Genomic DNA, 72,089 nt, shown 5'->3' with positions numbered 1-72,089 from the left:
ATATAAATGAATGATTTAATTAAAGCTGTAAGAAACAGTAAGGGGAATGAAGATGCTTCCATAGAGTTCTTTACATTTTCTGGGAAACCTTACAGGAGTCATCTGAAAACCCCGCGTTTATTATTTCAAGAAGGGACCTCTATCAGACACAAATAACATTGCAAAAATCCTTTTATGCCACATGTGACAAAGATGATTTTGCACTTTTCTGATGGAAAAATAGAGACCGAAGTGGACATTGAAGGACTGTAAATATCTCTACGTCTGGAACAATCTTGCTGCACTGGTTGATTGTTTATCTGTGGAGCTCCCGCAGCGTCCAGTGCAGGGACAGTTCCCCAGAAGGAAGCGAGGGGGCGTCATTCCCACAGATTCCCAGCACAGGGCTCTTTCCGCAGCAACGCTGCCAGCCTCCCTGGGCTCCTTTAAACTCTCCCAAGGAAGCTGTATTTTATTTGTACAGACTTCTGGAGATGAGGAAAGGACACTGATACCTACTGGTATTGTCACATACTTGGCAAAGTACCAGGTCCTTTACATTATTTCATTTAATTGCTCAACAACCTTATTATTGTTAGTATAACTACTGTTCTATTACTATTATTATTATTTTTACATATGTAAAAACCAAAAGAGAGACCTAAAGTCACATTGCTTAATGTGAGCGCCTGGTGTCACCTGCCCCAAAGCTCATGTCCCTGCTCCACCCCACAGCACCCTGGGGTCGGGCGCCTCCTGTCTCATCTTCAGTCACCCATTGCGATGTTTACCAACTTTGCCACCACCGCCATCCCCAGGAAGCAGGGTTCTCAGCAGGGGGTGCTGTTGCCACCAGGGACATTTGGACACACCTGGAGGTATTTTTGGTTGTCCCAGTAGGGCACCTGCTGCTGTGGGGAACACTGCTGTGCACCCCACCGCGTGCAGGCAGCCCCCAAGGGAGGGGCCGTTCCCATCACCTGGAGCTGAAGGTCGAGCAGCCCCGCCCTAAATCTGCCATGCTTCCTAATTCCCCGCACTCTTCCCCATGTTCTCTGGTTCTGGAAACTTTTGTCTAGCTTCTGACAAACTATTTTATTTCTAGACAATTAGAAAACCTCGAAGATGAATTGAATGTTCCCATTATCCAACTTTCATTAATACTTTTTTGTAGAGGTGACTAGCTAGACACTGCACAGTGAGCTAGATCTTGCTTCTTTCTGTTGGAAGCTTACAACCGCAGGCAGCCTTTGTTCCTAAGCCAGAAGAGAAGCCGGCAGGAACATAGTACCGCTAAACTTACATGTATAAACAGGGAAGGTTTTACATTTTCAGAAGTTAATGGGGCAGGGAAATGTGTTTCAGGTGAAGACCTGAGGAAGGCAGTGTCTATCTCTCTGGGGAAGCCGGAGAAGGTCATCACCTCCTCCCTGCTCAAGGCAGCAGAGCCACGTGGAGGATGCTGGCCTTCAGAACCGCACCCACAGTAGGAGAGGTTTGTCCAGGGCGCTGTCCAGGGCGCTGCGCAGGACGCACACTGAACATGTATCATGTCAAAACACAGACAGTACCTACATAGCTATCCTTTTACAGTTTGTTTTTGGTTTAACTGATGAATAGTCCTGCAAACGATTTCAACTCCCTCTTGCTCTGTGCTTTGCCCATGGAAACACAGCTAAAAGCAGCACCATTCGTCATCCTCTGCACTTGCAGCCTCCTTAAATGTTATAACTTCTTTTAAAAGCTCATGATTTATTTGCTTTTCCTTTCATAACAGCTTTAGTTGGGACGTACCATCACAGTCCTCTTAGGAAGGAAAGCTCTATGCATTTTCAAAAGGCACAATGCAAACTAATTTATGAAAAGACAAGCTACCTAAATCAAATTCTTAGACTGTGAATTCCCTAAACGTGGCTTCAATGTCAGAACCCAGACCAAGGCCTTATCTGGTTGCATTACCTATTAGTTGCCATAAGAGGGCGCATGAAGAACACGCTCTTCTTTGGAAGTAAGATAATAGAGACCCTTTCGTTTATTACAGAGCAGCAGGCAGGATTTGCCGGTTCCTGTATTCTGAGCAGATGAAACGGACCCTTCGAACAACCACTTACACAGCGTTTTAACATGCTGTCTACACAGAAAGAGAAAGGAAAGGTTCTGTGACGTTTTCTGTCTTGCGTTTCCAAACCGTGTCCGGGAGAGGTTCAGCCGCGCCAGCTCCTGCAGGCGCTGTGCTCTGCTCGACTGGGCTGAACTTGCCCCGTGACTGGAAATGGCCCAGGCTGCCGGCTGCCTAGGGTTTGAGTAGAATAAATCACTTCCAGCTTGAAAGATTTTTTTTTTCTGCAGAAATTCATTTCTGTCAAAAAAGGAACTTGTTGATGATTCAGTTTGCCTTTGGCCTGTCCAAAAGACGAATCATCGTTCTCTCTTTTTTTCCCCCAAAATAGATAAAAATAGGAAGTCATAGTCTCCCCAACTCCTCTCTGTTTATGTGTCTTTGACACAGGTGGGTGTCCCGCAGAATGAGCAGCGCTGGGATGCTTCCAAGGACCCCAGCAAATCACTGCCAGGCTGCTCTGGGGGAAGAGGACATGGATCCAATACCGGTCCCTTAGGGCGTGGGTTCTCACATTTGTCCAAACTCAGGCTTTGGGGCCCCAAAAGAGATTCTGATTCAGGGGGTCTAAGATAGTACATTCCTAACAAATCCTTGGGTGATGCTGCTGCTGCTGGCTGGACAGCGGGAGAACCCCCGCCCAGGGCATATGCTAGATTCCTAGACTTCTCCCTGAGCGCTCAGGCCAGGCTGGGCCTCTGCAGCCCGTTAGTCCCAGTGTTGATGTGGTTTCGGGTCCTGAGATTCCCAGCCTGTGAATCTAATATCCTACCCCTGCTCCTCACTCAGACCTCCCCTCCCCGCAGACGCTCAGGAACTGGGAAGGCCAGACTTCTGAGTTGAATAAACCCCTCAGGCTGCTTTTCCTCTTCCCCAGAAAACCTCAAACCACCGAGCTGGAACAAGTTTCAAAATCCTCTCGGTGGCCTCCATATCTGTCTGAATCCTAAACGTGCCTAAATCGGCATGGGGAAGTGTGGGCAGATGCGTGCTATTTGCGTGCACATGTCTGGCCGGAGTGCACAGACTGACTCCATCTCTCCGTGACCTGGCAAGTTACTCAACTCTGCCTTTCCCCTTCCTCATCGATCAGGTGAAAACAGTAGCTGTGCCCATGGGTCATGAGGCCTGAATGAGTTAATACCTGAAGGGTGCTTAGACCACTGCCTCACACCTTCTTCTCAATAAACATTGTCTGTCACTGCTCGCCTTCACCTTGGCTTCTCCTGCCCATTTCCTTCTTAGACTTAAACTAAGAAACCTCCCAGTGCTAGGAGTATGCCCTGTGCTGGGTTGTTGGGAGGCCAGGAGGGTTACGGCCTTACCTTCAACCCTCTCACCTGGCTGAATAACATGGTTGACTGTGGTGACGAGGCCAGAGTTCAGGTATAGAGCTCAACGATAATTTCTTAGTGGGAAAGGCATCCGAACCATATTGCTGGTTCAAGGTTTATTAATTTTGAGCAATCTGTTGTGCTATTGCCTTTGTGACAGATTAGAACATCCTGCGGAAACCCTGTTCTTTGTGCTTTTCAATAAGAATAAGCAGGAAACAGCAGAGGGGGAGAGAGGGAATACGTGCAACATATTCTGGTCGAACACATGCAAGTGTTCGGCTGCTGCTGCCCGACTCGGGCCAGTGCAGCAGGTGCCTGTCTCTGCCCCCCACGTGGTAACTTGGGTGAAACAATGTAAAGCTGCCTCAGCATCACCAATTTTGTTTTCTACATATTTCCATATATATTTAAGTATTGGTACTTGTAAACCTCAAACAAATATTTCTGATGTGGATATTTAATTTTTAGGTTTTTTAATGGTCAGAATTACTCACTGAATAGGTAACATATTGTCATGATGCAAAATTCAAGGGCTGAAAAGGTAACAAGGAAAAATGCACCTCCCTCTCATACCTGCCACCTGTCTTCACTGTGTCTGTTCACCGAGGTTTTAAAAAATTAGTAGACTTTATTTTCTGAGCAGTTTTAAGTTCACAGCAAAATGGAGTGGGAAAGTGCAGAATGCCCGGATACCCCTCCCCCAGGCACAGCCTCCCCCGCTGTCAACACCCCCTCGTCCCCCCACCGAGTGGTGCATTTGTTACAGGTGGTGGTGAACCAGCTTGGATGCGTCACTACCATCCAAAGCCCACAGTTTACATTAGGGTTCACACTTGGTGTTGTAAGTTTTATAGGTTTTGACAAATATATAAAGACATGTATCCATAATTATAGTATCATATGGGATAATTTTACTGCCTTAAAAATCATCGGTGCTCCACTTTATTTTCCTTCCCTCTCTCCCAAGTCCTGGCAACCACTGATCTCTGTGCTGTCTCTGTAGTTTTTCCCTTTTCCTGAATGTCATCTTGTTGAAATTACACAGTATATCATCTTCTTAAATTGGTGCCTTCCTCTTAGTAATATGCATTTAAGGTTCTTCCATGTCTTCATCTACTCGTATTAACATTCCTTTATTTGTATTCATGCATTAAAGGACATGTTGGTGGCTTCTAGGTGCCGGCAATTGTAAATAAAATTGTTATAAACCTATGCAAGGTTTTGCATAAACACCAATTTTCAGGCTGAGACTTCTAAAATAACCTACCTAAGATGTAAAAAAAAATTTTTTTAACCACCTGGGACCTAGGGCTGCTTTGTATTTCTTCTCTGCATCTTGCATCAAAGTTGGTGTTGAGCAGCTAGGGTGAGCATGGCCACAGCGCTTTGAGCAGAAACATTTCCTGACCCATGCTGACATTACTTTTCCCCCTCAGGTTGGCTTTGGCTAGGATATTCTCCCCACCAGAAGGCTGGGTGGGATTCAAGTGTTTCTTTTTTGATCCTTCTTCTCTTTTGTCTTCTTCTGGGCTCCTGTCTTGCATCCAGATCCAGACAAGGCTCTCTACTGTTGATGTGACTATCACTGCAGTGTTCTGATCCGAATGATCCTCAGTCCAGCTTTCCCTGTCTCCAGCTCCTACCCTGGTGTACACACCCATGTCTGTGCCCATCTGTGCCCTGTCTATTTCCCACAGGATGTAATGAACCCCCCCTTCCATGCTTATCTCCAGGATGTTAGACAATGATTTGCCTGTAGGGGACATTTAGGAAACGTTTATTACTAGCAGTGAAGAACTATGACGGATCAAATGTGTGTGCCATAGCATGAAAGATGAAAACTCCTAAGAGGCACTTCTCTGGGAGTAACAGTAGCTAACATGTTATTATTTAGTAGGTACTAGGCACAGTGCTAAGCGTTTTCACATAAATTATCTCACTTATCCTCATAAAACTCCCCACTTGTTCTTGTTACTCCCATTCTAGATCTGAGGAAACTGAGCCTTAGAGAAATGGAACAACTTACTTGAGGACCGACATAAATGAATCACGTGCTACACAAGATTGCCCATCAGGGCCTGTGGATTACAAAAGAAAAGAAACAAAACAAATTTTAATTTAACTTATCTGTCACATGGCAGTGAATTGTGTAATGTGAGTTCTCATCAACATCAAATTGTATGTTCGTGCTTCTGATTATTGTCTGTGTTTCCCCAAAATCTCTAAGCTCTCTGAAGATAAGGACTGTTTGCTTCATATATTTCCAGTCCCTAGCAAGTTGCTTGGCTTAATTTTGGCTTCCTAATCTAGGAATGATCTCAATCTTCCTGTGGGTCAACAACTTCCTCTCCTGACATATCAATGCTGCTGCAAGAATAAGGCGTTTCGGAAGCTGACTGTGAGCAGTGATCACGAGGGCTACACTGCGACCTTCTCCTGGAACACTGGTGCCATCCCTATTTTCCTCCTTCAGATTAATTTCAGGCATAGTTCTTTGGAGAAAAAGATGCATCATTATACCCAGGAGGAGATAACTTTTCTAAATATGTTGAGTCTTTTCAAATATCTAGAAATTTACTCTTGAAAGTCTAACTACCTCTAGGGAGTGTTTGTGGCTGGGATTATGTGACTGTCTCTCCCTGTGAATTATCCGTGATAGCTTGAGCAGGGAGAGCTATGTCCTCACCTAACCCGAACCCCCAATCAGTGTTAGAGGTCTGAGTGCTTTCAGTGGAAACCAAAACAGACTGTATTATCCTACGCTTTTCAAAGTCAGTGGGCTTTTGCTCCTTTTTTCTTATTGCTTAAAGTTTCTAGTTTTAGCTCCTCAGTCTGGTATTCAAGAAATTCCATTCTGTGACCCTCACTTATATGTTCACCTTCACAGAATAGTCCTCAACAGGGACTCTGGTGCCCCAGAATAAACTCTATTGTCCCTCTTGTTTGGTCAGGGTCACCTTGATCTTGTCTTTGCTCAGACAGTGTGACTTTCTCACTTCTCTATCCACATTTTCTTTAAATCCTTGAAACTGGGGTTAAACGCAGCTTTCTGCTTTTTCCTCATGACCAGTGTGTTCTGTGACTGTGATCCTAGTTTAGATGTGTTCCAATTGAGGTTGAAACCCAATTGAGGTTGATGCCAGACTTCATCATTTGTCATCTTGATGATCTTGAGGGAGTTATGAACTTCTCCAAACCTGGTTTCTTCATCTGCAAAACTCGCATAGATAAAATTACCTTATAGAATTGTTATGAGAGTTAATGAACCTTTGCATGCAAGTATTTCATTTCCAATAATCACAACTCTAGATGATTAGAAAGACCTTTAAACTCAATTTAATTGGAGGACAATATAAGTTAAAGAAGGAAATAACAGCTTTGGCGTGTGGTAGTCACATCTGCATGGTGCTTCAATTCACTGCTGTAGAGAAGAGAAGGGGAGGGCTGCTGTATCAAGGGTGGTGATAGAGTAAAGATTTTGTGATCAATTTCAGAAACGTGAAAAGTTTAGGACATTTAAGAAGCAAGTAGGCAGTGGGAGGCACAGATCTTGCAGTTGGCGGGGGAGACCTGAGCTGGAGATACCAATTTCCAAATTACCTGTATCTGGGAGGAAATTGAAGCCATAGGTATGTATGATATCACCCAGGAGGAGAGTGTAGAGTGAAGAAAGAAAAGGATCCAAGAGCAATGATGATAGACTTGCTTACAGGCTGCATAGACAATGATTTGTTTGCAAGGAAGTGGAAAAAGAAGTAGGGAGATAAAAGACACAATGGTGCTAGGTGCCCAGTGGGGGAAGAATATTTCAAAAAGGTAGGGATGTTTGGTGCTGTCAGATGCTTCTTACAGGTTTGAATAAACTGAGGACTAAAATTAGCATTGTGTCATCTATAGGAGGTCACTGTGGACCTTATTGGGAATTATTGGAGAGTTATTTGAAATGGATCTAGAGAGAATGGGAAATTAAAAAAAATAGATTCCTACAACTTTCTTCTTTTTGTGCTATGCAGGACCTTTTGTGGTTCCCTATAAATTTTTGGACATATGTTCTAGTTCTGTGAAATATGTTATTGGAATCTTGATAGGAATTGCATTGAATCTATAGATTGCTTTGGGTAGTAAAGACATTTTAATGATGTTATTTATTCCTATCCATGAACACTGTATGTGTGTCCACCTATTTATATCTTCTTCAATTTCTTTTTTCAGTGTCCAATATATTTCTGACTACAGATCTCTTACATCCTCAGTTAGGCTTATCCCTAGGTATTTATTTTTTATAGCAATTGTGAATGAGGTTGTTTTCTTAATTTCCCTTTCTGTTAGTTTGTTATTGGCATATAAAAATGCAACTGATTTCTGGATATTAATTTTGTATTATGTTACTTTGCTGAATTCATTTATCATTTCTAGTATTTTCTTGGTGGAATCTTTGGGGTTCTCTCTGCACAGTACCATGTAATCTGTGAATAAAGACAGTTTCACTACTTCCTTTCCTATTTAGATGCCTTTTATTTCTTCTTGTCTGATTGCTATGGCTAGGACTTCCAGTACTATGTTGAATAAGAGAGGTGAAAGCAGACATCCCTGTCTTGTTCCTGATCTTGAGGGGAATGCTTGTAGTTTTTGCTCATTGAGTATGATGCTGGCAGTGGGTTTGTCATATATGGTCTTTATTATTTTTAGATATGTTCCCTCTATTCCTTCCCACTTTGCTGAGAGTTTTTATCATAAATGGATGCTGGATTTTATCAAATGCTTTCTTTGCATCTATTAATATGATCCTGTGGTCTTTATCCTTCATTTTGTTTATATGGTGAATCACATTTATTGATTTGTGAATGTTGTACTAATACATTCCCAGAATAAATTCCTTGATCATTCTATGTGTTCTTTTTGATGCATTTCTGTGTTTGGTTTGCTAATATTTTGTTAAGGATTTTAGCATCTATGTTCATCAGAGTTACTGGCCTATCATTTTCTTTCTTTGTAGTGTCTTTATCTGGTTTTGGAATTAGGATAATGCTGGCTTTGTAAAATGAGTTTGGGATCCTTCCCTCCTCTTGAATTTTATGAAATTGCTTGAGAAGCAGAGGTATTAGTTCTTCAAATGTTTGGTAGAATTCCCCTGTGAAGCCATCTGACATGGGGCTTCTGTTTGTTGGAAATTTTTTAATACTGCTTTAATTTCATTAGCTGTAATATGTCTTTTCAGATTCTCTGATTCTTCCTGATTTAGTTTTGGAAGATTTTTTCTAGGAATTCATCCATTTCATCCAGATTATCCAATTTGTTGGCATATAGTTGTTCATAATATTTTCTTACAATCTTTTGTATTTTTTGGTGTCAATTGTTATTTCCCATTGATCCTTTCTGATTTTATTTATTTGGGCCCTTTCTTTTTTTGGGGGGGGTCCTTTCTTTTTTTCTTGATAAGTCTGGTTAAAGTTTTCTCAATCTTGTTTATCTTTTCAAAGAATCAGTTCTTGGAGGTTTTTTTTTTTTGAGACAGGCCTCTGATGCTATGAATTTCCCTGTTAGGATTGCTTTCCCCATGTCCCACAGATTTTGAATTGTTGTGTCCTCATTTTCATTTGTTTCAAGGTATCTATTATGGCCCATAAACATAAGATGCTTAACATCACTAAGCATCAGAGAAATGCAGATTAAAACCACAATGAGATACCATTTCCTACCTGTCAGAATGGCTATCATCAATAAATCAACAAACAACAAGTGCTGGGGAGGATGTGGAGAAATGGGAACTCTTTTATATTTTTTGGTGGAATGTAGATTGGTGCAGCCACTGTGGAAAGCAGTATGGAGAGACTTCAAAAAATTAAAAATGGATCTTCCTTTTGACCCAGTGATTCCACTGGGAATATATCTGAAGGAACCCAAAACACTAATCTGAAAGAACATAAGCACACCTGTGTTCATTGCAGCATTATTTACAATCACCAAGATATGAAAGCAGCCCAAATATCCATCAATAGATGTGTGGATAAAACAACTATGGGACATTTACACCATGGAATACTATTTGGCTGTATAAAAGAAGAAAATTTTGTCCTTGTGATAGTATGGATGGACCTGAAGAATGTATGCTAAATGAAATAAGCCAGAAAAAGACAAATACCATATGATCTCACTCATACGTGGAATCTAATGAACAAACTAACAAGGAAAATGGCCTCAGATGCACAGATGGAGAGCAGGGTGATGGCTAGTGGCAGAGGGAGGTGAGGGAGGAAGGGATGGAGCAAAAAGGGAGATGGACTCAGGAACCTGGACAGCAGTGTGGTGATAGCTGCGGGAGAGGGTATTAGGGACTAAAAGGCAGTGTAAAATAATTCAATAAAGATTAAATAAAAAATAAAGGCATAAATGAAAGAAAACAATTTTTTAAAATGACTATTAAGGGTATAGTGACAAAGGCAGAATTTAGAATGCAGTTCCAGCTCTGTTTATTTTTTGAAATGTACTATTTGATTAGTATTTTTATAATTAATTTGATTTTAGTTGACATAGAATTCTGTTGATTTAAAAAAATTTTTATGTATGTATGTATGTATGTATGCATGCATGCATTTTCTAGGAAGGGGAAGGGAAGGAGAAAGAGAGGGAGAAAAGCATCAGTGTACGGTTGCCTCTCATGCACTCCCAACTGGGGGCCTGGCCCACAACCCAGGCATGTGCCCTGACTGGGAACTGAACTAGCGACCCTTTGATTTGTAGGCCAGCACCCAACTACTGAGCCACACAAGCCAGGGTGAATTCTGTTAAATTTTTTTAAGGTTAGAGATTTAAGCATATTTCAAAGCAAAAGGGAAGGATGTAGATCTGTCATGGATTGAATTAATCTCTGCAAAATTCATATATTATACCTCAGAATGTGACCTTATTTGGAAATGGGTTCATTGCAAATGTAATTAGTTAAGATGAAGTCACACTGGAGCAGAGTGGGTCTTAATCCCATATGACTGGTGTCCTTGTAGAAAGTGGAAGTTCAGACACACAGATATGCACAGACATGGGGAGAACATTATGTGAAGATGAAGACAGAAATTGGGGTGATACTTCCACAAGCTAAGGAGAGCCTATGATTGCCAGTGCACCAACAGAAACTGTGTTTGTGTGTATTATTTTAAGGAAGGTGGTTAAGGAAGTTCTTCTGGATAAAGCTATATTTGAACAGAGACCCAAATCAGGTGAGAAAGTAAGCTATGTGCTTTCTGGAAGAAACTTTCAGAAGAGGAGAGTGGGCCACGTAAAAAGGCCCTGAATCCATAGAATTACAAGATTTCCCACTAGCTCTCTTGATTTAGATGGGTCTCCTTCAATGTGTTCCCAGTGATTCTGTGGGTTTCCTCACAGGGGTCCTCGCAGGTGTTCCTTGACAGGTGTGCACCTGCTTCTGGACGGGCCTGCACCTCCTGCTGCCACAGTGCTCTCTCTGCTGCTGAGCAGGCAAGTGCTCTGGGCTCTGCTGGGCACAGCTGGCTTCCCCGTGGTGGGTTCGGATGGTCCCCTGGCCTCAGGGAGGGGACGCTTCCCATCTCAGGTCCAGAGGGTCAGCGGCCTTGCTCTGGTCCCGCCTGTCCCCCCACCCCATGCAGCTAAGGACCTGATAGCTACTGTCCGGGTGGCAGCCTCCCCATCAACACCCACCTCTCTGCATTGTCGATATTGTCACCTCTATCTCTGGGCGACAGCAGAGACTCCTGTCTACCCCCAGATGGAGGTTAGAGGCAGGTGGTGCCCATCGTGGGAAACAAAAGGTCTGTCCAGTGGGAGCTGAAGCCGCCAGCAGTTTCCTTTCATTTCCAGCAACCACCACTGGTGGACTGATGGCCGTCACTCCGTCCAGGAAAACAGTGTGGTTTTGTCATGATTCCAAAGAAGGCAGTCAAGGTAGTCTGACCTCTGATCATTTCTCAACGTCTAGGTCGCTCGGTCACAGTTACTTTTTTTACTGGTGGGAGAAAATTCACATGTGTTCAGCTGTTTTTAAAGGATTACAATCAGTTACATAAGTATTTGAGGTTTTATTGGGTCTCCCAGATCATAAAAGGCTGGTGCTGTGCTGAAGGGGGTGCGGCTGAGAGAGAGCATGTTAGGCAAACTGATGTTTATGGATGAGTAATTTAAAAAAACTCATTGTGCAAACCCAGCCTCTCTAAGAGTTCCCATAATACATAATTTTTAAAAGTGACTAGATATTAGATATCTCTTAATTTATTTGCTAGGTGAATCTGGTTCTTTTTTTTTTTTTTGTATACAAAGTGTGGCAAAAGTAAGTTTACTGTTATGGGTATGCAAAACAGAGTTTATTCTTGTGTTATTATTTACTAACTATTGTAGTATTTTCCTTATGAACAACTGTAAACCTGCTTCCACCACACCCTGCGTTTACACACACACAAACGCTCTTGTCCGTCCACGGAACTACATTTAGCAGGAAACTTGCACAAAGAATAAATTGTAGTTACTATCAATATTATGAAACAGGGAAATGAGGTGAATTTTTTTTAATATCAAGAGGAAAAATAGGGGCTAGTTGAATTCACTTTCTAGAAGATAAAAACTTGATTTTGTTTTTGAGAGGTTAAATGTTTTTAAAGTGTTCTAACTACCATAATCTTTATACTGAAGCTGGTCTTTTTGGTAAGTAACTAGGAAAATAGATGAGCTCTCCAGTGACCAAAATTTAAAATGTACACAATTATACAACGGCAGCTGAAATTTCCTCACAGAGGCAGCTAGTGAAGGACAGATCCTGGGGACACGCTGCCAGGTAAATGGGAAGTTGTGGTCTTCTCCCACTGAGTGGACTGATGTTTTTGGTCTAGAAGTTTCTGTTTTCAGAGCTCAGTGCTCCGCTGTGCCAGAAATATGTTTTTTTCTTTACCTTCTGTTCATCTTTGATCTGTACTCTTCTTTCCCCACTCTTGTGACTTAATTCATTTCAGAATTTGGGGATCACAAGCCCGTAAGTTTTTCCTCTTTGTAACCTGCCATCCAAAGACATTTCTGATGCTCAAATAATTCCCTACTGTTTACAACATCAGAAGTGTCCTCCAAATAATTTTTCCCTTTTAACTTCAATAATACCACTTTTATTTTTCATCTGACTTGATAGCTAAATAAATCAAGAGGCAGGAGAAAGAGAAAGAGAACCTGCTTTATTGTAGATCCTTTCATTTTTCTATTTTCCAGGGGTTATTTACTAAAGTGTGGTCTTCAATATATTCTTTTATATTTCCCTTTTTTCTTACAACTGAAATTTGTGAATTTTCTGCACTTCTTTCTCTTTTGAAAACTCTTTTAAATTCCAGGGGAAACATTATTGAAACAACTTTAATTCTTTGAGAGACTTCTATCATGAAACTTACTCTCCTTACTTTGGTTTATAAACCCTTGAGAGAATATACAGGTTCCTCAAAAAAAAAATAGGTATGTAGAGAATTAAAAAATACAGTGAAGCCCTTGAGAGAGTTGTTTTTCATGGATTTGAGTGGACAAGCATTTGGACCTTCTATATGTTAGTAAGGACACATTTAGTGTCAGTGAGGGAACTCAACCTGGCTTAACAATGAGGAAGCTTGTTCTCTTCTGTAACAGGAAGTTCAGGGACAGCGCAGGATCCAGGGAAGAAGCATCTATTGGTTCTGCCTCTCTGTGTGTACTGGCTGTGCTCTTATGCTGTGAGCAAGAAGGTGACGGCAGTTCCAGACATGGCAATGTCCAGGGGACAAAGAAAGGACTGTTTCTCCTCATATGTCCATTTGGAACCAAGAAACACTTTTCCCCAAAGCCCTCAAACAGTTTTCTTTCACTGGAATTGACTAGGATTAGGTCTCATGTCCACCCTTGAACCAGTCACTGGCAAGGGGAATTTGAATGCCATAGCTGAGTTAGGCTAATTATTTGAGGGGCTTTGACCCTGTCTCCAGGGTCCTCATTTCACTTGTCCCCAGTCAGGCTAATCATTTGGGGCGGCCACATTAACTACTACTATGATACACAAAAATTGCAGAGTAACGTGGTATTCAAAGATGACTATTCATTTTATGCTCTAATGTCAGATACATTAAGGATTCAACTGCATTCATTGAGAAGTGCACACTGGCACCAAGCAAAGTTCATGGGAGGAGGGGAGGTGAAGCTTCTTTGGGACATGATCGACTCCGAGGGTTACTCTATCAGACACATTTAATAATGCATGCCCATTGTCTAGAGAAGAAAGTGCTCCAGCGCTGACTGCAACTGTCCCTTGCATTTAATTCAGTGTGAGTCAGAGCATCTCATAAAGCAGCCTTTTGGATTACTGATATGAAAGTCTATTAGCACTTCACTACTGTAAGGTAATTATTTGTAAGAGACTTTCTCTACATAAGACCAAAAAACATGGAACAGACTTTATTTCTCATGGAAGCAGTGCCTCCCCAATCTTTCTCATCCCTATTTACTTAATTGTCTGGGACAGAAACATGGGCATTATCCTTGATTTGTCCCTGTTTTCCATTGGGCAGTCCTAATTCATCAGTGAGATCATACACTCCACTCCAAATGAACCAGGATTCCTCTGCTCCCTTCCAAGTGCATTCCCCTTTCCTCGAGCTCACTCTCCAGTGGCTTGTTGAAGGGGCAGCCTAACGACCTTGCCTCTTTCTCCATGTTCCATCTATATTACTGCTCAACCCACCAACCCATTCTTAAAATAGCATCCACACAACCTTAAAAAATGTAAATTTCACATCACTTCTTAAAATCTTTTAATGGCCTCCTATTGCATTGAAGGTAACGTACATAACCCTTGGCCATGACTTACCATGTCCTGCAACTTGTCACCCCACTTGCCTCTGAATCTCATCAAGCATCATCCTGCCTTTGCTGAAGCCACATGGGTGACTCCCGCTGCTAGAACGCAGTTAAGTTGTTCCCAGCGTGAGGCTTTCATTTATACTGTTTCCTCTGCTTTGACCACCCTCTCCTCTGGTCTTTCTTTGCATGGTGGGCTGCTGGGTTGGGTTCCCCCTTGTCTTTACTTTTTCATGGTGGCTTTCTCTGCCCACCCTATTTACACTGACCTCCTCCTCCCTTGCAAGCGCAGGGAATTTGTCATTTTAACCTGTTCTTTGCCCTCATAAGGCTTTTTCTCAGTTTGTAATTATGTGCCTATTTGTTTGTTTTCCTACTTCTTATCTGTGACCCTCGTTAGACCTGATACACCATGAGGACGGTCTACGTATATTCCATCTGGTCCTGTACACCCTTCCCAAGTACAGGCCTCGCTCCCAGGAGGTACCCTGTGGACAGGAATGCACTGGACAGATCCCCTGTTTAATGGCGATTCCTCTGAGTGTGGGCCACGTGTCTGTATTCCTAGCACCTAGCTGAGTATCCAACACAGAATATGTCCTAGTACATGTTTATTGCTGAATGTAAGGGCTTTTAAAAAAATTAAAGCTATAAAAATTAGCATTTGGCTATAGGATCAGGAAGTGAGAGAATGGATTTCTCATTGTTTGGAGAAATTCTACTGCATCATTAGCAGGGCTTGTGATATTTTCAAGTAAGTTTACTAACATTCTTGTAAAATAGTACATCATTATTTATTTAATGAGAAAAGATAGCACTGGAAGAGTCAGAAAGTCAGAAGAAAATAATTGCAAGCAAGAAGAGTGGGAGAATCATCTCATCCAAATTTAACTTGATCATATAACACATCCTAATAGACTCCTGGAAGGTTGAAAACAGCTATAGGTAAACCTCTTTGGTGACATATAACCACAGATTGGCCTTGTTTCTCTTAGGGCCCCACTTGCGACTATCCCGTGGCTAGTGGAACCTTGTTATCCCTACTAATAAATGCTAGCACTTATATAGTATTTACTAAATGGTAAGCACTGTTCTAGTGCATTAACTCATTTAAGACTTCTGCAACCCTACCAGATGCATTCTATTATTATGCTTATTTTACTGAAGCATACAGAGGTTAAGTGACTTACCAGAGATTGTATACCCAGCAAGTGGCAGAGCTCAATTTTATAAATAGGCCTACAATTTCCATAGAGCAAAAGACTCCTTTAGAGTCACCACAACTGAGAAAGTGAAGACGAATGTGAATTAGAGTTATAAATGTAAATGATTGCTGCCTTTTGTCATGGTCACAGTTCATTGAGTGTCTCAGAAAATATTTTAGGCAAGCACAGCATAATGTATAACTATATGAATGTACAAAATGTAAAATGAAATGACTATTTGTGTTGTAAAAATTACTGCATCGGTCTTTAGAATAGAATCCTTATAGTACTATTTGACAGCTGGTCACTGGTTGATTGGTAAAGTGGGGAGAGGTGAAGGAAAATGTTCCTTTATGGGAGCTGGCCCAGGCTGAAGACACCTGGGTCTATGGTGCCTCTCTTAGCTCTGTGGCTTTTACTTCTCTGGGTCTCAGATTCTTTAGTAAATTAAGGGCACTAGATTAGATGACATCTAAGATTAGCCTTGAATGATTTTTATATGAAACTATCAACATGTAATAGAAAAATGAAAGTTGCATTAATTATCCTTTCATTTCAGATCTAGGTTATCAGGAAGCCATCTTAATGCATTCAGTTCTAACACCATAACATTTCTGGCTGAAACAATTGCCTTTAGTCATAACTTCCACCAAATTCATTCTTTATGCTGCTACCAGGGAGATTTATGGGAAATTAAACTTGCGCCTTTATCCGTCATCCCTGCTTAAGAATCTTCAGTAGCTGCTCTCTCACCAATGCAAGATGTCCATGATCAGACTTGTTCCTATGTTCCACCTTGAACTCTATGCTTTTCTACATCAGATGTCATACTTTTCTTTGAATACTGCAAATTATTTCAAATTTCTATGCATTTTTTCTGGTTTTGCCCTCTGCCTGGAAAGCTACCTATCTCTGTCCTTTGTTGGATGGTGAACACTTTCAAGACTTAGGAAAATGTCGGCTTCTCTATCTGAGCCTTTCCTTTCTGCACATTCGTGTAGCAGGTTTGCCCTCTACCTGCTCCAGATAGAATGGACTGTTCCTTCTTTCGTGGTTCTACTGGCCCCAACCCAAATTCTCCACCTGACACCCTTTAACACTTACTGTCTATTTCCTCCTCCTGACAGTAAAGAATATGTTTTGGCCATCGTTATATTTCTGGTGTTTAGCACTATGCCTGATATATGGTAGCAGATCATAAATGTGAACGGAAGAATAAAAAGAGGAATAGAATGAATGAGAAAGCATCAATTGCCTAGAAAGCACATTTTGCTTTTAAATTCTCAAGTTTTTGGCTGACTGCATTCAGAGATGGGGATAGGTGGAAAAAAATGTGTGTGTAAGGAATAGGTCTTTAATTCCATTGCCATATTGTTTTCAGCTGCTGCTGATTCTATTCTCTCTTCTGGCTCTTGTAAATAAAACTTTTAGAATTTTCTGGTATCTGATATGGTATCAGTGCTCCAATATGTCTTTGAAACTATGCCTGTTTCATTTGGATGAAAAAGCAGAATGCTGGATAACAGTGCATACATATGCTGCATGGGAAATTAATTGGAGAGAATAATGGCTCAGAATTCAATAATTATTCTAGGCTGCCTTTTCAAATTCAAGGGACCAGACCCTCATAAGATTTTGTAATATCACAGCAAATGGACCAAAGCACAGATTCCTATGTGTGAAAGATAGATTTTGTACACATGCTTACATTTTTGATTAATTTATTCATGATCTAGCCGACATTCATTGAGCACCTTCTTCTGCCGAGTGCCACGCTGGATGCTTTAGAATAAAATAGGTGGATTGGACGACAGCATTGTGATTATCCTGGACAAAGTCCCTGATGCTTGGAGACTTTTTCTGTTTAATGCGGGCATGTGAGCTGTCCGGGAGCCCCGTCTTCTGCTGGAAGTCTTGCTGTGTTCATTGTATTGACACTAGGCCTCTGCCAGTTTCCCAAATACACCACATATGCTCCCACCTTTGGGCCTTCAAATAGGTCTTTTCTCTGCTTGAGTCCCTTATATTGGAGAACTTCCTCCACCTTTCAGGACTTAGTTTGTGTCAGTTCTTTGGGGAAAAGTTCCCTGATCCTGTGACCAGGTCAGCTCTGCAGGTTGTTAGCTGTGCTTCACCTGCCTTACTGCAGTCAGGGGTTAATAATGCATGCAGTTGTTTAACATCTGGTCTTCCTGCTGACATTTGGAGTCTTTGAGGGGACCATCTGTATGTCTCTATTCTCCCCTGTACCTCTAGAGTCCACTGCACTGGTTGCATGCAGTGGCCTTTAATAAACAGGTGCTGAATGAATGAATGAAATAATAATAGCAGTGGATTTGCTAGAATGGACTGCTTCCTCCTTGCCCTCTGAATGCCCATGCCCTGCCCTTCCTTTCTTATATGAAAATTCCTGGTGATGTAAGATACTCAGTGAGACTCAGAAAGCAATTCCTTTTCTTGAAGAGCTTTGTTGCTATTTGAACTCAGTGCAAGAGGCCCTGTGGCTGCTGGAGGCACTCTGGGCCTTCTGTCTGTGGCGGATTCCTCTCAGATAAAAAAGAATGGAGGGAGGAGCATAACTTTCTGCCCTTCCCCATCCAACATAATCTTAGAGAAATAGCAAAAGATAGGCTTTGGGTATAAAGATAGTAATCTCTTTTTCTGCATAGGAGATAGAATCAAGTTGCTCATTTATGGTTAAAATAGGACTTTAAAAATAGCCAATCTAGCAAAGGCAGAGAGAATCAGGAGCAAAGATGAGAACATGTAACAATTCACTTTAGAAAAATGTCCTATAAACTGATCACATAGTTGGAACGTAAAAGCCCCCAGATATAATCACGTTCTGTAGAGGCTTTGAGATTGACTCTGGCACTGACGAGATCCTCAGTAATATCACCCAGGGAGAAAGGGAACGGGGAATCCATCACAATGTCATGCTCTGTCCCCTTCTCAAATTACAAAGTCAGACGTGGTCCAGAGTTGAGGAATAGTATCCTTATTCTGCTTCTGTCTACCCTATATGAGTTATAAGGGTCTCCTGGGCAAACCTTCCTCAGTCTCGTTTTTAGAGAGCCCTATATATATATTTTTAAATCTCAGCCTCCCTTCCTCCTGGCCAGAGAGAGAAATTGGCTGTGAAATCTCTTTTTGGAGGCTTTTCATTGTTCTGTATTAAGGTGGATCTCAATATTAGGCTGACCGAAAATCCCTGAAGTAGTCCTACCGAGTACACTTGCAGAACACAGTGTCTCCTTCCTCTACAGAGATGTACAAATTCAGTAGGACATATTTTATCTGAAGCCTTGTCTGCTTACATGACTTTGGGAAATATTATTATAATAAATATCCAGATACACTGTATTTTATGATTCTAATCAAAATCAGAATTGCACCCATTCTTGTAAGCCCTTCTTCTGCATCGCCTAAAGACTCCAAGGGTCCATGTTCCTTAGGCTGGGTTTTCCCACCCCTTTATGAACTAAGGCCTTTTATTTATACCAGTAGCATCAGCATCACCTAGGAACACTGAAAATTCTTGGGCACCATGCCAGACCTATTGAATCAAACTCTGGTAGAGGGCCCAGCAGTATGTGTTTTAACAGATTATATAGCTAAGCTTGTCTAAAGTTAACCTTTGTGTTGATTGAAAAAAAAATGAGCTTCCTAATCAAATTAATAGTTAAAAGAAGATAATGAGGCAATAGTTTAACTTTCCCAGGACAGACCTCAGTAACACTATTTAAAGTAGCATTATTTACATATTAATAATAAATGGCTAAGCATAAGTGGTTTTATTAAATGGGATAATCTGTATAAAATACTCAGAATAGTGCCTGACATATAAAAATGTTGTATAATTGTTTGCAGGTATTAAAAGTATTATTATTTGGTCCCACAAATTATTCATTAAGTATGATATCCCCTCTTTTCCTAGAGAATATTTAAAGGGTCTTACCACAGATACAAACTAAACAAACGGTAGGTAATAAATTTGAGAGAGAGTAAAATATAATCAGATTAAAAATGAAGTTTTAAGGCATTCCATAGAATACTCATAACTGACTCTTCTAATTAGAATTTCTCATCTAATTTGTATTCCTGTGGATACCCAAGGTAAATGAGACTGGCTGGCTACTCTCCCCTTTGATTCCTTTTGGTAGTGGAGCATTTCTCTGCCTGGCCTAGAAAACCCAGTCCTGCAGTCCGCTGCTCCTTCTCTCCAAGGCCTCAGGTGGGAGGGACACTGCTACCTAAGGTGACTCTGCAGTATGTCAGAGCCCCGACAGTTTGGACCCCTAAATGCATGAACATGACCTTCCTCCCACTCTATGCTCTGCCAATGGGATATGACCAGGATAAGACAAAGACTTCTATTAGAGTAAGCCGAAGAGAAGTTGAGTTGCTTTGAGTAAAATAGGATGTAATTTAATTCTGTACATACAGGGTGGGGTGAAAGTAGCTTTACAGTTGTGAGTACACAAAATACAGAGTTTGTTCTTTTTAAAAAATGCTTTATTTGTTTATTTTTTAGAGAGGGAAAGGGAGGGAGAAAAGGAGAGAGAGAAACATCAATGTGTGGTTGCTTCTCCTGCACCCCTTACTGGGCACTGCGACCCAGGCATGTGCCCTAGACGAGGAATCAAACTGGTGACCCTTCGGCTTGAAGGCCAGCACTCAACCACTGAGCCAAACCAGCCAGGGCTATTCTTGTATTATTTTTATTAGTTATTATATTATTTTCGATATGAACAACTATAAACTTACATTTGCCTCCCTCTGTATTTAATTACATGAATTAAATAAGCATGAGTTGAACAGGAAGTTGAGCATGCCACTGTTCTATTTTCAAGTTTCACCCATATATACCTTTCAGTGGCAAGGGTCAAAGATGAGTACATAAAGGTATCAGTATATGACAAATTCCATGCTCCTCTGGAAGCATGAATATCCAGACTGTATCTTGCATAAGGAAGGAAAGCAGCTACCTGCTCTCTGTCAAAATAAAGGTCGGGTTGGCAACTGGTGTGGTAGTTAAATGAATGGGCTGTCTATGCAAATAAAGACGCATTCAAGTTGCATGACGTACTAGCTGTGTAACCTTGGGGAAGCCACTAAACATTTCTCAGGCTCAGTGACTTCATTAGTATATGGGAATAAAGTAGTGAAGATACATGAGCCAAATGTACTGGAAAGGCCCTATCCCAATGCCTAGCATCCATTCAATGCTAACTATTTTTATTTTATATGTAGTAGGAAACAAAGAGGGGAGGTACTTAGATTAATAGCCTGTTTCAGGGGCCTGCTCTGAGTTGGAGAGCCTGTGTCTCGTGTCAGAATCTCACTGCAAGACGGAGGTTATCCCAGGCAAGAAGGAATGCATTTGTAGGAGAACTAGGAGAAAGAGGAAGGGGAATTTTATCTTTTCATATACACTCCCTTGCATAACATTTCCTTCTTGAGTTCTTGAATCCCAGCGAGAGCTGAGTGTATTTTTGGGAAGAAGACTCATGAATTAATATTTTTCCCAGTAGAGAAGCTCACAGAAACTTTGAAGTGTTTATTAAAGAGTTGATAATGAGGAGAAAACTTTTTGAAAATCATATTAAAAAGTACCTCCCAAACTGCTTCAATAATTTAACCTTGGAGTCACAAGACTGCACTGGAATAGAACGAACGCATTTTTCTCTTCCCCCACTATCCCTGGAGTATCACATGCACGCTGAGAGCTGTGATGGCCCTTTCTAGGAGTCAGTGGTAGAGTGATACTCTTTTTGTGACCAATCGAATAATTACTGAAGTTGAAATTTATAATCCTGATTTCAACTACTTCATAATGACATCAATTTAAACTTAATACTGCTCTTATCTTTTGACAAAAATAAGGTTTAATATGCCTTTTCTCCTAGAGGGGGTGAAATAAGGAAAGACTTTATTATACAAGATAATTAAAATTCTTCCTCAGGTTAAAAGTGATTTAAAAAGAATCACAACATGAGATAATTAGGCCTTATTAGACACTTTATCTGCTTCACTGAAGTCACTTTTTCCAGGATGATAAAATGTGCCTTTGTCTTTTTTTAGAAAGCTAGATACCAAATTTGGGGGGAAAAATGATCTTTTCTCCTCCTCTTTGCCTCTCAGCGCATGACTGTGTGAATAGATTTGGGGAAATAATTTAATGACAGGGTTACGGTTTCCAAAAGCTAGACCTTTATAAAATGTGATGGTTTTCAAGTACTTATTCATTTTTCTAGTGGAATTACATTTTACCCTCTATTTTTAGTTAATAGAAAATGATACGAATTTGTGTTTCCTGATTTTTTGTCCCTTGACAGGCAGAATAATAACAGATTAGTTTTGGGGTGTTTAACAAAATCCTTTTGTTTCTTGACAGACTCGTTTATGCTTTCTTGCGCCATAACAGGTGAGGCAAAGAATGTCAGTGTTTGTGTTTTTAACGTCTAATGAACATATAATGTAGGTTATTACAATACCATGCCATAGTGGATGGTATTTTTTAGATGAAATGTGATTCAGGCATTTAAGACACACTATGTTTTCATGAGAAGAAGCAGGTCCCTGAGGAGCATGGGAGTCTTGCCAGAGTTCTGAACTGTATCCCTACATGAGGTCTGATGTTGCCTTTCTATTCTGCTTTTAGGCCCAGTGACGGGGATGCTGTGACTGCCACCCTCTGCTAATGGCTCTTTGGGCTTCCAACGGACTTTAACAATGCTCTATGCAACTAACAATAAGTGAATCAAATAGTGCTTGTTTGTGCCCATAAATTTACATCCAACTTATTTTTATCTATTGATCAGTGGATGAAGAGAAATTGTTCTATTTTGTCTTTAAGAAAACATTTCAGTTCTGTAGACAATGACTTGCCTTATAAGTTTTATTAAATCATTCTTTTCTTCTAAATGACCATTTTCTTTGGAGGAAAGGCAAAGGTATATATAGATCAGTCTATCAAGGACCAACCAAAGTATAGAGATCTTTTTGATTGAAGGCTAGGCACATAGAATTGGTAAATAAACGCTTATTTTAAGGTAAAATATCTCGAAGGGACATAGTAGGCTTTGATGAATAAACAGGAGCTGCTGTCAGAGTTTTGCAGGGTCTGTTGTACATTGTAATTGTTGCTTTAAAGAGAAACTTAAACAGTAAAATAAGAATAGAGTTAAGGCAAATTTCGAGGATCTAAAGTATCCATTAAATAAGGTTTTAAATATTTTCATGTAAATGGATACTGCTTTTCAGGGTACAAGTTTTACTTCCATTAAGCTGGTAGATCCTGTTAGAAGGAGTAGGACACCTTTAGGGTCCTAATAACAAGGAAGGAGAATAAAAAAGTCCACCAAACATGAACGTACCGCTCAACCAATTATTGCAAAGCAAATGAACGTGGAATAACTACCAGGTAAAGAAACAGAACACTGGCAGGAAGCTGGGTTTTGTGTATTGATTTTGAATCAGGTAAATTTATTACATCTTTATTAATCCAATAATCAGTGAATCATTTACATTTTAATAGACTTTTTGAAAAAGATTTTATTCATTTATTCTTAGAGAGGGGGGAGGGAGGGAGAAAGAAAAGGAGAGAAACATCAGTGTGTGGTTGCCTCTTGCACACTCCCTACTGGGGACCTGGCCCACAACCCAGGCATGTGCCCCGACTGGGAATCAAACAGGCGACCCTTTGGTTCTCAGGCCAGCACTCAATCCATTGGGCTACATCAGCCAGGGGTGTATCATTTACATTTTTATATACATTTATATCATCTGTGAATGATGAAAATTTGGCTGCTTTCTAAACCTTTCACTTTTATTTTCTTTTGCCTTACTGCACTGGCTAAAACCTCCAGCACAAAGTTGAACAGAAGTAGCAATCACATCTTTGTACTTCCGCTGTCTCAGAAAGAAATGTTGAATGTTTCACTATTAAATAGAGTGGTTAATTTTTGGTCATTTGCTAATATTTATCTTGATAGAATGTTGAGTTTTATTGGATGCCTTTTCTGCCTCTGTGCAAATCATCATACTACTCAGTGAATACACTGATTGATTTTCAAATGTTAAAACAACTTTGAATTCCTGAAGCAAATCGAAGAAGGTCATATCGTATTATTTCTATATAGTTGGATTCATTTTGCTATTCTTTTATTTAGAATATTTTAATCTCCATTGAGACCTCCAGATAGGGATAGACCCTGTCCCTTCAACTGTCACTTGCCACTTGGGGTCATGCAACAAGTGAAGTGAATTATTGGAATGATGACATCACTTCTTTCTAGAATCTTCTACTATTTTAGTGCCTCAGGGAGTGAACTTCCACAGTGATTGGGGCTCTTCTAAACAAAGCTGATATGTAGTGTACTTCTTTGGGCCCCATGTACCTGGACCGCTGAGTATCTGCCCCTCCCTTATTGGCACTGCTTGCCTTGATTCGGTCTGTTTGTTACTGTCCTGGGACATTCAGATTGAAGAAGTGTTATGTCATCAGTTTTAGGTTGCCCTAAGTAGCTCTGTTGCCCCTCCCTGGCATTTTTGTACATATATATATATATATATATAATTTTTGTCATTTCTCTTATGCAACTTTCTGTTTCTTGTGGTTACATTTTTTACCTTATACTACACTGTAGATTTTGATGTTTTCCCTGGCATTTGTCCATTGGGATTTAGGTTTATCTTATTTCTATTCTTTACATTTTCCTATTTGCTGTTGCTTTCCTCTGCTTGTACTTTGGCCATATGTGAGAGTCATTGACTTGGACTTGGGGATAGATGACATGAACTGCTAAAGTGTTACACACCAGCCACCTGATTACTTGGGCTACGGACTTCCCTGTCACATAGTTGTACTTTCTTGGGAAAAAATTGGCCACCAAAGGGATTTCTCTCTAGAAACATAATTCCCTTTATCTGGATACCACCACTGTTCTTATTTTAGAATGTCTGCCCCTACTGCTGCACAACAGAATCAAAGAAAATACCCATAATGGCATCATGAATTCTACCAGGAAAAGGTTTTTTCCTTTACATGTTGTTTAACAAAGCACACACATAACTCAAACACAGCTCTACAAATCACCTTGTGTTATATAAGTGATCACTGAACCCGAATGTCTGAGGGTACCCTTCAGAATGAAACGAAACATCTATGACTGAGGATTATAATACTGGCTTATCATTGTAGATCATTAACATCTGTAAGGAGCTTGTATGATGATTTTGTTACTTATGAAGCATGTTTCAAAATGGTAAAAAAAAGGTGGGGGGAAGTTGAAAACAATAAAAGCATTTTTGTTTAAAATTTTCTGCTTTACCCCTATAATGTTATTTGTCCTCTCAAGATTTGTTACCTAGAGCCACTAGGAGATTTGAACATTTTTTCTCTCTTATTCAAGTTTGTATGCTAATTGTCAAACAAGTTCATCAATAATTCAGATGAAAATGATTTTTTCCTAGGATTTTATAAAACTGAGCCTACTCCAATTCACTGGGCAATTGCCTGAAAAGAATGTATTTAACAAGAGCCTCATCAAACTGTTAAAAAAGGCCTCTAAAAAGTGAAAATTGAGGGGAAAGAAGAAAAACGTCCTCAAAGAACACTATACGATTTTGACATCATCAGGAATTTCTGTCGTGGTAAAGCTTTTCCCCTTTAGAGGAGGGAGAACTTATTGGCTCTCAGGGGGGAGATAAGTAAGAAGTTAATGATGGACGCTTATGATTATAGGCATTTATAGAGTAATAAAATAACTAAAATTTTTTTTACCACAAGTTGATACACGTGTGATCAAAAGAACCACCAATACTGTAAATGGCAAAGAAGATGACATTAAACATTGGCAAGAGCAATACACATAATAGGAAATGGCTGGAGAGTATAATTGTTTCTCAAGAGGTTTCCTCCAAAAGAAATTTAATACACCTGATTTTGGAAACACAGTTGGGAACGTCTGGTTGAGGGTAAATGGAGAAAGAAACAGATGTAGTGTCACCAGCGAGGAGGGCTGGGCAGTTAGATGCGAGTGGTACAGTCCTCCCACAAATTATAAAACAGGTGCAGGCATGTGATCTGGTTGTGATGGGAACATCGAAGTATCCAGTTATCTGCCGAAAAACTTATTTTGCTGAAAGCAGGACTTTGGGAAACTCTTCAATTGCTTTGATGAGACTTTGTTCTCCAAGACGATAGACTTTGTAACATGTAGAACTTTGGAGCTAATTATTATCAGGAAGGAAGAATTTACTGGTAAGCAGAAGTGATAAAGAACATCTCAGATTTCATAAGGAAAATAAGGCCATTCCCAAAGTAATCAGACATATAGACTAGTGTTGAAGAAATCAAAAACAACATCTGAGGTAAATATAATCCATGGCCAGGTGTTTATTGAAAAAGAATGTGGCTCAAGATAGGCCGCAATGGGAATTCAGAAAGCAAAATAGCCACAGTCCCAACTAAATGGAGAAACATAGTTGAACCAGTGTGGCCACATAAAAGTTTCATTGCTGATCTCCAATTTTAATTTTTTAAAAAAATCGTCACCTGAGGATATGTTTATTGATTTTAGAGAGAGGGAGGGAGGGAGGGAGGAAGAGGGAAATAGATCAATTGGTTTCCTGTTTCTTGTAGGCATGTACCCTGACCGTGGACTGAACCTGCAAACTAGGTATGTTCCCTGCCGAGGGTCCAAACCCGTAGCCTTCTGCTGTATGGGAGAATGCTCCGACCGATGGAGCCACCCAGCGCACTGTTTCTGAGCTCCAATTTCATAAAGAATACACTAGTGTTGGAAAGAGACTTATAACAAAAGCCATAAAGGATGATAGAAAAACTAAAGTTGAACTTGCTATAGGCTCGAGATGAGTGCTAAAGAGATGGAAAGGTGGTATAGCTATACTGAGCCTGTGAGGGGGGGCAGGTGTTCTCAAGCTGGCCCTGTTTGACATCTGTCCCTGTGTACAGGGAGAGGGACGCCTCCTTCAAACACCACCATTCAGTAAATGTCTAGGTTCTACTCCCCCTGCCCCGAGTTTGTGTTCATAAATATGCTGTAAATTTGCAGTGAGGAATCTGGACAGGGCCAAAGACAATCAGGCCATGGATGTGGTAACATCTTTAAAATTTTAGTACAGTAATATCACAACTAAGATGTCGACACTGATACAGTCTGTCAACCTTAATCCCCATTTTTCCAATTTTATTCGTACTAATGTGTGTGGTTAGTCATGTGTAATCACACCACATGTGCAATTCATGGGCCACCACAATTCCATCACCGCAGGGACGCCCTCCTGTTGACCTTCATAACCACACCCATTTCTGTCCAGGACCCCCTGCCAAAGTCCTGGTAACATTTCTAAAATGTTACATTTTCTAGTCCCCCCAAATGTTATACAAACGAAACCCTTTCGTATGTAATCTTTTGGGATTGGCTTTTCTTTTTCCAGCAGTTTGGTATGTCTAAGGAATAGGAAACAAAGATATAATCTCTATATTATGTAACACAGAAAGAAAGAAATGCACATTCAATTGTCATGTTTTCTTCATTGAAAGTAATATTCAATGTGGAAAGCCTAGAGTGGGCCATATGCTGCCAAATGTGTATGACCGGTTCCAGCCTTTATTTTAAGCTACAAACTCAAATTTACACTTCCTTCTGGAAAGTTCCACATGCATCACTTGAAGAAAACCTAAATGTAACATGTTCAAAATCAAATGTATCACATGTCATTCTTCCTTCAGCCCTTCTCCAGAATCCTTTGTTCCACGTGTAATTCGTGCCTTAACTGCAGGCACTTTAATCTCTGAAATCACCAATCTTATCTTTATGTCAGTCAGCATGTCACTCCTGCTGTCCGTTCACTTCATCTCATCATTGTATTGTCACTAGCACCTTAATTTCTTCCCTAATGTAAATGCCTCTGGGTTGTGCTTCTCTTCATTTCCATTGCCGCTTTCTTTTATATATAAAAGATCTATATCTATATCATCTATCTATCTATCTATCTACACGCACACACTTTTTCTATCCACACCTGAGGACATTCTTTCATTGCTTTTAGAAAGAGAGGAAGGGGGAAAAGAGAAGCATCTATAGGAGAGAGAAACATTGATTTCTTTCCTCCTGTTCATGCCTGGGCTGGGAATGAACCTGCAACCTTTTGGCTTCAGTATCATGTCCCAACCAAGTGAGCCACATTGGCCACAGTCCATTATCTCTTTCTTAATAGGACCTTTAACATCTCTTTTCTAAACTATTGCAAAGAATCTTAGCTGCTCTCTTTCCGTCCTTCTTTCTTAAACATTTCATTAACCTGGTAATCTTTCTAAAGCAATATCTGATTGTATTATTCCTTTGATATTGATCACACTCATCCCATTCATTTGGAGCACATTAGTCTTCTCTGTGTGCCTCTCTCTCTCATTTAAATTTCAGCCTTTCTATACATACTTACTCCCTCATTTCTCTTATTCATACCCAGTCTTGAGTTTTCCCAGGAAGGATGGCCCCACATCTCTGGGGTACTAAGAGTACAAAAAGTACAACAAAAGAAGTTGATTTAATTTAGAATGGCTTGAACTTTCTAGTCTCCAAATCTTTTTTTTTTAGATTGTAATCACCTAAATAGTGGTTGCTTATTTGCAATAGTTGATTAAAGACTTTAAATTAAGTAGACTAAAGACATTTAGTTCCCCACAGTTTTTGTTTATTTTCAAAGTATGAGGTCTATTTTTTACCTATCTAGATGTGTTCATTGAGTAATCTATTCAATTAAAAAAAGTAATCTACTTTACTCTCTGTTATAGATCTAATATCTATTCTTTAGCAAGTAATTCTCTATTTCACCCAATGTCAAGTCCCTTAATTAATTGGTTCAGTTTTTAAAAGGTAATCTTTTACTTTGCCCTATGTTATAGGTCTATTGACTAAGTAGGCAGGCCTTCTAATTTCTATATTTGTTTCTTTCTTAACTAATTTCAAGCCTGTTTTTCTTGGGTCAGTTTTCTCCATGATGATCATCTGGGCTTTAGGTTTACTCATCCTATACCGGTCCTTTTTACTCACAATTTTACACTGTAATTTTGTACTTTTAAGATTTTACACTTTTACAATTTTACACTTTTAAGATTTTGAAATATTTTGTTGGCCTTTGACCCAGGGGCAGTTCCCAACTATTAACTCAACCCAAGGTAGGCACACGTTTACTTAAAGGAGCATAGTATAATATTTTAGTCTTCCTTCTGTACACTTTTTGTCACAAGCACTCAGATCTGTCACTGGAACACAAAAGCAGTGTCTGATTGAAATGACACTATCCAGTGGGTGTGAGTAGGTCCCAACAAAACCTTTGTTGAGGCCTCTGGACTGTGGACTATTGTTTCTGACTCCTGAACTAAGCCATGTAAAATCAATCTAAACTCCTTGTTACTGAGATTCACAAAAGAACTATGCTCTGAGACCTCCTCAGAAGTGAGTCAGCTGATACCATCCTCCTACTTGATAATACATTCATTGAGAATATGCTAGTGTGTACTGGGCATATGTTTTCCTATTTGATCTCATGGTATTTTATGAATTAAAACTGCTCTGAGTGAAATAGATGCATGTTATTTAGAATAAAAAGACAAACATTCTTGTTTGCATCACTGCTATGGGTTTTCTGTCTCATGTTAGGTTTCAGATCATTGATTTTGCTCTCACATTGTCTTTAGGGATGAATATGCATTATTTAAATACCTCAAACCCCAAATGATCACTTTTGGCAGATGTCCTCCAACATTTAATTGGCTTATAGCCAATGAACTTTTGTCAACTTATTTATTTTCACAAAGATGTGGGTTCAACCAACTTGTTTTTAAGAGATCTCTAAGAAATTACATTTTTGAAAGTTAGATATTGTGTAAAATGTAATATATTTTATGTAATATATTATGAGAGGTCCTATGGTATTCAAAAAGTTTTTTTAAAATGCTGGTTTAAGATATTCCCTATGATATAAAATTCTTGGATCTTTATTGCCCACTTGTCCTTGTATTAGGACAGACTTGGAACTGTTTGCTGAGGAAATCATGACTTCACCCTCAAGTATTATTTTGGCTCATTTCCTTCAGAGGTAGGTGGTCTTATATTGAAGAACATGTTCTGATTGAATTCCTTTATTTTCTTAGAATCACAGGAGAATAGGAAGGTGAAATTGTATCCTCCACCTAATTGATCACTGACACATATGTAGTTTGCCCTTTCTCAATGTCAGATAATTCAAAATGGAGTTTTCTGCTTTGAAATTCTGAAAGTTAAAATATACAAAGTACAATTCACGACACATTTCTGTATTGATATGAATGCATTTTTTCTCTATTTCAGTTTTGAAACTGCTTTTTCAGAGACAAAAGGTAAGCAGAATATGCCACCTTAAAAGATGCCTCTTTTGCATAAGGATGATTTTGGGTCGGTTATATTTGAAAAATGGCAGATAAGGAAGAAGCTCTGAAAATAGAGTAGAAGTTACCAATTCGTAAGGGACATTTACTTTTATAAAGAAAACCACCTGTAATTGTGTCTTCCTCTCTGTCCCGGGACAAGAAGAATGTCTAAATCATCAGAGACTCTTGTCAATGGAGAAGGTACCTACTTAAACCTGCATAACAAACATTACCTTTGTTCACTGTGCTTTTCTTGGTAACCTCTCATAACTGGCTGCCCATCTTCCTTCATTATCTTTTTTAAACACTATATCTAGTGTTTAAAGTAATGACTTGGGTGATGTTTGGGGAGCCATTTCCCTTGAATACCACTCTTTTATATACGAGGTGCACATGTTAACAAACTACTGTTTAGTTTTCTCTTGTAATTAGTCTGCTATTGTGGAGGGTCTCAGCCAAGAACTCCGAAGGGTAGAGGGAAAATTATTTTTCCTTTTCTACAGAGGCCTAGTGTTCCATAGGGACTGCCATGTGGGAGAGAGAAAAGAGGATGCAAAGCACCTGTTGTTAAGTGGGCTCTCTGGGCCCTCCAGACAGGAGGCACCCGGAGATTCCACACACACTTTCACTTGACTGAAGTTTCTACTGCCCAAACGTTGAGAACCATTGCTCTAGAGACATTTTACTGCTTGGAATTCAGCTGTCAGAGAGCTGTGTAACAGTCCACTACATACTGGCTTTCATAACAGTGCCATTGCAGAACTGTGTTTGGTGTCATTGCTTTGGCTTTTTGTTGAGCTTCATTAAAAGAAATAGTCAATAAAGCTTATTAATACAAGCTTGGTAAGGCTATCCCTTAGGACATTGCCTTCCATTCCACATACACCGTCCTTCTACAAATACATAGTGAAGAATTTCCCTCTTGAATCAGAAAATTGGGACCTTCCTATGAAATTGACTTTCCTTCATTTTATAGATATTGTGAATTTCACAACTATTAATTATTAGCCATTAGAAAGGTCCTGAATTTGGGCCTTTTCCCTGAAAGTTAATCACATGCAGTTTTTCATACTTCCATGTGACTTTGTCTAATTTTTTAAAAAATTATTGTGTGTTTCCATGTTTCTACTTACTTTTATCTGGAGGATTGTATGTATTTCTTTGAATTAATTTAAATCTAATTTGGGTGAAATGAACTTGTCAGCAAAATTCTCTGTTATAAGGCATAAAAATCTCCTTTAAACAAAAGAGAAGTTTATTATGTTATACAACAACAACAACAAAAACAACAAAAATCCAGGGATAGAACTGGTTTCAAGTTTTGCTTGACCAAAGATGCAAGTAAATGCCACCAGAATATGGTTTCTTTCTCTTCACTGCTTAGTGCTGTCTTTTTCTGTGTTGGTTTTATATTCAGAAAAATTATCACTTCATTGGCAACAACAATATGTCTATAAAATGTCTAGCTTGGATGGTTGCTGTATCAGTCAGAATTATCCAGAGTAACAGGTCCAGTAGGAGATATATATGATCTGTCTAGAAGGTATCCAGCCATGTAATATGAAAAATAGAGACATTCATTGAAGAAGATACAAGAAATATACATAGGACAATGATGCCTCAGTCCCCTTCAAAGTGGGCACCTTGGGACCTCAAGCAGTTTTCCTAATTGCCATCAGCTGCCCTATCATATTTTCTTAAATCTCATCATTGGTCTGGAATCTCTTCCCTTTCAAAGGTGATTTTTAGTTTTGGGAAAAGCCAGAAGTCATAGGTTGCCAAATCTGGACTGGGCTGTAAGGGTGCTGAGTCACCTGAGTGATCTGGTGTTTCACCAAAAAACTCTGAATGAGACATGATGCATGAGCAGTGTTTTTGTAATGAAGCTGCCAATCACCAGTTGCCCATAGCTGCAGCCTTCTGAATTATCTGAATAGCTTCTGTGGAGGAATATTCAAGCTTAACACAAAATCTGATGCAGATTCATTGCTCTACTTGCTCAGTCATTTTGAATACAATGCATACACACATATATTGTGCACACACACACACACACACACACATATATATATATATATATATATATGAATGAGGTCTGTTCAGAAAAAGTCCAGCCATTGTTAATAAAAAGAGACAAGTTTGCATGCCATTGATGCAACCTGACAGCCAGGGAGAGTGAACTGGAATGCTCACTGTACTACTCAGTGGGGACAGTAATGCCATTAAGTGAGTGTATGGTGTAGCCATTGCATTCAAAATGACTGAGTGAATAGAGCAATGGATCTGCATCACATTTTGTATTAAGCTTGAACCTTCCACCACAGAAACTGTTCAGATGATTCAGAAGTCCACAGCTATAGACAATTTGTGGTTGGCAGCTTCATCATGACAACACACCCTCTCATGCCTCACATCTTGTACAGAGTCTTTTGGTGAAACATCAGCTCACCCAGGTGACTCACCCCACACTACAGCTCAGATTTGGTGTCCTATGACTTCTGGCTTTTCCCAAAATTAAAACTCACCTTTGAAAAAGAAGAGGTCAGACCATTGATGAGGCTTAGGAAAATACAATGGGGCAACTGATGGTGATTGGGAGAACTGTGTGAGGTCCCAAGGTGTTTACTTTGAAGGGGACTGAAGCGTCATTGTCCTATGTACAATGTCTCTTGTATCTTGTGTCTTCCTCTATAAATGTCTCTATTTTTTATATTACATGACTGGATAACTTCTGGACAGATATATGTCTATATAATATTATATCTATATCATATGTACATATACATATACATACATAGGTATATATCAAATAGCTGACATGATAAAAGACAGGCAAGTCCCATGATCTGCAGGCTATGTTGGCAAGCTGGAGAACCAAGACAGCTAATCATTTAGTTCCCATCCAAAGACTAGCAGGCTTTAGACTCAGGAAGAGTGGATTTTTCAGTTTGAGTCTGAAGGCAGGAAAAAGATGGTATCCCAATTCAAATGCTGTCAGAGAGAAAGAAATCTCTCTTTCTAGGGGAGTGTCAATACTTTTCTTCTATTCAAGTCTTCAAACGATTGGATGAGGTTCACCCACACAAGAAAGAGCAATCTGCTTTACTCAGTCTACAATTCAAATGTCAATCTCACCCAGAAATATACTCATAGGTACACCCAAATTGTTTGACCAAATATTGGGGACCTCATAGCCCAGTCAAGTTGACACAGCATTAACCATTACAGTTAGAAGTCCTGAAAACATCTATAATTCCATCTCATTTGGTCTGATTCACTCAACTTTGCTAATGTGTCCATTCCTGGCCAATATCTGAGGCTGAGGGATGGAATGTACTGTTTCCTAGGCAGAGATCATGTAACATGTCCTAGGTCACATAACATGGTGATAGTGTCAGCAATACCCAAGGAGGAATAAAGGCTGAGAGGGCAGAAGGATGGTTTTCTGAAATTCAAAGCAGAATACATCTAACATAGAAAAATGATTGGTTGTTGCTGCAAAACAAGAAAACAAATGTATGTTTATTGGGATGTAACTGAAAATGAAATGACAGTGCACCTTTTTCCAGCACTCTAAAACACAAAAGCATTCGATTATCCTTTATGGTCTCTAGAATGGTAATTTGTAAGATGTGACCATAAAATAATGGGACCCTTTTTTTGATAAACATAACAATATGTATAGTCAAATGAGAATAGCACTCTCAGGTTATTTCCTTGAACATCTATATGCATAACAATAATAACTACCACTAATTGAATGTCTGCTTTTCCAGGAATTTTAGAAATGTAGCTAAGAGAAAACAACATTATTTTAAAGGCCAACCACCAAATTCTTCTCAAAATCAATCTCTTAGGGCATAACAATAATGTCCTTGGGTGTAAGAATAAAGGTAACTACACTAATTTTCAAAAAAATAAAAAATGGAAACTTTGGTGGTTGGAAGTAAAAGATACTATAAAGTAGGAGAAGATACTGAAGGAGCATTTTGGGAGTGAGACAGAGAAACTTCAGTGGGAAAGTTGGTTGGTAACAGGAAACAACTCACAACAGTTCAAATATTCATTTTGAAGTGTTCATGTCTATTAGGCACAAATGCTTTGAGTGAGTGGTGGTACTTCAGAGAAATCAGAAAAAGGGTCTGTGCTCTTTTGTAGGTGGTGCAGTCAAGGAAAAGAGGGTGATGTAGGAGGCAAGATGTGAAAGTGGGCAAAGCTTTAGCAGAAACAAGAATTTAGAAGAAAAGATGACCAAGGAGTACAAGCCTCAAAGTGACCCAAAGCAACTGTGGACTGGAGGGTCCAGTGGTCATTGCATGAAAAGAAAAGGGTGATCTCAAATGATATATGGGAAAGAAATATATCATTGTCAACTTTTCCAATACTTCCTGTATTAATATCCACATTTGCTGATAAGAAAACTAGGATTCAGAGTGATCAAGTAACTTGCCCCAAATCACACAGCTTATAAACTGGCACAACTTGAATTTTATCCCAGATTTGATTCTAAAGCCCATGCTCTTAATGTATGTTATGCTACACACTACTTGGCTTTATTTCTTTGTTTACAACTGTTTTGTGTGCTTACAATTTAGATTTGACTCGAGATTTATTTGATGTTTATAACAAGATGTAGAACTGTCACTGAACTGAAACACATATTTTCATGATCAGTACATTGTCTTTCTCAAGGAGGATCAACACAAAGCCGATAAAAATCTAATGGTCAGGAGTGATGTCAGTGTTGTGGCAGCTTGTTTATGTCTCTCTCCTCAACATGTCCTTCGTTTTTGTCTCTCTCCTTAACAACAAAAGATTGTCATCCATCCACAGACAAAATTGCCCTTGAGGCACTTGTGGGATCCAGCACCACATGTCAAGGGATCTGGGAAGAGTCTTGCCCACTGTGCATTGGATAAGAGGTGACAGACCTCAGGCCCAGCTCTGGATACTGCAGAGGCCTGTGAACCAGCTGTAGTCCCTAGTGGCCCTGGTCTGGTTATACATGGAGAACACTGACAGTAATCACTCACAGATGAGAGACCCTTTGTAGGAATCTGGGTTTCCAGAGGAGAATTTCTAGCACTCAACTGGAATTTATATATATATTTATATTTATATATTCATAGAATTTATATATATCTCCACTTTGGACTCATTGAAATATGTGAAAAGAACAATTTGACTCTATCTGTGACACCGCCCCTTGCGTCCCCACCCCCCAAGGCAGCACAGCTTAGGGCCAAGAAAGATCTTCCTCAGCTCATGATGTCTAATAGGAGAAAGGGAGAGAGCGTGTAAGTACTCAGCTTCCCTAGCTGCGTGGGATGCTGCCAAATGGGCTCATTTCTCAGTTATCTCACCTAGAGTTCTGAATGTGAGTTACATAACTCCGGGGGTGGGACAAGAATAGGTGAGATGAGTGGCAGACAGAACTCTTGGAGGACATGAAAGGAACATAGAGCCCACTCACAGGCCACTGGGAACACTCCACCTGTGCATCCCCGAAATTGGCCTGTGGGTATCCCCAGCAAGGTGCACATTTCATCCAACTCTCCCTGCTCCTGTGGCCAGTCAGAAGAGTTCAAAGAGAAGAGAATTAGAAAGAGTAAAAAAAGTCTATGTGATCTATGAGGTACCACTAAAAGAACAAGACAGAATTTGCATGTTTATAAATTTTAAAATTTTTATTTATTTTTAATATATTTTATTCATCATGCTATTACAGTTGTCCTATTCCCCTCCCCCCTTTATCCCCATCTGCCCTGCATCCCCACTCCCACCTGCATTTCCCCCACTTAGTTCATGTCCATGGGTTGTCATATAAGTTCTTTGGCTTCTACATTTCCTATACTATTCTTAACCTCCCCTGGTCTCTTTTGTACCTACCTATTTATGCTTCTTATTCCCTGTGCCTTTCCCCCTTCCACCCTCCTCCCCCTCCCCACTGATAACCCTTCATGTGATCTCCATTTCTATGATTTCTGTTCCTGTTTTACTTGTTTGCTTAGTTTATTTTTGTTTTTGTTTTTTTAGGTATCGTTGTTAATAGTTGTGAGTTTGTTGTCATTTTACTGTTCATAGTCTTGATCTTCTTTTTCTTAGATACGTCCCTTTAACATTTCCTATAATAAGGGCTTGGTGATGATGAACTTTTTTTAACTCTTTTGCCTTATCTGGAAAGCACTTTATCTGCCCTTCCCTTCTGAATGATAGCTTTGCTGAATAGAATAATCTTGGATGTAGGTCCTTGCCTTTCATGACTTTAAATACTTCTTTCCAACAGCTTCTTGCTTGTAAGGTTTCTTTTGAGAAATCAGCTAGCAGTCTTATGGGAACTCCTTTGTAGGTAATTGTCTCCTTTCCCCTTGCTGCTTTTAAGATATTCTCCTTATCTTTGATCTTGGGTAATATAATTATGACATGTGTTGGTGTGTGCTTCTTTGGGTCCAACTTCTTTGGGACTCTTTGAGCTTCCTGGACTTCCTGGAAGTCTATTTCCTTTCCTTGATTAGGGAAGTTCTTCATTATGTTTTCAATTTCTTGCTCTTTCTCTTCTCCTTCTGGCACCCTAATGACTCGGATGTTAGAAAGTTTAAAGTTATCCCAAAGGTTCCTAAGCCTCTTCTCATTTTTTGAATCATTGTTTCTTTATTCTGTTCTGATTGAATGTTTATTTCTTCCTTCTGCTCTAAACTATTGATTTGGGTCTGAGTTCCCTTCCCTTCACTACTGGTTCCCTGTACATTTTTCTTTATTTCACTTTTCATAGCCTTTACATTTTCCTCTACTTTGCAACCATACTCAACCATTTCTGCAACCATCCCGATTACCAGTGTTTTGAACTCTGCCTCTGATAGGTTGGCTCTCTCTTCATCACTTAATTGTATTTTTTCTGGTGCTTTGATCTGTTCTTTCATTTGGGTCATATTTCTTTGTCTTGGCATGCCTGTTACACAGTAACGGGAGGAGCCTTAGGTAATTGCCAGCAGGGAGGTCGCTGAGTTGTAGTGCTATCCTTGGGGGAGGGGTCAGAGAGGGAACAATGCTGCTTGCTCGGTGGCTGTCTGCTTGCTTTTAGTCACTTCCTGTGTTAAGCAAGCAAATTGGGCCCTTCTGGTGCTGATTCCCTGGTGGGTGGGTTTGTGTACATTCTAGGAACCTGTGGGTCTCTCCAGTGAACTCTCCCCTGAGGCTGGGAGTTTCTCCTCCTACCACAACCCACACAGGTTTTTTCAGTCAAAGGTTGAAAGGTTTTATTTCCCCACGCTGGAACCCTGGGTTGTGTGATCTGTCTCGCTACTCTGTTGTTCCTCCTGGTTTATTCTCACACAAATGTGGGACTGCCTGCTCTGCCAGTCACTTCCACCTACCCAGGCCCTCCAGCCACCACCTTGCCCACCTTGCCGTGAGTACTTTCTATCCTGGCTAACCGTCTCCACCCCTCCTCCTGGTCTGAATGAATGTATCTTCTTAAACACCTTGGTTGTCGGACTTCCACACAATTTGATTTTCTGGAAGTTCTGATTTTTTTTTGTTTTTATATTTGTGGTTGTCCTTTTGGTTGTGTGAGAAGACACAGTGTATCTACCTATGCCTCTCTGCATGTTTATCAATTTAAAACATTTGTAAAACAGCTCAAAGAAAATGGATGACTAGAATCTGCTAACCATGTGGACATGCATAGTTTTCATTTAAACGCAATATTTTCTTCTATTTATACCTGAAATATGTAATTATTTGGCTGAAGCTTCCTCTCTCCTAGGGAGGGAGGGCAGGTTGGGTTCACTATTTGTATTACACTAATCTACGTTTTCATGGCTGACCATCCTTCCTTTTGTTACTGGACAGGGGATCTGGCCCTGAGAAGGTCTGTCTAGGGCCAACTATAGTGTGTAGGTTCTTGACTTGATGTAGGAAAAATTTCACATTAGTGCATAAAGATTAGGGTATGTGTATACCCTCCAATAGGGTTGGAAGCAGTAAATCAAGGAAAGGCTTAGCATAGAAGAAGCAATGGGAAAGCCTAGGCTGGGCTACCTGAGCTCACTGGGAAGTCAGAGAAAAGGGTGCCTTGGGGACAGGTTCAGGGGATTAGCCTGGGACAAGCTGCCACTGCCCACTGCTGTCCCAATTGTAAGTTTCATGGGGACCCTTCGAGTTTAGGAGATGCCTGCCTGTCAGAGAAGAAGAGAAGGAAGAAGAGAGGAAAGGAAATGATGAGGGCTGCTCCCCAGAGGGAGAGTGCAGGCTGGGTGTTTTGTCTTTACATTTTTATCTCTTTCTTGCAGGCAGGAATATTAGGGGAGGTCTCAGGGGAGGGTTTCAGCAGAATATTCATCAGTTTTTCAGGTGTGCTCTTTCAGGGTCATGGTCTCCACTGATTGGTCAGTGTCAGAGCAGGGGGTTGTTGGTCATTACAGCTAGTGCTGTGGTCGTCCACCTGATTTTGCCACTTTTCTGGGCCTGGATATCATATCAAGGGGGGTGACCTTCTGCATCTGGCTATAAATGGCTCTGCCAGTTTGTTCAGCTGTCTTTCTCAGTTTCCCTATTCTACTTGTCCTGGGTTATAATCCTGTCCCATTTTCACCTACACATTCTTCGAATATGTTAATAAACTAAAGCAGGTTTTTCCCCTTTTGCTAAATCAGAGTTTAATCAAGTCTTATAGGCCTTATGAGCCATTTTTTCTTTCTATGTGGTTTTACAATTTTGGTCTACTCTCCCTCAACATCCTAATATATTTGGTCCTTAGGTTTGAATGGCAAGAGCTAGTCTGAACCTATTTCATTCTCAAGTTCTGGATAGTGAGTGGTGAGAATTTAGAGAGGGAGGGATACCAACCCCAACTCAAAGTTTTTATCTGGATATAGTCAGATAGTACAGATTTTGAAAGGTAGGGCTAGCATGTTTACAGTTTAATGTCAAAGAACAATCTTAGTTTCCTTTTTTTCAAGATCTTGTATTCTTCAAGTAGTATCCATAGGAGTTTCAGTTGATGGTCCATTGTGAATGGTGTGATTAAGGCTAGGTATAATTTTGAAGGCCACTGGTAGAGAAAGTTATGAAGCTTTGAGATGAAGGAGGTGGAATGTCCCCAAGGACTTGTGCAATATGTGCTATACTTTCTGACAAGGTCCCTGTAGACAGGATGTTGTAAGGGTGTGAACTGAAGCTGTTTTGGCAACCCTGGAACAAGGAGAGAGGACTTTGAAAATAGTGAATTGAGGATACTGGACCCGAGTCTTTATACTGGTGCAGTAGAGGCACGAGTCCCACAGTTCATGAGGAAAAAATGCTGAAGTGATAGTGAGAGATTTGGGTATCCCAGGTAAGATTAGAATTAGATGACCCTTTGGGAAATGAAGGGAAGGGGACTGAATTGATCTCATGAATTTGGGGTGTTTGGGATCATAAGAACACATAGAAGGAATAATCTTTAGTTTACTCCTGGGCTAATCAGGTCCTTAAACCCTAGGAGGCTGTTTTGAAGGCATGAGACTTTTGATGTGTAAGAGCCAAAAGAGGGGATCTGTCTGGGTTTTTCTACCTGTGTAACATTGGTGAGACCCAGTCTGTAGGAGCCAAGTCGGGAGGGGTACTTGAATTACATTGGTTTTTGAGGGGTACTAGGCTTTTGGCAAGTTGAGTTAATTTCATTAAGTCTAAGGGCTTCATTTTGTTTCCAAAACAGAATTCCATTACCAGTGGTTAAGGATTCTTAAAGGTTGCTATTAAGGAGTCTATTTTGAATTTTATTACAACAAGGGCATGACATAAAAGGTGACTACTCTGAAATAGCTAAAAAATCATATGTATAGATTTGTAAAATTCAGCCACATTACTTAAATGCTTTATATTTTTGTATGCATTATTGTCTCTTTATGCATAGCATACTATGTTCTATTTATGATGGCCTGCCACAAAAATGGATTATCACATCATTGTATTTGTCACAAAATCCTCTTTTGTCAGAAGGTTCCTTTGTATAAATAGCATCCATCTTATTTTAATATAGTTTTAAAAGGTATTGTAACTAAAAGCAAACCCTTCCTCAAATCCCTCTTATCATTTTAAAACAAAGCTTGAAACAGAGGCCATTGACCTGCTCTTGTAAAAACTGCCTTGGGGAATCAGGGTATCTGATTCATAGAATTGACTATAATAGCTTCTCCAATGCCATTGTATCCTGTCAGACATATACTTCTTCAGGGACTTCTCGGAGAGCACATGACAGATTCCATTGTTTAAAAACAGGCTTAGTGAATTTCTCAGATGCCTTTGTTGGATTGGAGATTGTGTGTACCCTGACGTTAAATCCTGTGTAACATGCTATCAATGCCCTGCAAGAATTTATTGTGAAGTTACATAGTATTCTAGGTACTCTTGGTCTTCGGTGTCAGAAGAGTCCCAAATGGGGACATTGAAGACAATGTTTTACATAATCTCTTTGCACATTCATGTTAGACAGTAACATTATTTGTTTTAATATATTTCAACTAAAGTATACACATTAAAGTTATATTTTTGTACTTTAACAAACATCTTTTTTAGTGTATTGTATTGATTATGCTGTTAGAATTGTCCCAGTTTTTCCCCTTTCATCCCCCTTCATCTGATACCCCCCTTCCCTCCAGCCATCCCCATCTTAGTTCATGTCCATAGGTCATACATATAAGTTCTTTGGCTTCTGCATTTCCTATACTGTTCTTAACATCTCCCTGTCTATTCTCTACCTACCAATTATGCTTCTTAATCCCTTCACCTTTTATTCCATTCTCCTTCTTCTCACTCACAACTAATAACCTTCCAGCTGATCTTCATATCTATGATTATGTTCCTGTTATGGTTGTTTGCTTAACTTGTTTTTTAGATTCAGTTGTTGATAGTTGTGAATTTACTACCACTTTAATGTTCATAGTTTTGATTTTCTTCTTTTTCTTGAATAAGTTCATTTAACATTTCACATAATAATGGCTTGCTGATGATGAACTCCTTTAGCTTTACCTTCTCTGCGAAGCGCTTTATACAACCTTCAATTCTAAATGAAATCTTTGCTAGATAGAGTAATCCAGGTTGTAGGTCTTTGCTTTTCATTGCTTTGAATACTTCTTGCCAGTCCCTTCTAGCCTACAAAGTTTCTTTTGTGAAATCAGCTGACAGTCTTATAGGACCTCCTTTGTAGGTAACTATGCTTTTCTCTTGCTGCTTTAAGATTCTCTTTTTACCTTTAACCTTTGGCATTTTAATTATGATGTGTCTTGGTATGGTCCTCTTTGGATCCATCTTGTTTGGGACTCTCTGTGCTTCCTGGACTTATATGTCTATTTCTTACACCAAATTAGGAAAGTTTTATTTCATTTTTTTTCAAATAAGTTTTCCATTTTTTTGCTCTTTCTCCTTTCCTTCTGGCCTCCCTATGATTTGAATGTTGAAACATTTGAAGTTGTCCCAGAGGCGGCTCCTTATCTATCCTAATTCTTTTGGATACTTTAAAAAATTTATTCATTCATTTTTAGGTAGAGGGGTAGGGAGAGAGAAAGAGAAGGAGAGAAACATCAATATGTGGTTGCCTCTCAAGGTGTCCCCTATTGGGGACCTGTCTTGCAACCTAGGCATGTGCCCTGATGGGGAATTGAACCAGCAACCTCTTGGTTTGCTGTCCCACACTCAATCCACTGAGCCACACCAGCCAGGGCATGGATACTTTTTTCTTCTTGCTGTTCTAATTGAGCATTTTTTCCTTCCTTATATTCCAAATCATTGATTTGATTCTTGGCTTCATCCACTCCACTGTTGGTACCCTGTAAATTTTTCTTTATTTTACTTAGTGTAACCTTCATTTCTGCTGGATCTTTCTTATGCTGTTGAAGTACCCAATGAGTTCCTTGAGCATCCTAATAACTAGTGTTTTAAACTCTGCATCTGATAGATTGCTTATCTCATTTTATTTAGTTCTTTTTCTGGAGTTTTATTCTGTTCTTTCATTTGAGTAATATTTTTTAGTTTCCTCATTTTGGCAGCCTCTCTGTGTTTGTTTCTTTGTATTAGGTAGAGCTGCTTTGACTCCCTGTCTTAGTAGTGTAACTTATTGTAGAAAAGCACACTGGTAAGATGGGTGCAGTGGAGACTTAGGTAATCACCAGGGTGAGGCAACCCATGTGAACCAGGTAGATGGAGCCTCTGATACAGTATTGCCACTCAGTGGCTCTGTGAGGGGGAGAGCTCAGAAAGGGAACAATGCTGCTGCCTGGCCTCTAGAGTTTTGACAGGGGGAAGAGGTCTCTCGGCACTCACCCTGATACCAGACACTTCAATTTCTCTTGGTGCTGCTGGTGCCCTACCAGCTGTTGAATCCCAGAGGGAGTGAGTCTGCATAAGTCCTAAGTCCATTGAGGGCCCTTTAAAAAGAGACTCCTGAGAATCCCACAGTTTCTTTTGCTGCCCCAACTCCCACTGGTTTTATAGTCAGAAGTTATAAGGACTTATCTTTCCAGCAGTGGAATCCTGGCCCGGGTGGTCTGGTGTGGGCCTGGGATCCCTCACTTCCTAGGTATCTCTCCTAATTTTAACCCACCACATATTGGTGTGATACTGCCTATTCCATATCTCTGGGTCTCTGTACCTCTCCAAGCATCCCTATGTCTCTGCCTCTCTTATCCTTCTGGATAAATGTGACTTTATTAATTCCTTGGTTGCTGGATTTCCATACAGCTCAATTTTCTGACAAATCTGGGTGATATTTGTTTGTAGTTTAGTTGTAACTTTTGCTGTGGTTCTGCAAGGAGGTACGTCATATTTACCTATGCCTCCATCTTGACCAGAAGTCTGAAAGTCCCCCCCAAATCTTGAAGTGTTGATTTGGCAGCTTAGTGATTGCTGTCTAGGTTTTAAGGTTTTTAGTTCTTTTAGTCTACTATTCTTATCTTTTGGCATAGCTCCAGGAATTATAACCTTATACCCATATTATAATCAGTAAGGAAGAGACAAGGGTATAATATTTTGTGCCATTTCATTCAGGAATGGAAATTCCCTGGTGACTTTCCCTTAATGCTTATTGGTCAGAATTTGGTCAAGAGCCTACCTCTAGACCATTGGCTGGTTTAGACAAATCATAGAGCAGAGATGGCGCCGTTCTTTGTAAGAGTGTAGGATCTCTCTTGCTTTTAGAATATATGATCCAGGACTCTACTAGCAAGGATAGGCTGTGAACAATGCATGCCATGGAGCCCTTGTAGATGTGTGAGGAGGAAGTCAAGAGCAAAACAAGGCTGAAGGAAGATGTCCAGAAAGAGTACAGGCAATGCACATTATAGAGAGATGATTTAGGGTCAGTGAGTGGGATTAGAGGGCTGGGAGGGAAAGCTTAGATTGATAAGGCAAAATTAAAAGTGTCTATATTAGACTATGGTGGTTGGCATAAAAACTAATTCATTCAGTCTTTTGAAGGAAGAAATGAGTATCTCATGAGGAAATCGATAAAAAAGATTAGGAAAAGGTGACAGAAGAATGAAAGATGTCTCCAAAGTTCTTGTCCAGTTGACTAGAAGACAATTGCAGTCACTAATAGCTTATGGTAGTTGAGAAGGGGGAGCTGATTTGGAGGAAAGAAATAAATCCAGGCTTAAAACTCAGTTTGGCATGGCATTTATTGAGGACTTACCATGTGAAACTACTGTGTCAGACAGTCTCAGGATATGAGAAAAAGAGGGAATAGTTATGCTTTTCCCACTAGAGAAGAGATGAATCCATCATTGCATGGTGTTTAAAAAATGTTATCACCTGATTGTGTGATAACTGAGAAGGGAAGGCGTTAGGTGGGGGCAATAGTGACCATTGGCCTCTCAATACAGTGGGATTTTAGGAGACCTGCCAAAGGACTTCCGAGTAAAACAAAACAAAAAAGTCTATTATTAAGGATGTACTCTTTGATGATACATGCCATTTTATGCCTATTTTAAAATAAAAAAATATATATACTGTAGAAGGACCACAACTGAAATCTGAAGTAATTAACAGCTTGGTGTGACTGGGAGTCAGGGAAGGAGACAAAGGATTGGAGAGACCCTGCACGGGAGGTAATGGGAATTTCTAGCCAATGCTGTGGTCAGCCCCACATTCAGGCCTTGTGCTTCAACTGCCTGGATTCAGCAAATTCACCAAATAATTTGCAGCTTTACACTAAATCTGTAGATCCAGCTCAGGGGGAAGGTGCTTGAACAATTTGATAGAAAAAAATTCTTGATGAAAACAGGTATTTTTAAAGACAGAGGGGGAAAATCCCCTTCAAAACAAAACCCTGACATTGTAATTGGATTTAGCAAAATAAAACTAGAACCTCAGGAGAAAACTAGAGACGAGCTTGGGATAAAATCAGAAATAGCATGGTTTTTTTTTTATTGGTGTGATAAATTTGGTAAACAGCCTGTCTGCATTATTGTGAGGAAAATCTACACTAAAAGAAATCTGTTTAGACTTTTAGACATTTTTTAGAAGGTTATTTTAATTTAATTAATGAGAAATCATAGGTTAATTGCCTCCAGCTTTAATGTGAGAGTATTATGCATGCAGGCATATTTTATTTATATCTTGACTGTTTGATGTACACAATCAATTCAGAAAGGGATAATGAAGAGGTATTCTGTCCTGTGTGGAATAATAATTAGGAACTCCAGTACAGAATATTTTTTATTAATTGTGCAGCTTGGTAAACATGTTTGACATAATACTGAGAAAGGCATTTGTCAAATTTTACCAATATTTTTCTCTGATCATTCCTTTTGCTTTTTCTAGATTTTTTCCAGAATCCTTTTTATACTGACCTCATTTTTCTAAGCAAAGAGCCCTCCTTCTAAAGCCCTAAGAGTTTTATTTAGAGATTTAGACCACCTGCTAAGTTTGCTGTAATATGAAATTCAGGAAATCATATTTGACATCTGGCTGCTGTTTCAATAAGGTTCACCTATGTTGTTAAGGAAATGGGAGTCTGATATTCCTTTTTATAGGTAAATAGAGATGCTATCGGGTGATAATGCAGAATAAATAACATTAATGGAATCTCTATGATGTTTTGATTATTGTATAATGTGCTAGGCAATTTTATTCATCATCCCAACTAGCTCTCTAGACAATGTTATTTTCTTTACTAAGGTGTTGGCCTGATGTCTCAGGTCCCTTCCTCCCTATGAAACACAACCATGGATTCCTTTTTGTCCAAAGTAGAACCTGTTTCTCCACAATTGTTAGCTAAGTTTTACTTTATAACTGTTCTCCTGGGCTTGGGCATCAACCAGTTTAACAGAACATTCTCTTCAGCTTTGGGAGGTGATTTCAACTCTTGAGTTGTCTCTCTCAACCTCCTAGTGAATATTTATTGAAAAATTTGTATTTGCTGTTTTTTTGCAGGCAATGAGCATGTTTAAAGGTTTCTAGAATGTTTTTTTCTTGAAAATGTGTATTGCGAGGAGCAAATTTGAAGGACCTGGGATATGTAACCCAACATGTGTATGCCTCGGCTCCTTTTGCTGCTTTGGCACTTAACCTTGAATGACAACCACTTTTCACCTCTTTCCCCAACTCCTAACTCCATCACCTCACTCAAGTCTTTTCCTATAGCTAATTTTTCTACATTTCTCTTCTCTAAGCTTTTCATAAGGGCATCTCAGCAGGTGCAGAAGATCTTGGTTAAGCCAACTGCTTCTAATTGCCCTATGATGCAGAACTCTGCTGAACTGCCAATGCCCAGGAATGATTCTTTGGCCCCAAGTCAGTCACACATATGAGATTTATATAAAACCATATTTTCTAGAAATCATGTGAGAATTTTACAGCTTTTTCTCCTAATGTCCAGTTCAAATAGAGCTGAGGTGAAAGTGACTGTAGTAATAACATTCAAATGTTGTCACCATCTGGTGCCTGTTGGGTGGCCCTACATTATACAAGCAGGTGGTCCTTGTGTATCTTTGAGTGGCCAGCTGTCCACGTCACTAAAGCCACTGTCATATTTAGTGTTAATTGGCATCTCGGTTGTAATGATCTGTGGAGAAGTTGAAGCTTGAATAGACCTCAGCATATTATTCCTTTTTGTCCTAGGGGCTCTGGGTGAAGGCTGACAAACATTTCTCTTTCTGTCCTCTTTTCCTTGTTTCCCATATGAAAATCTACAAGAGTCCAGAATAAGCACTCTTTATCATTTAATTTATAGAAAGTCAAATGTACATATTGTTATACTGTTTATTCTTAGCTGAGGTAAGGAATCCACAAAGGAATCTTCAAAGAAACTTCCTGGAAATGAGCAAAGGTCAGCTGCCTGCTTTGAATACTCTGGAGATAATTTATCTACTCCCCCAATTTAAACATTAGTATTTTAGCAATAAAAGTAGCCTTTCCTGTATCTGTTTACTTTTGGGGGTGGGGTCCTGCAGGCAAGTCTGATCCGTAGGTGGGCGCTACCAGGAGAACTGAGGGGAAGGGGGTCTGAACTCCGATGAATCACATGAAATGCCTGATTTTACGACCTCCTCAACTGACAGTTCCATATGGTTTCATACTTCTGAGTTTCAGTTTTCAGGAAATACTTATTTCCTGATGTGAATATTCTTATATCATAAATTCTTGGCCACAGGGCTGGTGTTTAAAATAAGTTTACCCATTGCTTGCATGATGACTTCTCCATTGCATTAAGGCTGGTCTTAGGATACTATCAACGTGCCTCAAATTAAAATAATCACACCTCCGAGTTCAACTTACCTGCAAAGAATAAGAAGTTTTACTTGTATGAATTTTAGTTAGAATGATGGGCCCAATTTAAAGCCATGCACATAGGAAAATGTTGACATTTAGAGTCAATTTTCAGAAACAAGCAGTATTTTAATCTAATACTCACCACAGAGAGAGCAAAACAAAAACATACCCAAGAAGTTAAATAATGTTTCAGATACAATGAGAAAAATGGGGCTTCACAGACAATAGATTGCCATAAAGTGCTTGCACCAGAATAACCCGCAGGCAACCTCCCAGGAAGTTCCCGCCCCTTTTCTCCTTTCTTTCCTCCCACGTGTCCAAGTGCCCCCAGCTCTTTGTGCCGCACAGTGGAGCCCTTGAGTGTTAACCGTTTTGGATATTTTTGCTTCATATTTACCTTTTGTATGTCTCTATCTGTATTTTCAGTTTCTTGGAGTGAGGTATTGGAATTTCAGTTACTTTGATTCCTCCAAGAACCTAGCACTGTGCCTGGTAAATGGAAGAAAGCTGCAGATACTGAACATTTAGTAAACACTCACTGAGCCAAAGGAAAAGATAGAACAGAGGGCTCTGTAAACAAATTACATTTCTGAGGTCATATTTTTAAAATGGAAATGAGTACAATAAGCTGTTTGCTCACCAAATGTCATTAAGATACTGATCTCTGTATAAAAAGGTTAGGATTTAGCATCAACTGAATCATTATGAGAGAAGCGAGACTGTCCAACCTTTAGGCATCCCATTAATTCTAAGAATTTCTGAATCAGAACTAACTGTACTAACAAATTATGTACGCCGAATTAGTCACATTACTCAAGTCCTGCTCTTCTCTTTGTGAAGAATATTTGTCACACAGATATTTAAATGAAATCAGGGCTATATATAACTATGACACAATCCTTTGTCAAACAGAAAAAAGTTAATCAGGTTGGTGAGTGATCATATACCTCCTTCCCTACCCCATCATACAGTCTCACAAGAAGTGGACTCTAGAAAAATAGCTCATTATTGAGGAAACTGAACCAGAGCTTTATTTTACCTTAGTAAAATAGAGTGAAATATTAGTCATTAGTCCATGCATGATATTTTACCTCTTTTGACAATTAGGCAGTCTTTATTATTAAAAAAAAAGAGGTTCTATTTAGAGTCTGTCAAATAATCCTGGAAAGAAAAATAAAGTACAATATTTCAATATGAAACTGAATGAATCACAGCTGGCATGAGTGAAATAACTAAATTAAAATCAAGTTGGAGTTGCCTTATTTGAATCATCAGCTTTTGGAACTTCTCGAAAAGACAGATTGCTACTCTGGAGGCATGCAAATGAAGAGCATAGAATATGGTATTTTGACTTTCACTATCCTTTTCCTCAAGAACCCAGGCCTTTAGGCTGAAGTGTCTCGATGTAGCGGATGGAGAGACATGTTGGCCCAGTGCTTTCCCTATAGTCAAAGGACCCACTAAGGTGTCGGGTGTATAACCTGGCCAGCCATGCAGGAAAGTTTAGGAAGACAATTGTGAGAGCAAGCTCAGACTAATGCATCAATACAGAAGGTGGAAGGCTCTGGGAAGGAAGAGGCAGTAGAAAATATGACCTGAAATTACAGAGGAAAAGTACAAATATTAGGAAAAGTCTTAAACTCTGAAAATTATGAACAAGTTAAATAATGGAAGGAAAATTAAAAAAAATTCCTTAGGAAATCAAGTGAAAATTAGAAGCTGTACAGGAAATAAACTATAATCATACTATTTGGCTGCAGAGTAAATCATAATTTTAAAGTAATAAGTAAACAATACCATAAAATTTCAATGTTTAGGATAAACCTTTTAGGATAAAGTATGCATTACATATTTATGATTGAAAACAGAATACACATGTTAACACCACGGCAATGTAACTGGTAGGTAACAGGGTCAAGAGGACCAAATGTGAAGAAAGGGCCAAGGGAAGGGCAGAGGTAGGAATGTTCTCATAATGCCGAGTGAAAGTCAAGAGATGCTGTAACAACTGACGGAATGAGAAATAAAGAAAAATACATTATTTACAGTTAAAAACACAAATGGAAAACTTAGAAGAATAGTGGTACAACTATTTTAAGTGGATAGTGGGGAGAGGGGGCTACTGATATAAGTGAGCTAACCCCTGGTGCAGCTCAGCAGGAAGTGGATGGTTAATGCAGACAATTCCTGAACTTGGAACTAGGTGTGTAAACATGCTATTCATCCACAGAGACTTAATCATCGGGAGAAAATATTAAAAATAGCTTCCTCTGTGGATCCATCCTAGGCAGATAGATAGTAGATAGAGTACCTTTTCTTTTCATTATAAATTCTACATGAGATGATTTTAAAATCACATTTACGTGTAATTTGAATCAGTATTTTGCAAATAGCTATTGGAAAAACAGAAAACTTCCATTTACCAATGAGATATCACTGTACACTTACATTTGTGCATAGGTTTAAGCTGTTGCAACTGGGTCAGGGTCAGTTCAGTGCCGTGTTCTTCCTGGAAAAGCTTTCAGTATGTTGGGACCTGCATAAATTCTCCTTCCTTTCCATTCAGTTGTAAGAGGTCATCAGTTTCAGGAGGGGGACTTAAAATATTATTTAATATAAATAATGCACTTATATGACTCATTCAAAAGGCACAAAAGGAAATACAACAAAAATCTACATATTATTCAAATTCCTTATTAATTCAATGTTAATGTTTTGTTTTTCTTTTTAAGCCTTCAAGGTTTACTTAACATACATAGAAGCTAATATGCATGGGCATACCCATATAAATTTATGAAAACCAATTCAATTACAAATTTGGGGGTAGTTGGATTTTACTTATTTTTAAAGGAAAAATAATATAAGTAATATATTCCCTGCAGTCAGAAACTTCAATTTGTTTCTCCAATTGTTATATACTAACTCATGAAGTGTTATACTAATATATTAACTTTAATATATTAGCACTTAATGAACTCATTAATGAGTATGTTTATATGAGGTGTGCAGTGATAACAAAGTTTGCTACTCAAAATATGGTCTGTAGACCAGCAGCATTAACATCACCTGAGAACTTGTTGGAAATGCTGAAGAGCTGACCCCAACCCAAACCTAGCCAGCCAGAATCTTCATTTTGCTGAGATTACGCATCAATCTGTAGGCACACGAAAATTGAACAGGTCTGTTCCACACGGTCAATTATCAACCACATTTTCTTTTTAACACTTTGCGTCTCTCGACTTGCTTTATCACTTCAAATTTTCCTTCTCATGTATGGGCGTTTCTACATCTCAGGCTCCCCTATTTTCTCCTTTTTCATTTTCAGAGATATTTTTACTTAAGATATGGGGAAGGTGATGAGCATGATGCAGAACTTGATTAGAGAGCTGCTGCAGAGACTCAGTCCTACGTAGAGAACACCTGAGAAATGAGCAAAGCTCACTCCGATCTTGTCTAGAATCGTGAATAATGTTTTTGGGTTCATTATAGTCATTTTCAGTGTAGATAGGGAATATTGAATAAAAATTTTGGCGGTCATTATAATGACTCTTATGAGACTGACAGGTCAGATAGCAAGGAAAACGCCTCTACTTTTTAAAAACAAATAGTACAAATATACAGACCATGCTGCACTTTCATTTGTTCCCTATGACATCATCACATAGCAGTGCTTATGGTGGGTACCAGAGGGAAAGGGGTAGGGGATAGTAAAGGGTAAAGGGGGTCAAGAATATGGTGATGAAAGAAGATTTGCTTTTGGGCGATGAGCACACAATGCAATATACAGATCGTGTATCGTAGAATCGTACCCTTGAAATATGTATCATCTATTAGTCAATGTCACCCCAGTAAATTTAGTTAAAAAAACTCTCTTGATCTTCTTTATGTGGGATTTTCTAACCACTGTGCGATTAAGACACAATTTAATAAAACAACTCCCTTTTGATGGACATCTAGGTTACATTCAGTATTTCACTGTTGCAAACCATGTTGCATATATACTTTTACACATATGCCTTTCCATATGCCTGGAAGTGTGTCTGCTGAAGAGCAGAGAGTGGCTGCATCAAAGGACTTGACCACTTGTAATTTTGAAATTTCGATGGTTGTTGTTAACTCGTCTCAGTTGAATTTACGCTCCATATTAGAGGAGCCTGGTTCCCCACACGTTGTTCAGTTACCAGTGTGGTGTCAAACTTGGGCAATTGGAAACTTCTGAACTGTGAAAGATATTTCAGAGTAGGTTTAATTTATGTTTTTGGTATTATAAGAGAGTATCTTTTCATTTGTTTATGAGTCATTTGCTATTATCGTCCTGCGAATTATCCTAACCTTTGGCTTATTTTCCTGTTGGATCACTGACATTATATCGATTCATTGGAATTGTTTACATTAGGAAGGCCAACTTTTTAAAGTGACATATCAGTTAAAATTGTTACTTCCAGTTTGTTATCTTTTGACTTTCCTTATGGTTTATTGATCTATGTATCATCAATTATCAATCTACCTATCTCAACAGGTTTTTAAAATTATTTATTTATTTTTAGAGAGAAGGGAAGAGAGGAAGAAAGAGAGGGAGAGAAATATCAAGGTGCGGTTGCCTTTCACACACCCCCAACTGGGGACCTGGCCTGCAACCCAAGCCTGTGTCCTGACTGGGAATTAAACTGGTGACCTTGAGGTTGGCACTCGATCCACTGAGGCACACTAGCCAGGGCTCAATGGTTTTTATAAGAATGTTTGAAGTACTTTGTATACCTGAATTAATTAATCTTTTCTTTCATAGGTTCCAGCTGTTCTCACTCTGAATTTATAAAAGAATTCTCATAGTTTCTTTCATATTTATTTTTGATTTTACTTAGTTTTTAGGCTGTAATCCATTTCTCTGTTATACCAATTTTATTTACTAAATGATCCATCTTTATATGAAGAACTTTTCATAAGACAGATTCCCAGAAGCTGCGCCCTGATACTGTTATTTAGTAAACGTCAGTGGGACACGGAAAGTCGCAGACCGTTTGGCTGTGCAGTCATACTTGTAAATGATAGTAACATTTTGGCCCCCAATTCTGGCTTTTCCCTACACGTTCAGACAATTTACTGACACCAGCTGGGTGTGCTACCGTTCAGTTCGGTTCTGACACTTACACGGAGAGAGTGTCAGAGCCTACAGGTGGGGGGCTCAGATCCCCAAGGCCCCTCCCCTCTACCTCCTCCAGATACCAGTCACCAGTTCAGGTTGTCACTTCTGCTTCCGGAAGTCAGGCTGTAGCGGGTGTTCCAACGATCCTCTCTTTGGGTTCGACTAATTTGCTAGAGCAGCTCACATTTTACTTACCAGATTACCAGTTTATTATGAAAGGATATAACTCAGGAAGGGCCAGATGAAAGAGACGTGTAGGGCAAGGTGTGGGGCATGAGCTTCCGCGACCTCTCCCGGCACGCCCCTCTCCCAAGATCGCCCTGTGTCCGTCCACCTAAAGGAAGAACATTTTTTTTACTGCATCACTTTCCCACTGACCTGCTGTAGGAGAATTAAATGTTTTCCTTCCTCCCTTCTAAGTTCTTCGATGAGTCTAATAACTAACTCGAAGTAAGACAGATGAGTAGGAAAAAAAGTTAAGTTTTTTCTTACAGGACTCCCAGAGATACGAGGCTCAAAAAAGTAACTAAAGTGGGTAGATTTTATACCTTTTGGACAAAGAAACAATAAATTTGTGAAGGACTGACAAGACAAAGACATTGGGCTTGGGATAGTAAATTAGTGAAGAAGTAACCGGGTTTGTTTATGTAGCCTTTGGGGCCCAAACTCCCTGTCTTCTTTGATAAGGATGCCTTCTACCCTCTGGTAAAGAAAAGGTGCCTTTCACCTGGGAGATTTATTTTCTGCTTTCAGGGGAAAAGAAGGCCCAAATGTCCTTTCTGTATCAGCTGTTTTTTTTAGGAACTTTCATTCACCATAATATGCCAAAGTGGCATTTTAGGGGGGGGGTGGCATATAATGTTCCCTTTAACTACTATGAAGTGCTAACATTCATCCTTGGATGTTTATTCTTTGGACTGGGTAACACAAATTTACATTGATGGGAAGTGCTTATGTACTTGCTTTCTAGCAGGAGTCCTAGCTGAGCGTGACCTCCATCAGTTAACGTCTGCTTAAATCTCATCCCTCACTGCACATGCACACGCTTAGGAAGCTCCGAACAGTGTTGATGCTTGGATCCTATGCATGGGCTCTAATCACCCAAACCCTAGGACCTTTGACCTCAAGTCTAAGGCCTCTCCTCTCCCTCTGTACCATAAGCTCTTTTAGAATAGCTGAATGGGACAACAACAACAAAAAGTGCAGGCATGAGGAGAGGGGGAAAAGAACTGGTCGTAGGACACCTAGGTCATGTTAGAGAGTTAGGGAGTTCCAACACAATGCAGAGGGGTGCCACCTGGGGCCGGGAAGGATGCTGAGGACAAACTTCATGTTTAAATACTCTGTCTTCTCTATCTAGAAGGGCAAGTAGAACACTGCGCCATTGTATGTGAGGGAGGGAATTGCTCCTTCACTAGGAGACAAAGTGTAGAACACGCAACAGACTTTTCAGAAAAAAGCGTTGACGTTCTTTCTCTATGCTTTTTCCTTTTAGATCGTGCACTTCCTCAAGGCCTTGACCTTTCTCTACAACAACATCAAAAATGCTGAGAGGCCTTTTAATGCCACAGTTCCAAGAACTTGTTTAGGTTTTCTGTAGGACCTGATGCCTTTCATTTTCTTGAAAAAAAAATAATGAAATCTTGCTACTTCATAATTCACAGGCGAGGCTATTTGCTAAGATTTTGGATGCTATAAACAAGGGCTTATCTTGGCTTTCCAGCTTATACTTATAAGGAAGTCTCTAAAGCGTTTTGCAAACAGTACTTGGGACTGAGGAGCAGGTTTAAATCGTGTCATTCATGGCAGGTCATTGCCTTGTCCTGAGGGTAAACCTGATGTTGTGTGCTGAGTAAACATTTCTATTACACAATTGCAAGCATTTAAGAAGGCTGAAGTGCTTTCTGATTTTAAAAGATGGCTACTCATTAGACCTCTATCTCATTACGCACCCACTCTGAGAAACATAATCAGAGTTGAGGTTAAAATAGAGCTTCTGGACTAAATCCGTTGCTGTGCTTGGCGCAGAGCTGGGGAAGCTGAGCTGAGATTTCAGACCAGCTCCTTTCACGGTGCTCTGGGCGTGGAGTGAGTGACTGCAACCGCAGAGCGGTGGCCGCAGGGGTCTCCTTCGCAGTCATCTTAGCACTGTGAAGCTGTGGCCACCCCGTCACCCACAGCCAGAGTGTGTGGGGGTGGGGGGATGGAGGGAGGCTCTTTCTTCTCCCTGCTCCATTACCAGTTCTGAACCCTTAGAATACCATAAAAATGGAGGGAGGCCATGAGCCTTCGGAAGTGCTGGGAACCGGTGGATCACAGTATCAGGAACTGATGAAAACTGCATGTTTTACTTGGGCATTTTATTTTATTTTGCTCCAAGGCTAATGTCATTTAATGCCACAGAGTCCTGTGTTAAATGATAGAGGAATAAACCCGAGAGAAAATTCATTTAGAAACAAAAATATATTCGTATGTGAGATAATTTTTACAAGACTCCTCTTTCATATTATCCTCTCCAATTCACATGATCCTTTTCTACAATTATTATATAAATTTTTACCATTCAATTATGAAATACAAGGGCAAGGATTTCTTTTTTAAAAATTTTATATCTCTAGCCCCTAATATCTATTCTGACAAACAAAAAGTTCTCAATAATTACCTGTTCAAAAAATAAGTGAAAAACCGGCTGGCCTAACATTTTTATTTTTCGAGTTAGGAAGTCTGAACATTGGACACTGTCATTTACTGGAAGGTTCTTGATACTCCCTGTGGGATGGTTGAGAAAGTTAGCAAAGTGCAGGTGGGGAGGAGCTACTCATCCTCCCACTCACGTTCCCACGTTGCCAGGGTGCATTCCACCAGCAGGCACCAGACCCAGGCCCCTTACCCTTATGCACGGGATTTCATTTAGTTCTGTCAACAGCCTTAGGAAGTGGGTCTTCTTCCTATTTCACAGAAGGTAAAACTGAGACCTCAAGCATAAAAACCTAAAGGTTATGTAGTTGTCAAGGGACAGATCCAGAATTCAAACGTGGGAACCTAGAAGTTGAAAGAACTCATTTTTAGTTTGACTCGCACATTTGAGTTTTCAAGAGCAGTGGAAGGCTTTTATCCCTGAAGGCCAGGGAAGGGGGAGGGGCTCACAGTGACCTCCCCTGAATTGCAGTCCGCATGTTTAACAGTTGCGCCTCTCATAGTCTCTTCCTAGCTGGTAGTTTGTGGCTTTCAAGATATCACTTAAGGAGCACATTTGAGAAATTACTTGTGGGTGATAATCTATAGACTGTGATGTAATTACTGCTCACCACAGGGCTGCCCTGAGGAGTAACAAGGGCCCGTATTGAAGCGGCTTGTGAAGAGGACTTGAACGCTGCACCAGCTGCATATTCCTGGCATCCTCCCAAGAGCTCCTGATGGGATATTCTCCACAATTTCTAAGACCACCTGGAGTTATTAGTCCCTTGAGGACCCCCATAAGCCCACTATTATCCTTGCCTTTGCTCCCCAGGTGCTTTAACTCAGATCCTTATTCATTGTGAGATTGGAAACACATGCACCTGCAGGGCTTGTCTAAGGCAGCAATAAAATGCTATTACTCCAGACCCCTAAATGGAAATGACACGGGGAAAGCACTTTCTCAACATCAGTAAATCAATCTAGCATCTGTGTAATCAGGAACCAAAACTGGGAACTCTACCTTTGGCTCAGTCAGAATCTTTAACACTGTGGTAATCAGAACCTGGTGTGTATGCTTTGTTTTATTATGGTAAATGATGTTAAGAGTTTAAAACTATTAATTCGTTTTTCCTTTCAGATTTGAGTTTTGAGGCAACTTTAAAAGTTTGTTCCTGAGTGAGATCCTTTTATTACGTAGTAGACAGTAAAATCTCAACTTGTATACTACTTCGTTTTGCTTTCATATTCAGAGCCATGTTGCCATTTTGTTAATAAGCAGCAGAAGCCGTCAAGAATGGAGAGCTTGTAAATGTGCTAGGTGAAGCATCTTGAAATGTGTGCACCTTATTTTACTTAGACCTCACCAGCTTCATGAGGTTCTTAGGAGTAGAAATTAATTTCCCCATTTTACAAAAGAAAATGATATAGTCATGTTGATTAATATGCCTTAAACTATGAAGCTAGAGAGCAATGGGCATGTACATTTAGTCCCCAAACCTTGCCCTTTGGTTATACCACCACTTGTATGATCTTTATTCTTTTTTCCTTTTTTTCTTGTATTTTTTTCCATTACCATTTAGTCCCCTTATACCCCTCCCTCTGCAATCACTGCACTGCTGTCCATGAGTCCTTTCTCTTTTTTGCTTGATTCCTCCACCCCCTAACTGCCCCCCGACACACACAATAGCTGTCATCCTGCTCTCTAACTATGAGCCCGTCTCTGTTTTCCTTATTAGTTCAGTTTCCACTGAACTAATTCCATGTAGAAGTATCAGATTCCACATAGAAGTGAAATCATATGGTATTTGTTTTTCTGACTGGCTTAGTTCACTTGGCATAATTTTCTCCAGGTCCACCCATACCATCACAAAGGGTAAAAGTTTCTTCTTTTTTCATGGCCAAGTAGTATTCCATTGTATAAATGTCCCATAATTGTTTTATCTACTAATCTACTGATGGACACTTGGGTTGCTTCCAAATTTGGGGTATAGTAAATAACACTGCAAGGAACATAGGGGTGCTTATGTTCCTTAGAATTAGTGTTTCAGGTTTCTTGGGTTAAATTCCCAGAGGCAAAATTGCTAGATCATAAAGCAGATCCATTTGTAATTTTTTGAGGTAACTCTGTACTGCTTTTCACAGTGGCTGCACCAATCTGCTGTGCAGAAGGGTTTCCTTTTCTCCACATCCTTGCCAGCAATTCCTACCAAGATTCCAATGATGCATTTCACAGAACTAGGACAAATATTACAACAATTTATATGGAACCACAAAAGGCTCCATATAGCAACATCAATCCTGAGAAAGAAGAACAAAGTTGGAGGAGTTATGCTATATAATATCAAACTATCTATAAGGCCATAGTCATCAAAAGAGTACGGTACTGGCATAAAAATAGAGGCATAGATCAATGGAACAGAATAGTGATCCCAGAAATTACCCACAACTTTATAGTCAATTAATATTCAACAGAGGAAGTAAGCAAATACAATGGCCTGTAGACAGTTTATTCAATAAAGGGTATGGGGAAAATTGGACAGATACATGAAGAAAAATGAAACTAGACCACCTTCTTATACCACACACAAGAATAACTTTAAAATGGATTAAAGACTCAAATGTTAGGCCTGAAACCATAAAAATCATAGAAGAAAACATAGGCAGCAAAATCTCAGACATTGTTTGTAGCAATATTTTATTGTATATCTCCCCAAGCAGAGGAAACAAAAGAAAAAAAAATGGGACTACATCAAACTAAAAACTTTTTGCATGTCAAAGGAAAGTGCCAACAAAATAAAAAGACAACCCACATATTAGAGAACATATTTGCCAATACATGTCGTAAGGGGTTAATATCCAAAGTTTATAAAAAATTTACAAAACTTAACACCCCCCCAAAAAACAACCTAATTTAAAAATGGTCAAAGGACCTGAATAAATAGACATTTGTCCAAACAGGGCATACACATGGCCAATAGGCATATGAAAAGATGCCCAACGTCCCTAATCATCAGAGAAATGCAAATTAAAATCACAATAAGATATCATTGCATACCTGTCAGAATGGCTCTCATCAATAAATCAAATGAGTATATGACCTTTATTCTTATATAATCTCGTGCAATGTTTGTTCATATCACCACTGTGGCATTGGAAAATGGGCATCGAACCAAATGTGCAAAGCATGAGGTTTGAATATTTATTGTTTAAAAAGATCCTGGGGTCAGAACTGTAAGCCCTGGATTTTAGAAAGGGCCGTACCACCCATTACATGACATCAAGTCTCTCAGTTTTGGTTCTGCATTTGAAAAATGAACCTTCATTATAACAGTGTTTGTTATGAACTGAATTTAAGCTCCAACCCTCAGTCTGGCTATATTTGGTCATGGGTTGTCTATGGATGTAGTTAAGGTTAAATGAGGTCCGAAGGATGGGACTGTGTTTGAATAGCATTAGTGTCCTTATAAAAAGAGATGCCAGAGAGCTAACTAGCTATGTATCATCTATCTATCTATCTATCTATCTATCTATCTATCTATCTATCTATCTATCTATCTCTATCATCTATCTATATCTATCTATCTATCTATCTATCTATCTATCTATCTATCTATCTATCTATCTATCATCTGTCTGTGTCTCTCTCTTTAGCTCTTGCTCAGCTGTATGAGGACTCAGTGAGAAGGTGGCCATGGCAAGCTGGGAAGAAAGCTCTCACCAGACACCAACTATGTAGGCATTCTGATCTTGGACTTCCAACCCCCAGACCTGTAAGAAAATAAATTTCTATTATTTAAGCCCCCCCCCAATGTTTCTGAGGACATGGTTAAGTTTACAAGAAGAAATAAAGCCTTGGGTTACTGGTGTTCTTTTCCAGGTATCTTTCCCAACATTGGAATGTTAGAAATAATTTTGAAAGTGCTTTTGTCATAAGATCTATTCTAAAATAAATGCACTGATGGAAGAGGTATAAATTTATGTGGAAAAAATTCTATAACAAATGTGTGAAACTTTTCACTGAAGGCACATAAATAAAATAATTGGCAGAAAATATGGGTATTTTCAGGGATATTATACTAACAATTTATAACTTACTATTTCCATAGATATTTTAAATTTTCATTAACATGAATTTAGTATAGAACATATAACTGCACTTAAAAACATCAAAAGCTGACTGTTTTTATCTGCCTAGTTGTCTTTCTGTCTGTCTATTTATACCAGTTCTCCTTCTTGCATGGAAAATGAATAAAACCAGAGGTGATTATACTAATTTTCATTGAGTCTGTGAGTGCCATTTTCAAAATTTAATATTGATACTTCCTCTTATGGGGTAGAGGGCAAGAAGAGGAAGGCCAGTGGAAGAAACTCCCTTTGCATTTCCACCACGTGTCTGGGGCAGGTATTCTGTGTGTTCTGCACCATGCTTCTCAGAGCCCGCCTGCTGGGACAGGTCTCTCACTTCTGTGAGGAAAGGCTGAAATTCAGACCCACCTCTGCTTGGTACCCAGGCCTCTGTTTTCCTGCTGTCCCTCCATGTGTCCATGGATGCCTCTTTAAAACATTGGAAGTAGAAAGGAGAGTAATAAGAATTCTAAATAAAAGTCATTATCAAGTTGAAAATATATAAATAAACCCAAATTTTAAGATAGGGTTTCATAACAGTTCGTATATCTATGTTTTAACTGAAGGTTAAAGAAAACAGGTTGTACAAATATCATAATTACCATCTAACATGAAATGTTGGCAAGCATATGAAGATCAGGGTTTAGGTCTCGGGCAAGGAAGAAAAATTGGAGAATACCTGAATTAGGTATGACCTTGAATTTTAAGGTCAGTGTTCTTTGCTTTAAATGCAGGTGCATTTTGTAATCTTTTGGATCTGAGCTCAAATCTGATAAAAATCCATGGAAGTTTCTTCCAAAAAATGTTCATTGAGACAATCAGATTTGGATAAAAACTTCTAAGGGGGGCTTGTAGATTTCCTAAAGTTCATCAATGACCCTTTCTTCCACTTTTTCCTGGAGTGTTTGGGTCAATATGAAAAACTCCTTCAAGTGTTATCACAGATGTCATTCTTTAAAATACTGGCTGAACTCCATCCCTTGGAATTTTTCAAGGTCTGGGGATGGAAACAAGCCTTTCATTAATAGTCTGATGACAACAAGCTCCACATTTAAGGAAATGTACAACCAGGGGAATAGAAAGATATGGAAGTGCAGATTGGCTCGGGGTTAAGTAATAGCTAACATGTTGTGCTTCCAGATGGTTTTTGTGTATTTTCTTATAATCATTGCAAACCTCACCATGCAGGGAAGCTCTGAGAAGGTTATCAGGCTATTTGTGGCTTTACAGCCTGAGAAGGAAGAAGCTAAAATTTGAACCCAAGGAGTATGGCCCCAGAACCTATGTCCATTCTGTCATTAGTGGACCTCTCTGGGCTGGTTCAAAACACAAGTTTTAATTCACAAGTAATGCATTTTCTAATTCATCTGCTATGCTATGGATGGATGGTTGGAATTTGGTTCTTAGCTGCAGTTCCAAGAAAAATTTATAAGTAAATAAAATAGATAATTCAGTTACATGAAATTTCAAAATAACTAGATATTTGATTGTATATCTTACAAACTGACCAGATTTATTAGATTTCTATGAGGTGTTGGGCTTTGTGTGGCACAGTGACATTATGTAAAGGGTAGAGAATTCCCGGGTCAACTGATTTGTGGACCAGGTTGGCTTCTCTTTAACAGCCTCCGTGTGCTCCTCAATCCTTGTGTAAATAACACTAGAATGGCATTATTAAATTTTAAAATGACAGATAATTTTAATAGAGCACTAAAAGGTTTTTAAGTTCAGAATGATGTCCCTTAGTAAAAAAAATAAATACTTTATAAGTATTTCATAAATATTTCCAGACCCATGGCTAGAACCTGAAAGCAAAGTCCTCACTTTAGCATCAGGGGAGTATAAGAAGCAGTCTTCCTACCTCATAGCTCTACAAGCTCATCACTGAGAATTTGTCTGCAAGGTCTTTGGAAGGGTAGATAATTTGTAAACTCCTTTTGACCTAGTAGGCAATACATAAAAAGTCATTTTCCCATGGCTAAATGATACTTGAGAAAAGAAAAAAGAATGTGATGATGCTAGATGTATCTAGTTGAAGGAAAAATGACTTCCTCATTTCTGCATAAGCAAAATATACCACTTAGAAGAGCAAGAAAGGATTTATGAATAGAAATAGAATTGGGTCACAGTGCATTTCCTTATTCCCCACTGGAAGTTATTACTCAAGCGCTATGTTTTTACTGCTTTTATAATACCTGCCATTCTTCCTTGTACTTTAGTAGCAGTCCATCAGCCCCTGCTAGATTCTTAGCTTTTTTTTAGGGTGATTATCCTGCCTTTGTTTATCTTTGAGTGCATTTCCTGTGCTCTGTCCCTTTTCCTGCACCAATTTCTGCTCCATTTGATGTTTTGTACTCAGAGGTGTGCCATGTATATAAATGAGATTAAACTGAATGGTTCAATACCAATTCAGAAAATTTTTGACCCATTTGTACAAATTATTGAAAACCTTCCTTTTCCCACTACCCTGAGGTAGTGGAGCAACTAGATTACTGCTCATGGTTTTCCTTCTAAGAATATCAGTATCAATACCATGTTCTTTTAAACTAAAGCTATCACCTCCTCATAATTCAGTGTCTGTCGCCAATGACCATCGTCACTTTGATCTCTCTCAGCTTATTCCTGTTGACACCCCCATTTGGGTGGCTTTTTAACACCTCATCTGTTGATCTCCAAATTTTGCTTAAATAGGGAAGAACTAAAATAAGAAAGCGTTTACTCTACTGAGCACAGGGAGTGATGATGAGCTGAGTCATAAGAATAATCTCACAATTAGAGTATCTCCTTCCAACCAACTCATCTTCCACACCCTGGTGTTTCTGTGCAATTTTTGTCTGTCTCCTCCCTTTCTCCCTTCTTTTTCTTCCTTTATCTTTCCTTCCCTCTTTCTTTCCCTTTCTTCCTTTTTTTTTTTTTTTTTTTTTTTGGTTAGAAAACCATCCCAAAGCCTCAAGTTGTGGTTGATTTTAGAGTCTTTTATTGATTTACATTTTGGAGTGCTGATGGATATATCACATCCTTTTCTTAAAAGTTTTAAAGTGTTTACATTATTTTGTTACTTTTATATATTTTTTACATTAAAATAGTCCTAGATAGCTCCAAAATAGAATGCAAAATTTACATGAAACTTTAAGAAAATTTTCTTCTAAGGTATCTTTGGACTACATATCCAGAAATATCAAAGACACAGCGTTCCCCTCAAGCTTCTTTTTTTCCCCTTTCTTTTGTTAGGAATATTTCTGTGACATTTTTGAGCACTGTTGAAAATCTTTCCTTGAGACAAGTTTTTCTTTGTAATCTTGACATCTTTATCTTATGTTTTTCATAACCCACAATTTCCTACTCAAAGTCCAGCTGATGTGGAAGGTTATGTGGGAGTGAGGGCAGGCGGGTAGAATTTGGACTTTGCCAGAGCACCATTATATAAGGCTCTTCACAAATTTTAGCCTTTTCCCCCACCTAACTCCTTCATTGATATAATCAAGTTGGTGCCTTGAAATTGGCCATAGTGGTGGGTATTGACATTGCAGAAAATGCCAAGGGCTACAAATCAGTTGTTGTTGTTTTTTTAAACTGGTCAGTAAGTATGTACTAGCACAGCTTGTATGGTTGATGCCTGGTATAGGTAGGTGTCTGTCTTACGTTTTGTAGGTTACTGCTGCAGCTTTACCAGCTGTTGCATATTAGTCTGGAAATAAGGGAAACAGTCAAACTTGCCCCTGGTCTCACAAAGGACTTGGTTATTAATCCCGTGGTCATTGGGCCTAGCTCTTTGTTCAGTCCATGCCTATATTAGGTCTGTCCAAAAAACATTCATCCATATATGAAAAATAGAGACATTTACTGAAGACGATATAAGATATAATAAAATTGTACATAGGACAATAATGCCTCAGTCCCCTTCAAAGTAGGCGCCTTGGGACCTCACATAGTTCTCCCAATTGCTATCAGCTGCCCCGTCATATTTTCTTGAATCTTATCAATGTCTGAAATCTCTTCCCTTTCAAAGGTGATTTTTAGTTCTGGGAAAAGCCAGATGTCATAGGGCACCAAATCTGTGCTGTAGGGGGGCTGAGTCACCTGGGTGATCTGATGTTTTACAAAAAAACTCTGCATGAGACGTGATGTACGAGTGACTGTTGTCGTGGTGAAGCTGCCAATCACAGTTGCCCACAGCTTCGGCCTTCTGAATCACTGGAATAGTTTCCATGGAGGAAACTTCAAACTTAATGCAAAATTTGATGCAGATTCATTGCTCTACTTGCTCATTCATTTTGGATGGGATGGCCACATAGTACACATGCTCACTCAAAGGCACCTACTGCCTCCGCTGACTATTATAGTGAAGTCATCATTGTCCACGCATGTGCATTCCAGTCCATTCTCCTTTGCTGTCAGGTTACATCGATGTCACAGAAACTGTTCTTCTTATATTAACAATGGCTGGACTTTTTCTGGACAGATGTCATAAGTATAAAAGTGTTAACCCTGGAAAGAACCAAAGATAAGAGAGCTGGAGCTCAGAGTAACTAATGACTTATTAGGTTACAATTCTAATTAGAAGCAAAGCTGGAATAAGAATTCAGTTTAATGAATTCCAGGTAGATTTTGTTGGTTTTACAAAATTATGCCTCCCATAACTTAAAAATATCTAAATTCATGAATTCCATTGGAATGAGCTTCAGAAAACATTCCAGGCCACAGAATAAAATACTACACCTAATAATATTAATCTTAATATAATTAATATTAATCTTTTTCTCATTTAAGGCGTAGGATCCACAAAGAGAAATAGAAAATGCATTGGTAAAAGTAACCCAAAACTCTAAGTAAATTAATATGCATTAGGCGACACATACTTTTACACAATTGAACATCTTTATCTGTCAACATTTAAAGGAATGTCTGGCACTTGCTCTCATAACTTGAAACCAAAATGACACAATTTTCCTCATGTTTTAAATGGTTTCTTCCCAATCACTTGTTAAAGGAAACTGCAATGTCTTTAGCAAGGGACAGGAAGATAGAGGGCAGCATGGGACCAGAGTGCTAGCTGCCCTTCTGGAGAACACCACTGTACCACTGGCACATCAGAAGAGGTAGCCCAGAGGATGGAGAGAGGAGTGGTGGATGAACCCACATCTCCTCCCCCGCCTCTCCAGAGAGAAATGCAGCACCTCTTTTTCATTGTTTAAGGAGAAAAGGGGGATCTGGGAGACAAAGTCAGTGGAGGATAAATGAGTGCTCTGCTAGATCAAAGTCAACGTGCAGATTGGACAGGGGAAGCGTGCAGGGCTCAGATGGAATTATTTTTAGAGGCTGCAAACAAGGGATCTTCCCTGGCAGGAAGGTTTTTTCTTTGCAGGCCCTTCCAGCCTCGGTAATTGGAGAGGTCTGGCAGCTTGAAGAGGGGCTCGGTTCCTGATGAATGCTCCCCTTGCACACGGGCGTGATTTAGCGTGCTGCTGAATAAACACATCCCGGGCCCAGGAAGGTGAGAACCACCGGCCTCAGCAGAAAGAGAGCGAGCCTATAAATATGCCAGCGGGTCAATAGAAGTGATTTCATTCTGCCTTCACGGGATTGCTGATGAGGTCTGACAGGGCAGCTCTACTCCATTACTGCACCACAATGGTGACGGAGCCTGAAGGGCAGAAGGAGCGGCTGGCTGCCCAGGCAGTCACCTAGGCTGCAGCTCTCAGGAAGGCCAGCGTGGAAGCAAAGCAACAATAGACCGAGAGGACATCCCAGCTTCCTGCTTCCTGCAGGAAACTGCTGCGTTCTCCTTCACCTTTTTCATCTCCCTGTCTCCCTCTGCCTCATTTCTCTCTCCCCCCACTTTTCCCTCCCTCTACTTCTCTCCTTTTGCTATTTGTGGAAAGAATCTTTTCTCTTGCTGCCAGAGCATTTGTAACGAAGGAAACGTAGGAGCGCCAGATGCTGAAACTGAGGGTAAAGCATTTTCACTGCAGGAATGGTGGTATCTGAACACTCCTGTTAGGACAGAAATGAGGAAACCCTGGGAGAGTAGGTATGCAGACCGTTCAGAGCAGGGGAAGAAGTGTTTCTAGGGAAATCACCCATAAAACAATTCAAGAGCTGAAATAAAGCTATTTTCTGGCAACTAGTTTCCTTTTTTACTGCAGGAAATAACAAATAAATTTCCCTGGGCACTTTCCAGTTACCCCATTGTTCACAGCTCTTTCCTCAGGTGCAGACAGCTTCTCTTTTCTTTTTGCTCCCAGACGTCCACTTGCCCCTTGAAATTATATCCCCTTTTCCAAGGTAGGTGGACATAACCTGCCCCTGCAGTCTCTGGCCTTTGCTGGCTGAGTGTGACGAATGGAATGGGAGCCCCGCTACCCTGATTGTCCGGCCATCGCACCCTGCTTCTGATTGTGGCATTATCGATCTGCCTGTGGATTGTCTAGAGAAATGAAAAGGCCAAATTATTGTGACATAAATTTAGTAGGCCTCCTCGGCACCTTCCTCTGTTTTCGTACTTCGTTGGTGCAACACTACAGCTATTTGTTTAGTGCTTGCAATTTTCAGGAAAGCAAGGGGGTCACAATGGGGTTTCGACGGAAGCCGTCCTATTTTTCTCTGGATGGTCTGCCTTCACAGCTGCTTCTGTCTCAGTGCTCTAAGTCACGCTCTGTTTCTCTGAACAAGTATTGTAGTTGTTAGAGACCATCATTCTTTCATAGTCCTTTTATAAATAGAAGGAGATAAGAGACTACACAGTATTATGCATGCCGTTTAAGGCAAGGTTCATTTCCAGAATTAGAACTTTCTTGGGTTTAAGATGTTCATTTTTCTTGGCCCACTGATTTATAGCAGTTTTCTAAGTTTCATAGGTTAATGTAAGTTCTACTAAATGCTTTGTTTTTTTTTTAATTTGTTTTGGTATACTAGGCTTTTGGTGTATGGTTAGGGAGTTTATATGCACCAATGCTAGGAAAGCTAAAACTTCGAAAACACTGAAAACACACAGGCCAATGAATGTTGAGGTGATTTAGAACAAGGACTTTTGTAACTTGCAGTGTTTTTTTTGTCTTGTATTTAAGTAAGCTATTCAGAAGAGCATACACAGATAAGAACAGTACTTACTGTTTGGTTTGGATGTGTTGAGTTTTGTCTTGTCTACCAGCCTCTAGGTGATGACTTCCCATGGGAAGTGTCAAAGCCATTCATCTCCGTACCCCCTGCTAGGCACAGCTTGGTGCCGGGGCATAATAGTGTAGAAGAGCTGTTATTTGAATAAAATTGAAAGCCTATTTTAAATATTTCATCTTCAGCAAAAACAATGTTTAGGAGTTGTGGAGCAGGGAGGGAAACTCCTAAAATGTCCTTCACTCTATAATAAATTTAATTAAAAATTTTACCAATAGTTCCTTTTATTTATGATATTTAGAAGAGACAATATATGAAATCAGAAAATAGGCAAAATCAAGCTAGGGAATTAAACTCCTTAAGAAACACCAGTGAATAAGGGTACTCCTCTGGCAGATAATGAAAGAAGCAGCATTTCCGAGTGTATGAATGATAGTGTGGAGGGAGCAGCTGGGATTTGTACTGTACAAGCACAAAGAAGGACAAAAGGAAGGATAATTCATAAACCTATCTGTCTTATAAGCTTTGGAAATGATGCATATCCCACTCCCCCAGCACATTTTTTTTCACAAGAGAAAATCCAGTTACCAAAAAGGAAGTAAAAATAAATTCCCATATTAAAAAAAGAGAATCTCCCACAATGAACAAGACAATAATTGAAAAATCAAAAATTAAAGCCTAAGAGGAAGATTGAAGAAATTGGATGACAAGACAGTGAAGTGAAACTATAAATAGTGGCTTTTGGTCCTGGCTCCATGCTCAGTGTGGTTGGTCGAAGCTGTCGCCTGCAAAGGTGTGGTCTTGGTGACCTCAGCTAAGTGCATGAAATATTAGTATATTTCAGTAAAGATTCTATGCTAACACCTTTGCCTAGGTAGTATTCTTCTTTTGTTTCCACTCCTGATCTGTTCCTTGCCAATCCATGTCTACAATGTCTTTAAGATATGAATAAAGACTATCTGTTGGGAATGGACCCATTGAAAAGTTGTTGTATAGTAAAGAGGAAATTTGGTAAATGTTCTGAGCTTAAGTATCCTTATCTTTAGCAGCTGGATTACAATATGCCTTGATATAGTTTTCTTCATGTTTCTAAACTTGGAAAAATTTTGGCCGTTATCTGTTCAAATAGTTTTTTCTATCCCCTACTCTCTTTCCTGTCTTTTGAGAATTCCAATTACCCATATATTAAACCCCTTGAAGATTTCCAAAGCTCACTAGTGCTCAGTTTGTCTTGTTGACAGTCTGCTGTTTTTCTCTCTGTTTCATTTTGGTTGTTCCTATTGCTGTCTTTTCAAATCCACTGTTCTTTTTTTCCTGCATTTTCAAATCAGCAATTAACCCCATCCATAATATTTTTCATCTCAGTCATAATAATTTTAATCACTAAGGGTTTGATTTGGACCTTTAAAAAATCCTTCTGTGGCTCCACTTCTCTAGTGGAAATATGAAATACTGTTACAGTAACCGGTTTCATGTCCTTGTCCTAATCTTAATGTGTCAATTCTGGGTCACTTGAGATTGTTGATTCTCCTCCTTATTGCGAATTGTATTTTATAGGCTTTTTTAATGCTTTGTGATTCGTGCTTGGATGTCAATTTTGTCTTTTGTGGCCCCAGTAGTTTTTGTACCATTACACGTCTTCTTGACTTTTGTTCTTGGACAATTTAAAATTATTTAGACATAGTTTGACTTTTTAAAATCTTACTTTTAAGCTTTGTTAGGTGAGTCCAGAGATGTATTTTGCAGTTAACTTTACCCCACTACTGAGTCAAGCCCCTTCTGACTACTCTACCCAATGCCCTGTGAATTGTGAGGATTTCCAGTCCGGCTGGGGGGTTGTGGTGGACACAGGTGCTATTCTCCGCTGTATGAGTTCTGGGTACTTGTCCCTCTAATCCTCTCCAGTGGTCCTTTCCTGGTGCAGAGTAGTTTCCTTACACGCACCAGCTGCTCAGTGTTCTGTTGAATACGCAACGAGAACCCTCTACATGTCACTGGAATTCTCTCTGTGTGCAACTCTCTCCTATCCTGTGCTCTGCTCTTTGAATTCTGGCCATTTTGTTGGCTAGACTTACCTCTTCATATCATCAACTCAGGGACTGAGTTCTGCCTCATTCTCTGTCCTGTTTCCATGGCCAGGAAATGTCTCTTTAGGAAGTAACCTTGAGCAATGGTGCAGCTCACCTCGTTAATTTCCAGTCTTTCAGAGATCACGGTCTTCCTCTGCCTGATGTCCAGTGTTTAAAAACTGTTGTTTCATATATTTTCTACATTACTTTTGGTACTTTGGGTGAGAAAACCTCTATTAAATCTGGTCCTTGTTGCACTCTCTTGGCGAGAATTACGTACCTTAATTTTCTTATTTTTAAAATAACACTAATTTTTGACTTACCTATAAAGTTGTAATAATAAGGACAGATGTGTTTTCTAAATTTATTTACTTATCTTATTTAAAAACTATTTGTTTTCAAAGTTTTACAGAAATAAAAATACAAACATCAGAAGAAAATTATGTTGAAAGTTAAGATAAAACCAAGGTTAATATTCCAAAAATTTATCTTAACATTTAATTCTACTAAAATTTGTCAAATGCCTGCCTGCTTTGTGCCAAGTCTTGGGCAAGGTGCTGACAAAGCTTATCATTAACATTCAGCACTGTCTACAGAAGGTAGGCACACTTTGTCATGTCCTCAGGATGACATAGACCAATTGTTTGGGAGAGGCATAACTTTGCCTGATATAAATATTGAAATTGTTCCTGAAGATTCCCGTAAAAGGGAACCATGTGATACTCCCTGAACTGCTTTATACTTTCCCAGAGTTCTGTGCTTTCACTCTTCTGGTTTATTCTGTCTGGTTTCCCTCCAGGAAGTCTTTCTTGATCAGATCCTCACCAAGGCTTGGTTCCTGTCTTAAGAGATTCCAGAGTCCTCAGGACTCAGGACTTAACTTTGGCATAGCTCTTATGACATTGGATTATAATAATTTATCTATCCTCACTGCAAACTATAAGCTCCTTAAAGGGAGGGATGATGACTTTAATTCTCTATTCCTGAAGCCTTGGACACAATGTCTGGCACATAGTCAATGTCAACAATGTTGAATAAATGCACGGAATGAATGAGTTTGTCCTGAAATAAAGAAAAGAACCAGATTTAAAGGCCTAGTTCCCACAGATCTCTCAATGTCCATGGGATAAAGCCAAAGCACAGTTCTGGAAGGCATGTGGCAGGTCAGATACTCATTTAACTGTTGGTCTGGCCAAAGATGACATATTTGAAGTGTAAGATATTATTATTCTACTACTTCTAATAATAGCAAATTATTGAGATATTAATTAATAACATTAATAACTAAATACAATAATTAATAGTATTAAATTCGTTTTAACTTAAATTTATGTTAAACTAAGTTAAATTACACTTAAACTAATATTAAAATAAAATATAAAATAAATTGTTTAGGGCTGATTTTCTGTATTTATGTTTTTAAAAAAATGATTTTTCATGCTTATTTTGTATTACCAATAATACTCACTATAGACTTAATGTGTGTGTACTAGCCTCCCTCCCCCAAGTTCAAATGTTGAAGCCTTAATTCCCCATGTGATGGTATTTGGATGTGAAGCCTTTATGATGTAATTAGATCTTGAGGGTGGTGCCCTTGTAAGTATGGCATTAGCGTACTTATAATTAAAGATGGGAGACATGATTTGTCTCTCTCCACCATATGAAGATCCAAAGAGAAGACAGCTGTCTGCAAGTCAGGAAGAGTGTCCTCACCAGACACCAGATCTGCTGAGGTCTTAACCTCAGATTTCCAGTCTCCAGGAGCATGAGAAAGAAAATTCTGTTGTTTAAAGCCACCCAGTTAACAGTATCTATCATGGCAACCCGAACCAAGTGAGACAACACTGATATATCTTCTCTCAGTAATAATGATCCCAGTAATACCCATTCTTTCTAGTATTTGTCTATGATACTGGTTATGCAGAAGTCATTAAGCGAATGGATAAAAATTTTAAACCTTACAGAGCCCTGAAATCTTGGCTTCATCTTTCATTCTGCCACACACACACACTTACATTATCTGATATGATGATAATAACAATTTTTATGATGGGAAAATTTGGGGATTATTTTATTTGAATGACTAAGTTATTATTTTCAGGCATAATGTTTCAAGAAAATACTGTGGATAACAGAAAAAGACCAATTTCACTCTAAAATAAAGATTAAAGGAATTTTGGTTTGCTCTGAAGGGAGCTGGATGTTTTTCTCCCTATATAATTAAAAGTAGTGGGATGAAAGGGCAAACACAAAGAACTCTTCTGGGTTGTATAATTGCTTCCTTTACAATTTAGAAAGAGAAATGAGGGACTTTGTTTTACACTGGGTGATATAGGGAATTTGCCTAATGCTGACATAGAATCCTGTGAGCTGAGCCTGGTCAGTGCCTGCTTCTCCTGTTCTCTCTCAATCAAAACACAGTGATAAGGCTGACATTTAATAAAACTCAAAACACAGGCATGTGCCAAGGGCACTCAGGTAATAAGATATGACCTCTAACTTCAAGGAGAGGAAGGTAGAATCATGGGGTCCCTGTTTCCAGTGCCTTCAATCGTGCATATCCAGGCTCCGTATTTCACTAAGTATTTATCAAATGGATAAATGGATGCTGTTATAATATGGCAGTGTTTTACCAGAAGCTTGACCAAATGAAGAAATTATAGAGCAAGAATGATTAGTTCTACCCATGCTGCAATGTGAGGTGAGAAGTTTTTCAAGCAAGACTCCATGGAGGAGGGACATTTGAGTTGGGGCTTGAAGGCTGAGTAGAATTTTTTTTTCAGATTAAGAAAGTAGAAAAGGGCACTCAGCGGTTCTTGAGACTGGTGGTAGGTGGCTCTGCTGAGGGGCTAGTCTAGTAACCGAGGCAACAGAGGGTAAAGACTTGGCTGAGGGAAGTGTCAGTGGGGTTGGAAAGAAAGGGAGATCGAGGGTTGTTATGAGAAACTCACTTCCCCGGCAGTTTGATGCTGACATGCACAGGGGAGTCATGGGAAAGTTGGGGAAGGGCTCTGTTGAGTTTGTAAGAAGGAAGGAGGGCACTGTGTCACCTCCTTGCTCCTTTCTACTCTGCCCATTTTTCTCTCTCAACTAGAACATATGCTTCCTGAGAAGATTTTTTTTTTGTGCTGAGTCTTCAGTGCTTAAGACAGTTCCTGGCACATTAAATCCTTGCTGAATGAATGGTTCAGATTTCATAAATGCCATCTTCAAAGATCACAGTGTAGCCTGGAGTCTACTTTGGTGAAATCTTACTGCTCATGATGTGGTCTATATTCCAGCAGGCAGGGCTTCTATGTCCAAACTGTAATCAGTTCTCTGGTCTTGTGCATTTTGCTTATGCCTGTGTTTTTCAGCAAGCCTAGAAGACAGGAGGATATTGAGGGCCAGAGGAAGATGTTGAAAAGGTGAGGAGTATGATGAGACTTTGTCAGTGGGGGGGGCTTCCACATTGCATTTGAATAGAATGTCAGGACTAGAATGTCAGGACTAGAAAGGGTCTTTAATAATAATGATTCTAATAATAATATTTATTGACAATCCTACTATATGTTAGGAACTCTGTCTAGCATATGACTGAATTATTCATTTAATCTTCATAACAACTGTTTTATTTAATCCTTACAACACCAATTATTATTTTCATTTCCAACTTACAGATGACAAAATTGATACTCACAGGTGTTATACAACTTTAAAATGTCCCACAGCTGGGACTGCCCCCTGCATGTTTCCAGTTATACCTAAGGAGCCAAGTCTATAGTGAACATGGGTATAAAGACATGATGATCCAGAGGCCCACCCAGGAGATAATGACCTAAGACAGCCTTTTCTCCAGTGATACTCTCTTCATTTTCAGGCTTCTGGTTGTGCCTGCCTAGTCGCTTGCTGGACACACAGATAATAACAGATCTTGATGCAGAGTCACATAATGAAATTTCCTTTGTTTGATGTTCTAAATTCATCAACCAAAAGGGACATGTTTCAATAATAACTTTGAGTTAGAGGTAGGTGGTGACTGATCAAACAGCCAACACATGCCCCTTGGCATGAGAAAGTCAAGACCCAGTGACACTCGGTATTCAGGCATGAGCTGCAAACCTTGATGGCAGATATCTGTGCTCCCAGCTGAGACCAAACTCAGGTCTCCAGGGAGCAAAAGGTCAGAGCGCTAAAATGAATGCGTTAGAATTAAGCTGACTTCCATCAGAAAGCTTCCTATAAATATTACACCCAACTCTATAAGAAACTCAATGTTTGGTTTCTGAACCTATTAATATGTAATGAGGCTACGATGTAATTAA

This window comes from Artibeus jamaicensis, unplaced genomic scaffold (assembly GCF_021234435.1).
Source record: "Artibeus jamaicensis isolate MK-2021 breed Jamaican fruit bat unplaced genomic scaffold, CSHL_Jam_final scaffold_916, whole genome shotgun sequence".
Classification (NCBI taxonomy): domain Eukaryota; kingdom Metazoa; phylum Chordata; class Mammalia; order Chiroptera; family Phyllostomidae; genus Artibeus; species Artibeus jamaicensis.
Note: the sequence above shows the minus strand (reverse complement) of the source record.